General features: G+C 32.7%; 2 protein-coding genes across 2 annotated transcripts; one reads left to right on the forward strand and one right to left on the reverse strand.

Moving 5' to 3' along the window:
* Nucleotides 1-4,662: 4,662 nt before the first annotated feature.
* Nucleotides 4,663-16,201, forward strand: LOC132712885 (hepatic lectin-like). The gene is made up of 3 exons (XM_060695322.1): nt 4,663-4,787; nt 6,251-6,267; nt 15,978-16,201. The coding sequence occupies exons 1-3, from the start codon at nt 4,663-4,665 to the stop codon at nt 16,199-16,201; spliced, it is 366 nt and encodes a 121-aa protein (XP_060551305.1).
* Nucleotides 16,202-19,733: 3,532 nt separating this feature from the next.
* On the reverse strand, nt 19,734-29,394 carry LOC132712880 (uncharacterized). The gene is made up of 2 exons (XM_060695318.1): nt 28,703-29,394; nt 19,734-24,952 (listed from the first exon to the last, which is right to left on the reverse strand). The coding sequence occupies exons 1-2, from the start codon at nt 29,382-29,384 to the stop codon at nt 19,734-19,736; spliced, it is 5,901 nt and encodes a 1,966-aa protein (XP_060551301.1). The 5' UTR covers nt 29,385-29,394.
* Between the last annotated feature and the right edge of the window lie 42,695 nt (nt 29,395-72,089).

Here is a 72,089-nt window from a genome sequence, read left to right on the forward strand (position 1 = left end):
CAAATGTTCACCACTATGAGAAGCCGTGTCGCGCGCATGAACCAGGCCTCTAGGTCAAAGGTCAATGTCTCACTCAGAGGTCATGGAAAAACGCTTGTCTGGAGCAGACCATCTACATGCATAAAAGGATTTCAATATAACTTGGCACAAGTGTTCACTATAGCGGAGTGTCGTGTGCAAAAGTTATGTCCCTGCAGTCAAGGTCAATGTCACACATAGGGGTCAAATTACAGATAAAAATCAAACATTTGTATTGGGACCATTTAGTAATCATTATTTGAGGGATTGAAACACAAATGGTCATTATCATGACTACCGGTGTGAAACATGTAATTTAGGTCAATATATGCAAGGTCATGGTCACAAAAGATGATTGTCAAGGTCACTTAAGATGATAATATAGAGATTTTATCCAAAACATATCTCCCATACATAAGGAGGGATTTTAATGAGACTTCATACAAATGTTCACTACTATGAGAATTCGGTCGCGTGCATGAACCAGGCTTTAGGGTCAAAGGTCACACTTAGAGGTCATAGAAAAAAGCTTGTCCCGAGCACAACTTCTATTTGCGTAAAGGGATTTCAACACAACTTGGCAGAAATGTTCACTATTGGGAGGCGGAATGTCGCGTGCAAAATTTAGGTCCCTGTGGCCAAGGTCAAGGTCACACATAGGGGTCAAAGTTCAGTTAAAAATCATAAGAGATGATAATATATCCAGATAATTTCCGGATATTGCCCAGATGATATATCCTATATGCATAACTATAATGCCCACATCTCTGTCAAAAGCTTCTGTGACGGACGTATATTGTTGCCCTTGTTACTCCATGAAAAATAGAAAACAGGAACGGCGTTATTTTCGATTCTACTTCAATGATATATAATATCAATTTACAGCGTTAGTTATGGGGTATTCATCCAGCCCTCGAATTTTCACACAGATACTGCAATCTGTATTTGCTTATCGTTTATCTTAGATCACTGGGCCATGTTAGTGTTTATTTCATTGATGACTCTTGGCTAGTCGGAGATTCTTATCAGTCATGTATGTGTAATGTGAAACAATGCAGTTAATGGATAAACTCGGATAAACGGTTAATCAGAAAAAGTCGGTGGTAAGTGTGTAAAACGTTTTTCTTTTTAAACTTCTTACTTTGTTCTGAATCCATGACAGTTAAGCAAACATTTGAAAAAGGGGAAGATATAATTACTCTGTGTTCGAAAGTACTAAACACTAAACGCGATTTTGCTAAACTTATTGGCAAACTCACGGCAGCTGAGCCGGGAGCTCAAGATGCACCAGTATATATCCGACCGCTTGATAAATGAAAGAGAATGAATTAAATCTTCGACAGTTTCATGAATGAACCTCAGTCAATACATACAGCCTTACTCTGGTGGATAGAAAATATGCAGAACAGTTTTAAAAGTATTTTGTCGCCATATCCAAATACTTTTATATACACTGACGCTTCATCAAAATGGTCGGGGAATTCAATGAAACTTACGGTAAAAAACTAATGGTTTCTGGACAAACGAAGAACAATAACTTCATAAAAACATTTAGATATGAAAGCATGTGACATTGGCCGGCGCACCTTTTGTAAAATTTATAGAATATTGATGTCAAATTGTATATGGACAATACAACTAATGTTGTTTGTACATTAATAGATATGGAGGTGAAGTTCGCTCTCTCGACAATATTGCAAGAAGAAATGATTCTGGTGCATTGATAGAAATATTCTGTTAACGGCAGTCCGTATTGCTGGCGTATCCAACACACACGCTGACAGACTTAATGGGACTGAAAATGGTGATACTGAGTGATCTCTAGAACAAGGAATATTTGATAAAATCATTAAAACACACTGGAGCATTAAAATTGCTTTATTTGCATTTATGTGGCTCACCCGCCCACCCACTACCACCCAAAACTGATTTCTTTAAAGATGCTGTATGTTTTAGTTAAGGATGTAACCACTCTCTAGTGAAGTTTTATATATGTATATAATTATATTTCAAAAGCAATTTTCAAAAATCGAAGAATATGTTACATATAAACTGCAAATATTTGTCCACATTATGTGTATTCATTTAAATATGCATTCATTTTTTTATTGAAAAAGTTGACTTGGACTTCATAGAAAGTATATTTCTAATTACCTCCCTTGATAAGCATGACATGTAAATTCGGTAATATATTTAAAAATAATGCTTTTTTGGAACTACCACTATTGATAAATCTTCATTTGAGCATTATATTTATGATATAAAACCATACCAAATCGAGATACAGGAACTTTAGATATTGTCATCTTATAGGAGACATAAGATACAAACTTTAAAATATGACCACTCCGCAATGTTAATCATTGCGTCTGTAATCTGTGTGAGCCCTTTTGGGAGTTTTGTGTATCAATCTTCATCTTACTTCTACGAAGGTTAGTCTCATTTAATCATTAAATTATATAAACCATGATTTATCAAAAGAAACCAAGGTTTTTTGTTTGCTTGTTTTCATTGCCACGCACTACAAACTTTACATTACATTAACCTTGAACAATGTTTTGAATGCATTATCCCAAAATGAACTTGAAGATATCCTAAAACGAAAACAAGATAATAAGACTGACCTAGAAATTAGAAGTAGGTAGATATGTTTTAAATTATATGGTAATAAAGGCATGTGTTTTTTCGAATTCCAGGTTTGTTAAACAAAGTGCACGTTGTTCTTTTTGATATGGCCAGGTATTTGACTGTAAAAACCAAGTAAAATTTGCATGTTATTAAAGGGTGTGAAACTTACTTAAAATGGCGTTCTATATTCTTGTATCACTTTTCTGTTTTAGCATCAAAATAAATCAAATATCCGGTTAGACATTTCTATTACCATTTATATTGAATTTTCATATAGAATGTCATGTTCTCGTAAATGTTACGCTGAATGTGTCTTAGACAATAATACTTATAATTGTAACAATATGAAATTTACTCACTATATTGATTGAAAGATTTATATCTTTAGTTTAAAATTGGGTTTTACATTTGTTTTATGACACAAAGCTCACGAATTTGTTTATGTTGCCTAATAAGGTGAAAATGTAAATAATAAATTCAAACAAACAGAACATCTACACTACTAGGGTATTTTACATCAATTACATTGTTTTCATTTACAGCTCAAAATGGGGATTTTTTATATGCAAAATTGATATATCTATTTATTTGTTAAACTATGAATAATGGAATATTTACGTCTTTTTACCTTTATAATTGTCATGACTCAACAATTCGTATACCGTTTTTCCTCCTAATTGTTGTACTTTTATACATTTACGGATATATTACAAAAGCGCTATAAATAGTAACACAACTTTTCTTTCTACTTCAAAACATTTTGCACTACAGACACATTTTGCGATGACGCACTGGCATAAGTCAAATCTGATGCAGTTCTTCGTGTTTCGAAATATTGAAGAATGCAACGTTCTAGATACATTTACATTTGAACATTTTATGTATTTTAGTTTTCACAAGTACAAAAATAAATTCCAAGAAAACTTTTTTTAAAGGAACTACACTGAGGTCAAAAAACTTAACTTGTGAAATTCTATCATATATCAAGTCAAGCACTAATAGTGAAGAAAACATCTGAAAAATATAATATAGAAATTATTATTCTAGTTATTTAAAATATTTTTTCTTTGTTAGATTCTTAGTCTGATTTGAGTGAAAAGCGCTGCAACGGTTTTCAATTGTTAGTCATTTTGCACACTAAGAATGATTCTGGTAAAACGGGAAGAAGATATGATATTGAAATTTGCACACAAGTTTTAGGACAAGACCTACATCAAAATGTATACACATCTCGGAAAAAAAATAGTTTTAATCCCCTTATATCAAACAACTTAGTGGAGTCACTTTAAAGGGAGACACAGGCAAAATTTTCGTTTCTTCGTTTTGAATTTTTCATTCATTAATCTGCAAAATGTCCTTGAAATAAAAACACTAGGCAGTATCAGGAACAAAACAAACATTTCTCCTTAAAAAAGTAGAATGGTAGTTTTTTTAACTTTACCCACAGTGAGCTATGTGATAGTGAACTCTGGAAAAATTAAAGAACATACCAAATTAATGATTTATGTTTGTTTCATTCATACAATATCCAAACTTATCTGCTATTGTAACTTCTAGGGTTTGTTCAAGTCACATGACTAGTTTTAAAACTACTCGATGATTCTGTCGGCGTCTTCATTTCGTTTACATATTTAGATATATTTACGCTTCAAACCCAAAATATATAGAATTTATACAAAAAATCATGCTGGGACTTTTACAAATGTTATTTTAGCGTAATTTGAGTATATAAAATAATTTTGATATTTTTATCATTATTTTGCCTGAGTATCCCTCTAAATGATACCATATTTAATCAGAATTAAAATATATATATATATCAATATAAAATAAAAGAATAATAATAAAACACTATATTTTTAATGATATTTTGGTGAGTGTGAAGCAGTTCTTGAAAATGTAGCAAAGCGACCTTTTGCCGCGAAACGAGATATGAACAAGCGTGGTTAATTTCGTAGGTAGAGGTAGGGTAGAATTCCCTGATAAAACCCCCATGTCCTTCTGGACTAAGAGACGATGGATCAAGCTGCTGGAATGACGCTCACATCTATGGTAAAGGTTGCTGTTGCACACTATGGGGTTGTTGTCACAAATGTAGAAGCGGTTACCATGATGACGGATGTACATGCCGAAAAACTGGTGTTGGTATTAAAGTTTCATTGATGCAAAGACAACACTGTAAAAGTAACGAGGACAAATACGGCGCATTATGCTACCCTAAATGAAAACAAGGCTTCCATAATGTTGGCTGTTGTATCTGCGAACCGAATGGAGGTCCTGGAGTTAGAGTATCAGACGCTGATCGGCTTTATTGCCAACAAAATGCTATAAAGATTGGTTTCCTCGGACACAGATGCATAACGGTAAAAGATTGCCCGTTCATGGATCTTTTGAGAAAATTGAAGGATCTGGGACATACGTTGTCATTACTTGAAGTAAATGAATTAAGGCAGAGTTTGGCTGACATTGGTCAACTGCTTTAGTGACAAGGATTCACAATTTATTCAAAGATTGTACATGCTTGGTTTAAGATATTCATACGTTTTCTGTAAAATGTCACATTATTCAATAGACTGGTATAAGTGATTGCCATACTTTCTACGATCTTTAGAAGGCACCCCCTTAATAAACCAACGCTTATAAGGGAAACATTGGAAGAATCATCTGCGATCAATGCATATATACTTTATTTCCGTATTATAAAGATTTGCACTTGTCGCATGAATAGATATGTCATGACACATGAATTTATTTAAGTTGAATATTGTTTTATACATTGCAATGCCTCCTTCATAAACATTAAAAATGTATCTTAACAATAAACAGAGTACGGCATTCTAAACCACATTTGTTATACAATGCAACTTTGCAACAACTAAAAAGTTTTTTTCGCAGTCAGAAACAGTGGTTAATATGACTTAAGTTTATTCTAATTATAAGGCTAAGCATAGTTTATACGAGGGGTCGTATATATCACGGTATATATCCAGTAAAGCAAGAATATGAAATTCACGCACGATATGTGCAAAAATATGTCCAAATCTAAGCAAAGCAATAACTGAAATTTGTGAAACGGTAAGAACGGTCCAAAATATTTTATAGTAAATATTATTTTAAAAAATGATATAAGCGTATACGGCTGCTATGTAAAAGAAATTGCTAATTTTTGATTTACCTAGTTCGTGAGAATGACGCCTTGACTACCGTTTGGATGGCGACTTGTGTGTACAAAACCCAATTTAACACGTTATGTTTTTTCCAGTATGTCTTAGACATGTGCCAAAGTACTATTGCCATATCAATATTAACCGAAGCACATAAGATTTATGAGAAGGCTAGCATAACCTTGGTGCATCATTCACGAGATTGTTACCTTGTACAATTTTCACAGTATCCATTTATATGAGAATCTCAGTGTTATATAATACGATTAGCTCTGCAAATGTCTCAGGAATATTAAGAAATACTTTTTTTTCATAAAATATTTTGTTCGAAAAAATGTGTGACTTATTTCAAGTTACATGAACAGTGCATGGCATGTTGGGTGGATTAAATGACAAAAAAGTATAGCCATGATTATGCAAAAAACATTTTTTCTTTACAGCCCTCTGCGTAGCAATGGTAAGAATGAAACTCAATACCAATGGGAATAGGAAATCTTTGCTTAAACACAGGTTGAGGGTGTCTTATTTGATTACAAACAAGTATGGTACCGTTAGTTGTTTTCTACCCTTATTCGTCATTACACGATATTAAAGAAAATATTACTCAATTGCATTTTAATGCATACTATTCTATTGTCTCTGTCGGTTTTGCTTTTTCAATAGACCTGAAAATTGATACAAGGACATTTATTACCCGATCCGTTTTACTTTTACCGTGTTTTTTTTAAGTTATGCATTCAAAACAGTTGAACCGCACATTTTTTAGTTATTAACCTTAACTACAAAGCTTTGAATGAATAGCACTATAAAGACAAGATCACCGCTAGACGGAGCATTATATACCCGAAAGAGTTTTTGTAGTAAGGATGAAGGGGATTAAATAAAGTATTACCTCCTTCAAAAACTAATCCTTTTTTATAGCTGAAGTTGTTATCTTGTAAGTACAAATGCTATGACGGATGGACGGAAAGACACCAGGGGTATAACAATATTATAAACAAATGTTTTCGGGCATATAATTAAGGTACTCAATATAAATGATCATCCTAAGGAATTAAACAGTTGTAAAACTGATAACAATATTAAGGCCATTTGATATTAACTTTTGACCTTTAACCCTAATACAGATATGGATCTTTTATTCAATATAGGCAATTATCCTATGAAGTTTGAACACTATAAGCCAAATGGAACTTGTGTTATGCTCAAGAAAACACAGTGTTAAGGTCATTGTGACCCTTACCTTTGATCTTCGGACCCTAAAATCAAACGGGTCATGTATTGGACATGGCTGTTCATCCTATAAATATTTACAGCTATAGGTTGATTAATTCTTATGTTATAAAGCGAAAACCGTCTTCAGTTTTAAGGTAATAGTGACCCAAAATTTTAACTGGGGTCTTCTACTCAATATTGACAATCATCCTATGAAGTTTGAACACTGTGGGCAAAATGCAACTTAAATTTTGTTCAAGAAACCACAATTTTCAGTGTAAAGATCATAATGACCCTGACCTTTGACCTTATGACCCCAATATCAATAGGGGGTCTTCTATCCAATATGGACAATCGGCCTATGAAATTTGAATATTGTGGGCCAAATTTCGTTTAACTTATGCTCCGAAAACTGTTTTCAGTTTAAAGGTAAAAATTGACCTTGACCTTTGACCACAGACAGACAGACGAACGGACGCCAGGGGGTATAACATAATATGCCCGAAAGTCTTAAGAGCATATAAAAATGAGGTTAAATGAAAATTACTCTAAGAAAATAACTTTAAAAATAAAAAAAGACAGTAAATAGCTTAGACTCAATGCAGCATCGGATGGATTGTGAACACAAAAGCTTTTCACTTTTTGGTATGTGAGCTAAAAAACAAAGCCGGGACACACACTTTAACAAGGAGGGGCAAAACGATACAGAAGAGTACTCCCGATAATTAAAAATGTGACCAAGACTTGCAAGAATAAACACATAGGATAAGTACTGATATAACCTAGTGACGCATGGTTTCTGCGCTTAGAATATAATTATAATTGCATTTTTTAAAAAACAACAACAACAACAACAACAACAAAAACCAACAGAAAACAAACGAACACTGGAATCGATTGCCCATCAATGCTGTGGGTTCGAATTCCGAAAGGGATTTTGGATTCTATCATGCGAGGAAGCTATCCAGCTAGCTTACGTAACGTCGGTGGTTCTACTCAGGTGCCCGTATGTGCTTAAAATAATGCACGGAATGGCACCTGAGGCATTCCTCCACCAGTAAAGCTGGAACTCGCCATATGATCTATACGGTGTCGGAGTGTCGTAAAGCCAAATCAATCAAACAAACAAACGAACAAATGTTAGAGTGTTTCTGTGCACATGCATTGCCTGAATTTGTAATGAAAGCCTGGCAATTTTCCGCATTTTTTTCGCACGGTTTAATCTATGACATAATCTTGCGTAACAACCACTTTTACCGATAGTGCGTCGGCGTTACTTTGTCACTTTTCTTTATTCAATTTTTACGCCTATTGTATGAGATAAATGAACATATTATTCTTTTTTCGTCAAGATATAGTATAATTATTTCTATATATATTCAATCAACTTTGCCAGGGGATCGGTTGCCTAGTAGTTAAAGTGTCTACCTCTCAACCCAGAGAACAAGGGTTCGAGCCCTACTCGGTCACGACCATGTTTCTTCATATGACACTAGATCTGGTTGATTCCAGGAAGCAGACTCGAAATTGATTAATATAAATTGCGGGAACTTGTTTCGCAATCGAGCTTCAATAAATATGTTTAAACCAACTTTGCCAGGATAATAAAAAGTTCATAAAAACACCCTACTTACGGTTTTACAACGGCACGGGCTACCTCTTTCTGTGAGGTTGATGAAGGCACCCCTATAAAAATGTTGAGCGTTCTTTGCGTTAGTTATTCTTTGCGGTAATTTGGCGCAGTCTCCGCCATGTTTTAATTAGAAAGAATAAAGGCAATGAATTAACAACATATTCTTTTCTTTTTAGGTAAGTATTAACAAGTAAGAGAAAGAAAAAGACTTTCTTCGATAGGTTTATTCATTGTATTTTTTGTTTATCGTAACTGTTATCAATGACATTGTATTGTTTAGCTTGCAAACATGTTTAAAGTTGAGAGTCATATGTTTTCGCGGATAAACGTTTTACATACGTATTTTGATATTCATCTATATATCATCATATTTTTACTGTTTATTGTTAATACGCATTTTATATGATAACTATGAACTTTTTGTAAGTAAAATACAGTTTAATAATTGTTTAGACAATTATTTAGAATAGCATGTTCATGCCATATTTGGAAAGAGCTCGGTAAATGAACCCAAAGGCAATTAAACGACATAAAGTCGAACATGTAACATATTGTTTGAACATTACTAAATAAACGACATAAAGTCGAACATATAAAATATTGTTTTGAACATTGTTTATATGCTATTTGTCTAACTGAACATATAAAAATTCATTATTATCTTTCATCTTTTGTTAAGTATATACAGTTATAAGTGCCAAATTAATTGATTGTCAGTATTATCATTTGTGCCAATGATTTAGATTGTTATTGTTTTATGCATAATAGTAAATTCTCAAGTTAAGTATCTATAGTAGCAGTTTAGTAATCATCAGTTTAATATGTTTTTATTTCAATCAGATATATAAATAATTAAGGTTGTGTTGTTAACCAGGTTATTATTATTCATTCCAAACATTTTACATTGCAGTATTATCATAATAATGATTTATATTTTAATACTCTTATCATGTACCCCTAGACATGAGTAAAGTTAAAGCATTGTTATTTTTAGTTGTAAACAATTAGTTAAATGTTATTATGCCACATGTTGTTATGCAACGGCAGTCTCCGCCATGTTTTAATTAGAAAGAATAAAGGCAATGAATTAACAACATATTCTTTTCTTTTTAGACTCCCGTATCATATCAGCAATTTGACCCGGCTAACATTTCCTTTGAATTTTAATATCACAGGTACCCTATCTTTTTGTCACAAACGGGTTCCCACAAAGCACAAAATACGCTTTTATCTGCGTTAAACGTTAAGCATGTAATATTTCTTATTTTTATGTTCGTATATATACTACATGTATGGTGTAATGTTTATATATAGAATAGTAGAACACATGGTGCTTAATCTTAGAACTGATCAGTGGCAGGAGTCACCTGTTTAAAATAAGAACTGCCCATTCAAGAATTCATTGAATAATACTGCATTTATCAGATTAAACTGATATATCATTACAGAGTATGCGGCTGAAAACGTCCATTTGGATAGCATGTTTATAACATTTAATTAACTGGTCAGTGTTCATGTTTAATGGCACAAAATACGAGATTTGTCTTGCAGCTTTTGGATGAGTAGAAGAAGATCTAATATGCCTCTCCTTCAGTTTTTAGGAAAAACAACAGACAATTGCCAGCTTGCTGTGTAGCATACTAACACAGAAGAATTCGATCCACGCAGGATTCGAATCGTTATGAGCTCTTTTCAATTAAAATATAAATTTATAGCACTTATAACGTTATTACACGGCAGTTATATGATACGTATTGCTGTTATCGTATCATCGAACCGAGCTCGTCAACTTATTCAAGCGTTTTCGCCGGTTATGGCATTGTAATACTGTACTGTTACCAAGACAACACAATACCACGAAGCACCGTTATAGGAATATTGTACACTTTTCAGATATACGTGAGCGTGTGATGTACGAATATATGTTCAAGAACGGTGATTTTGGTGTCCTGTCATACATGTAGTTCCAAAAAGCTTAGGCATAGGCCTATTACCTACAGTCTGTTGCTTTTGTCAATCAGTACAATTATAGTAATTTAGTATCTTGCATGGAAGTAAAACATTAAATGGTTACATGTTGCTCCCATTATGACAAATGATTTCTATGGAACAGAATTAGTGCATTTATTCCATCTTGCTTTATGATATCGGGACTTACATTATGCTTGCTTCTATACTTCTTTATGACAATGAAAACCTGCGTTTTGCTGAATTCAATCATGCCTTATGATTACTGAATACACTTTCATGTAATTGCAACCTTATGTGTTCCCTACTAAACCATCAAACACACATATTTTAATATGCTTTATGTTTCATTGCATCTTTTTTTAAGGACAACGTTTTTTGTTTGGTGTTTAAGATAACATTCTTTGTTGTTTTTGATATAACTATATGTAACATGGTAAGTTTCTGTCAGTACCTTTAATTTGCTATAAATCTGCCACTTATATTGTCGACATTATGTCACAATAAATTATTAATTTTGATCAATAATTGGCGAATTTGATGTGTCTTAGCATTCATATGCTTCAATATATTTACTGATTACAAATATAATGCAATACATGATCACTGCGCGTCGACAACGAAGATGACAACGATAGCGATATTAAAGTCGCATGTGACAGTACGCACTAAGCAGTTGGCAGTAAGCATAATGCGAGTTGCAATAATTTGTGTTCATATTATGACAGCAGGTGTCGCTTTGTCGGTACATCCCGTTATTTTCCGGATGATCCCGTATTTTGGCACGTGGAGTAAAACAAAGTTACGTCCCCTTTATATAGGGGCGTATACAGAACAGTGTTAGTTGGGGACTGACATGTAAAGGGAAAATTTACTGAAAAACAAGAGAACACGATGTGACAGACGAAAAGTGCGTGTTTTTTAATATTCCGCCAGCATGTGGAAAAAAAAAATGTTATAGATGTCTCTTATAACTCACCCTACAAGTGGCAACTCACCTCTTATACAATTGTTTACACTTCTTTTTGAGCGTGTGTGCAATAGTGAGATATACTATGCTCAAACTTACGGTGGTACAAAGGTGACATGTGTGTGTTTTTATTTATCTTGTGCGCACGAGATACTGTGTCGTGGCCACGGGTTACTAAGTCGTGGCCACGAGATAGTTAAGTCGTGGGAACGAGATACTTTGTTGTGGCCACCACGAGTTACTAAGTCGTGGCCACGAGATAATTAAGTCGTGGGAACGAGATAACTAAGTCGTGGCCACGAGTTACTAAGTCGTGGCCACGAGATAAATAAGTCGTTGGAACAAGTTACTATGTCCTGGCCACGAGAAAGTTTAGTCGTGGCCACGAGAAAGGTAAGTCGTGCGAACGAGATAAATAACCAATCAAATTACACTATTTATATGAATTTTCCTAACAAGGATGCCCCTACTTCACCTGCCGTAAAAGTGCCATTTATACAAGTTATTGATTGGTCAAAGATTTAGCGTCATTGTGACCCTGATTTCTGACCTAATTGCCTAACAATTATCAGGTGTCATCTACTGATCTTTTTAGGTTATATAAACTACGACTTATTCTTTCTAAATCATTCATCAGACATGGATTTTACATGAAATGTCATGTTTATCTGACCCGTGACCTGAAACATCCTTATACTGACCATGGGCAATGTCCCTACCCAATAAAATAAACCAGGATTAAGTCCTCCTCAAGTTATGGTATAAACAATGTTAACAGGCCGTTTTACGTACAAAATGACCAATTCTATCATTGAATTGTCCCAACAAAGGGCTATAACTTAGTCAAAATTAATTTTGATTTATGGGCCTTATGATCCTAAAGACATGTATCAAGTTCAAAGTGAACACTTCAGTATTTTTCAAAGATTAATGTTGCACCTAAATCTTTAAACAGAAATTTTCTAAGTTTAAAAATCATGGTGTAATCTAATTAAATTATCTCGTCTGCACGACTTAAGTATCTCGTTTCAACTACTTAAACGACTTAGTAACTCGTGGCCATGACATAGTATGTCGTGGCTACGATATAGTATCTCGTTCCCACGACTTAACTATCTCGTGGTCACGACTTAGTAACTCGTGGCCACGACTTAGTACAGTACAAACTTGATATTTTTTTCTTCTTTTTTTTTGTAAAATAAAATAAATATAATTTGGCTTCACACAAATGTCGTGCTTTAAATCCTTTACGCTGTAAGTGGGCAGTATGAATATACATGTATAGTGTTATTACAAAAAAAATATATGGAAGTTTCTCTTAAAGACAGGCACAACTTTACTTGACCCGTAATAAGGAAAGCAGATTCCTATACATTGTGTTTATGTGTTTTTATTTAAATAAAACATATTTAGTAAGAATTTTATAGATTTCAATAAATTTCTATGATAAAAATATATTACTGAAAGATGTGCATAGTATATTTTTAAGCACAAATGTATGTGAATGTGGTGGTGTGTGCGGGATGTCTGATCTATAATCAGACACACATATGCCAACATTTGTAATTGACTATGCACACGTTTCCTTCTTTCCTTATCATACATGTATATTTTAATGTGTTACATACCTATTCGCCACTATTATTGACTCTGAGACAATTATTAAGTTAAAAGGCCAATAATTTTTGCTTTTTAATGACAAAGTCATTAGATAAAGACTTCGCAGTACCTAGGCAGGTGCTTAACAACTGGATGACAACATTATATGTTTTGGTAAGGGAGTACACTATGACCAATATTGCATGAAACTGACACGCATATATTCCATCCCAGCTCATGAACGTATTTTAGGGGTAGGTGTAGCCCTTAAGCCATGGCCAGAATCCGCCACTGTACGTATAACTGCCCCATTGAATAACTGATTACGAGCATATTTTTTCTATTAGACTGTATACATATATAAAATTATATTGCATAATCCTTTACTACTTGTATTTATATTCTTTCCACTGAAATTTATGTATTAAGCGCTTGGTAAGTATTTATATATACATGTACGCAGTATCTATACGGAAAATTCCGATGATAGGCGAATCGAGGAAAAAATCCGTTGATATCGATAACAGAGTTCTCGCCCCTTAACAGTTCACAAATCGCTAGACATTGTTTAAAGCCTCAGACACCGAGCTTTATTAAGCATAAACACTGAATAATGGATATACGCGAAAGCTAATAGTAATCACGCCATGCGAGCTATAAATCAAATAAGTCACATTTTAACAAAATCCACCAGGGAACAAAAAATAGTCAATTTACATAAACGTAATACAAAAAAACTAAACCGTAAATGGTTTGTATAGAGCATGAAGAAAGGTAGCTTATACATAAAGGTATATGACGTTAACATTTTAGTATTCCAAATGGCTTGTTCCAGTTTAATAGTTATCACTCAATGAAAGAATTGGTCACTACGAAAGTTTGAATGAAATAATGAAAAATGGAATCCAGCATAATGCAAAGTTTAAATATCATAAAGCAAGATGGAATCAAGCATAGTGCAAGTTCTAATGTCATGTAGCAAGATGGAATTAAGCATAATGCAAGTTCCAATGTCATCAAGCAAGATGGAATTAAGCATAATGCAAGTTCCAATGTCATCAAGCAAGATAGAATAAATGCTTAATTCTGTTCCATAGATTTCGCATTTAGCATTACTTTCCCTCACCTTGGACATTATAGAAATAATTAAGATTCGTAATGAGCTGCTTTGTAAATTTCATCAATTTATACTTCCGCTCATGATAGATTTTATATAACGTATTTGCACTTGTTTTAGTAATTTATTTGTTCATTTATTTATTTATTTATTTATTTATTTATTGAATAAATGTAAAATTCCGACTACCTGTATTCCATTTTGCGCGTGTTTTGCTTAAGTACTGTGCTAGGACGGTTACCTGTGTATTAAAACATTAAACCTCTTTGCTTTTGATTTTTTATATCACAGGTACCCTCTCGGTACCAGTGATATAAAAAATCAAAAGCAAAGAGGTGGCCGGTTATGCTGCAAAACCGAAGGGAGGGTGTTTTTATTAATTCTACATTTATTTTTGACTAATACGAGTAACTGCTATTTCACGAATATTATGTATAAATGAATATATGTAATATATATGATGCATATAAAATCAAGTCACTGGTTCATTTCAGCCCGTAAATATGTCGAGGTGATGGGCGAGGCAAGACATGTCGATTTTGTGTAGCTTATTGGGAAGTTGCAGTACTTGAAAAACGGGCACATACATGCATACCGCCTTTACTTATGCAAGTACTTACGCAATGAAACTTGACTGGATTGTTATCCATCACTGCTTTGTTTTTAGCAGAGAATGACCTGTGCATGCATATGTAAAGAGGGTACCGCTTGAATAGATTTCGCAAAAAAGGTACCGATATGGATATGCAATGTGATTGTTGTCAGGTAATGCAAATGAGATCTTGTTACAAATGTCTCGGAAACCTACCTTGCAGCAATTCAAAACGGCGACTTTTCAATAAAAATTAAAAAAATAAATAAAAACAATCAGATTCATAATGACCGAGCCGTAGAGCCAATCAAAATTCTTCAATATCATAGTAGTCGAATTGTCTTATCTCATGAAGTCCGTACTTTCTGCATAATGGCCTTGGTTTTTGTTCAAAGTGTCATGGTGAACTTCATATTAGCCTTACATTTGAAGTGAAAACGGGCATGGCATTGAAAAGTTAATAAATAATGTTAAATAATGCACTTCAAACCTTATAGTATAGGAAATGTACCAGGAAATCAGACTAATTTAGGGAGTCAACTAACCTATGTCTTGAAACGGTAACTTAAATGTACCAAAATGCTCGCAATGGTTCGCAAAATATGAATCATAATTTTGTTTTAAACAAATTGCCGAAAAATATCCAAGATGGCGTCTATGATGCCCGCCAAATTTCTGCAAAAAAAACTTATTATAGTTTTCTGTCCGTTTGTTTTCAAGAAATTCAAAAAAGCAACACACACACACACGCACGCACGCACGCACGCACACACATACACACTGTAAATTTATTGATTATTGGTCATTTTTTATGAGAGAAATTTAAAATATTTGAAATGAAAATAAATTTCAATGTTAATTCCTATTTGTACTTTTGTGCAAAACTACAACTCCAACTCTTTAGATTGATATCAATTATTCAAATATAATGTTAATAGACACTTCTCCTTTGGCGTATTATTCATTTTATTTTCAACGTGATCAAAATACAAATCGTGTCTGTAAACATATTATCCATTCATTGCAATTGCTATGAGAAAATAATTGCTATATACTGCTTTGATTTATTTCAGACTATTTCTGGATCGGCCTGACAGATATTCAAGGAGAGGGAATTTGGCGCGTGTACTCAAGCAAGAGTTTGTTGACTTCCACTGGGTTTTCAAGTTGGGAACCGGGACGGCCAGACAATGTTGGCGGGAAGAAAAATTGTGGTCAAATTCGACCAGACAGTCTTTGGGGTGATAACCCGTGCCATGTATTTAAATTCTATATCTGTGAGAAGCCATTGGAGTAAGTATTCTTTTATTTTTCAGTATTCCTATTCGATTTTGTTTCATCATAAGGATATTGCCTGGTTTTTCAGATTGTCTATTGGTAGCTGTCTGATATACGCATAGCTTAAAACATTTGCTCCTCTTTTAAAATTCCATTTGTTTAATTTTTGCCAATATTTTTGCACTCTTTTTAGTATGAGCTCATACCCAAAACGTCATTAATTTTCATTGCTTAAATCGTTACAAGAGGGTGTAGACCTATCACATCTGTCTCATCTGTCTGCATAATTTTAAAATTACTTTATAGGAACTTTATAGGAACATCAAGATGCGCATATCACCGCCTTGTTCCAGCCAATCCTTTGAACACAGAGTGATGGCCTTTGATTAGTTATGCAGTATGCATATAAAGAAATAATTGTTTCGTGCAATTTCTCAGCAGCTACAGGAAGGAATTTAATTAAACTTTATTGAATACCAAGTGAAGATGCGCATGTCATCGGCTTGCTCCAGTCAGACCCTTAATACAGAGTTATGGCCCTTGACTTTTTGCAGTATGCATATAAACAATAATCGTTTCTGCGCTATTTCACTACAACTTTTGGCTGGAATTCATCGAAACTTTATCAGAACCATCAATACTAAGAGAAGATGCACTTAGTAAACCCTTCTCTTGTTAAGGTCAGACCCTTCAACACAGAGTGGCCTGTATGCATTTAGAGCAATAATCGTTTCTGCGCTAATTATCTGCAACTACTGGCTGGAATTCAATTAAACTAGCTGGAATTTAATTGAAATTTAATGGGAACCATTAATACATAGAGGAAATGCACTTATCCTTGCCCTTTTTAGATAAATTCCAAAATTCTGGAAACAGTGATCCCTCAGAAGCATTAATCACAACATAATAACATAAGAATTGCAGACTCGGTTTGATTGAGTCTGTACATGAGGGATAATGAATAAGTGAAACATCCCTCACGCCCCCTAGCACCGACTTGAGCGGTACTCAATTCTCAACACTTTATAGTGTTGGCATCAATGATCCCGAAGGACCAGAAAATATAACAACACTGAAGTGAAGTACGGGGCAACATTTTACGGCTGCCACACGGCACTTGACACCTGCTGTTGTGAAGTACACAATTCTGGAAACAGTGATCCTTCGGAAGCATTAATCACAACAAAATAACATAAGGCCCTTCAACACAAAGTCATGGCACTTGAATAATTATGTAGTATGCATATGCAGCAGTATTGCTATTTATTTGCAACTGCTGGATTGATTTTGACAATACTTTATGGGAACCATCAATACAAAAGGACTTTCATATAAAATCATAATATAAGTGTTTTAAAAAGTACAATATTTGGTCTTGGTAAACTTGTGAAACAGTGAGCAAATAAAGGATACCATAATGACTTAATAACAGCACATTTTGATCGTATAGTTATTTTTTTTATCTTTTTTGCAGTGTCTTAAAATATTCGTTTTCACTTTTTATTCTTTTTTTTTAATTCAATATCAAATATTTTAATAATTTAAAATGTGCTTTGCCCACTTTTACTTTTCGTCTTGTCTAAATTGATCTAGTAGTAACTATATTTAAGACAGACTGTCCATAGAACCTCGGTTTTGTCAAAATGTACCTTTAAATCGGAGATATCTATAAGCTTAAATATTTTTTGTGTAGCATTTGTATTTTTTCTGTACCAGCTAATATAAGTGATGTAACATCTGCAAATTTGGAAAATTCATATTAGAATATCAAATATCAATTACCTTAAATGGCTTGTCAACTTTAATCTAGATAAGTCAGAGTATCACTTATCATCTCAAGAAAACGAAACAGTTATCGCCAACCACGCACTTTAAATGCTTAACCAAAATATACCAGAAGTATATGACCATAGACACGACCATAACCTTTGCCAATGGCACTCAGGTATTGAATATATTTAGTGATTAAGCTTGCAAACGGGTTAACCTAATGAGAAAAGTATCGTAAATCTTCAGAAATAATGTATACGTCGTTTATAAGACCATATTAATATTTGAATATGCAGACGACGTATGGGGAAAGGCATTCGCTTTTGATTCGTATATCTTTGTTAAACTATTGGCCAATGATTGCCCATTCTGAATATTTTTTAAAGAAAATACGCATTTATTCTCGGAATATAAAAACAATAGGAACGAAAATGAAAACATGTTCATGAGAAAAGAACCTTCTTGCTAGACGATAGTTAAATTACAGGCTCGTTCAGTTAAATATTGGATAAAAGCACGTGACAGAAATGACGTGACGATGTCTTTTTTGTGAGTCTGGACGTGCTTTAACATCACTATTACAACTAAGTTCTAGAAAATTAACTTTGTTGCACCTGGCGTTTCGTCTATTTAAATTTTATATTATTTAAGCATGCCCAGCTGCATACACAGCATATTTATTCATTTGAATACTTATTTGTGACACAAATCATTTTAATTAAATAGCAAGAAACATTAAGGAACTCTTAAACAATAAATAAATAACCCCGACAAATGACGCTTAACTCAGTGTTACATTCTAAGAATGGCGGGCCTGTTCATTGTAATTTATATTAAAGAGCGTAACTTCCGTTCCAAATTTTGAATGATAACGTTTACACAATTTGCTTAATTGAAATCATACACATCAGTATTGTATATATGAATTTGTACTCCCGCTGACTACCTATGCTCGCTTCAACAGGCGCTTTGGCCAAAATATTAAGAACAGAACAATACAGGAACAAGAGCCCAAATTATGACATAGACCAACCTATGCCTGAGAAAAGACAATTTTTTGGAAATTCTTAATTTAAAGCAACAGCGATTAACAGCGATTAAGATAAAACTTAAAGTTTAAGTATGCATTGTTTGAACATAATCTTTTGAACAAAGTACCAATTTTAAATACTACTTTGAATGTTGTCGTTTTTGTAAAAATGCGTTTCTGGGAGTAATTGAGCGACCAATTGGGTTTCATGATTTCATTGGGGAATTATGATTTTACTATAATTGCATTATGGTATTCCACTGCAGAAAGTATTTCCAAGAAATCCTAAAATATATGTTTAAACCACGATTTATTTCTGGGTCATCTAAATGAACCCCTTAATATCTTTCAGATTTTGATAATAAAAATTAAAACTTGATACAATTTGACTAACATCTATTTTCAAATTCAAGTCATTGTAACAGTTGTTGTACAGAAAATGAAACAAACTCACCATGGTTGTGGTTCCTAATGTAACGATGTGTATTCATTTATTTTAAGATTCAAATGATCTTTTGGTATTTCATTTCTTCTTTAACGTTTCTTTCTTAAATGTTTTGAAAATAAAAAGATAACAAGATCAGAACTTATTTGATTTATATTTGATTTATATAATTTCTAGCTAAATATCGATGTATATTTACATGACTTTTAAAGAGCACTTTTGTTACAGTTTGTCAGTTCTCCAAATATAATGTGCAGCTATCAATTTTATGTTTAAATTAGTAAAATAGAGACATCACATATTTACTTATGGAATTTGATAAAATTTTATGAATCTTGCAAGATTATCAATTGGCAATTTTTCGCCAGATGTAGTTGCCAGATTATTCCTCAGAAAGTTTAAGTCATTTAATTCCTTGAAAAAACCTTTTTTAGCTGCTGCGGTCCCTTTTAAATCAGGTTTAACATAAAAATCTTTAAATCCAACATGACATTTTCCTATCCTTTTTAAAACTATCACATAATCATAACATTTTTCCGCCAACATTGCAAAACATGACTTGGCGTTGCCGATATTTTTGTACGTATTCTCCATGCATGGACTATTTTTTGTCCACAAATACAAGTCCCCACACTCTCTTGCCTTTTTACAGTCCTTCTTTAATACCTTATCTATATCGTCAATCAATGATTGCTCCGTGTGACTCTGATATTTTTGACCGTCTTTACCAATTCGATTGTAATTCTTATCAATAGGAAGCTCATCTACTTCTTTCAAACTTCTTGAATGTACCGTATCTTTATCCATTTTATATATATTTTCCTTTTTAGATTTTTTTGTTATTCCAAAATGTGCATTTTGTAATCCATTAGTGTCATATTCTTTTCTGACATCCCGTAACATTTTCTCAAAATTACCCTTAACTATATGATCTGGTTGTTCGACGAATGCAGAAGGTTTTGGTGTGGGAATATCCTTTTTTGGTATGTTACATTTTTTTCCAGGTGACCTCCTGCATCTGATTCGACTTTTTGGTTTGTTTTCCGCTAGATCATCTAGTTTGTTAATCCTTTTATTGGCTCGGTCAGCTAAACTATTACCGATACTCTTCAGTTTTGTCTTCAACTTTTTAGGTAAAGAACGGAGGCCTGTTTTGACAGATGATTTCACAGATTCAAAAGACGAAGACCGTGCATTATGAAAGACTTTTGACGTAAACGATTTAATCTTTCTACCAGCTTTTACTGTTAATGTTTTGACTTTTGTCGGTAATTTTTTTACGGTTGATAGTGATGACTTTAGAATATTCTTAAAATTAAACATTTTTTTCTTCGCGAAATTGATAAAGGTTTTTTTCAGTCCTTGTTTAAGCATTGTTTTTCCTGCGTGAATTCCTTGTTTGACTGCCAGTTTTATCGATGATGTGATAGCTCTGACACCCGCTTTTATCCCAGCTTTTATACCCGCTTTTGCGGCAGTTTTTATTCCTAATGCAAACGCGGATCCCGTTCCTAAAGTTGCAACAGTAACTACAGCGACGACAGCATCCAAAATCAAATCAATGCCTAAATCTAAAAGCGCCGATAGTGCAACGTCATCACACCCCTTAGCGGCGTATATTGGAGCTCTAAATAGATTGTATAAAAAACCAAAGATTGGAATATAAGACATTACTTCACTTGCTTTTTCCTCTGCTTTATTGTAACATTTTTTGCACCTAAGGAGTTTGACATCCTTTTCTACATCTTGATACCTAATAAGTGTCCACTTCTGTCCATCTGTTCCGTCATATGAATACACAATTACATCATTGTATGTGTCTAAAAGTTTTGTGTGTCCATTTACAGTGGAACGAATTGCACTACCAGAAATATCCCAGTGCTGGAAGTGCTCGTGTTCAAATTTACTCTGCATTTCAACCCTGTGGCCATGAACAGCGAGGGCTTTTCCAGATTCGTAGCTTAAAAGGTGTTTTCTATGCCTTGCCCAGAGTTGATTGTAATAGTAATCACTCGCTTCTGCCATCTTTACATCTCCATATCGCGTTTCAGTTAAAAGAGGACATTTTCCATTTTTTTCCTCTTCGCTCTTTAAAAAATATATATTTATGTTTCTTAGTTCATTTTCACACGTTAACAATTTACTATTACGTGTACCCTCTTCAGCGTCAATAAAGCTCCAATGTTGTTCCTTGCTCTTCCAATAGTTTTGTTGACTAACCATTCGAATGTCATCACCATACAGACCTACAACTCGGTTAAACTGGTAGTGTCTCATTTTTAAATGTTTACCTTCAAGTGTCCATTGTTGACTAGATGATCCATGACTCTTTTGCCTTAGCATTATATTATAATATGAACCTTCAAGTGCCAAACCAGTGTCGGCATTTATAATATTATCACCATTCCAATACCAAAGTTGGCGATTAAATAAAGAGTCTGATTGAGGTCGTAATCTTACTGTATGTCCAGGGCCCAAGTCTGTTAATAATTCACAAGGAGTAAGCTCATGGCGGATAAAAAACAAACATGTCAATGTATTGACATAATTACCCGAATCATCAAATGTTATAGTGTCCCAGCGTTGGTTGTTTTGCCTATGTATCTTACACCATGTTATTACTTTAGACGTCAAGGTATTAACGTCTAATACACAATTTATGGTGTTATATACGATGATGTTATGGTGAAATATGGAATTACCTTCCGTCTTGAATGCCTGTGAAGACGTCTTGAATGCCTGTGAAGACGCATATTTATTGTAATTACCCATGATCACTTCATTACCGACGACTTGAAGCACAAGATTAGTCTTTAGATTAATAAAGTGATTATGCTTTTTATACCAAAGTTGGTTTTCAATATCATCCTGATTTAAATGTTCAAATGTCGGACATTGACCATATTGTGCTCCCGTTAATACATAACATTTGTTCCAATGTGATCGAATGAAGAACAATCGTGTTCCGCTTGTAGGACTAATAGAACAATGCTCAAAATTTTCTGATAGTAATTTGTCATAGTATACAAATGAGAGTTCCATTGTTTTATTCCTTTCATGTGTCAAGTAGATTATCCCGTCATTATGAAGGTCAGCTGTTAAAATTCTGCCCCCATGACAGTTCTTGCACCATAAACCTTTATTAGCATATTCCCATTGTTTTTGTTCTTTCGAATTAGACAAAACAACAGAATTTGCATGTGTTTCTTGAATAGATTTTCCAGTGTGTGCTAATATAATTGAGTGGTCGCTCCAATACCAAATCTGATTTTCGAGTAATTCTTGAGAAACGGTTCTAAGATACAATGTCCCTTTACTTAAATCAGCAGTGACGAATTCGCAGGGTTCATGGATACTACGCAAAAGATAAAAGCACAATAAATCTAAGCTTTTTTCCTCATCGACTTCATAACTTGATATTTCAGTAAAAGTCCATGTATTTGGGTTTTTTTCTTTCCGGGTTATAAACTTATAACTAATCTCACGATCGACTCCATATGGCCATTTTTCAATGTCTATGTAATATCCATTGTTGGAATCTGAATATATAGTCCCTTGTTCAAAATTAATGGTCCACATTTGAGACTGTTTATACGAGTAAAGTGTATCAAGATGTAAGAAGGAATCATCCTCTGTTTGGTTGAAACTGTCACCATATGGTGCAATAGTAAACCCAGTGCCTAGATTTATAATGTGTTCTCGATGAAGAATCCATGTCTGGTAGTCTAATAGGTTTTCATCATAGGGACGCATGTCTAACACAAAGTTTTTGTCATTACTTTCTACAGCAGTCAATATCAAACACCCTGGTATTTCATTATTTCGAATGACGTAACGATTCATTTTCCAGTCCTTATCATCAGAACAATCTAGCATTGAGTCATCACGAATCGCATCTTCTATTTGAGTAAACTTCCACCTCTGAATAGCTGATTGCTGGTAACTATCAATTTTAATTCGACCACTATTTCTGACATCTATCGTTAAAACATCTCCAAGGTAAATCTTTGAGAATATTATATTGTTTTGAAATACCCATGTACTTTCATCGTTAAAAATATCATTTTTACTTGGAACAACAAGCATGTTTCCCGTGCCGACATTTACAAGTTTTCCATTTGATTTGTACCATAGGTGCAAGAAAATATTTTCTCCTATTGGTGACAAAAGATGTGAATGTGTAGCCCAATTTTCAGACAGATATTCACATGGCCAATCTTCAGATTGTATAAAGTACATACAAACAACGTCCTGAAAATTATCAAAGTCTGGCTGGTCAAACGAAACTAAAGTCCAATTGGGTTTGACATATACCGTGTCTGATGCCATGTTACAAGTTGTATGAAGTGTCTCTAATATAATGCAAGAGGGATTACTGAATGATTTGAGGGTTCCATTATCAAATGTCCAGAGGCGAGTAAATCCACCATAATCATTGTAAGATTGCAAAGCTTCGCTTGTTGCTAAGTTAATGATTTGATTTTCATTCCAGTACCACAAGTAATGTTCTATATGTTCTTCTGAAAACTCCCCAAAATAAATTTTATGATTTATGTTCTTATAATCCATCCCAAGTATTTTACATGGGTGTAACGAATTTTTGATGAAAAAATATTCCGTTTGTGTCGATGCATGTGTCTCCGAAGGTATGTGGTCGGCTTCACTAGATAAACCAAAAAGGTTACGAACCATTCCACCCAAGATGTACATAAACAGTATAAGCCTATTGCCTAGAAGTTGTACAAGAGGACCGTTCAAGAAAGGCGTGTCTTTTTCCTGTGTAAGTTTTTCTGGCTCTGTTGTAGAGGAAAATCTATTAAACGCTAACTTATTTTCATAAGATTGTATGTCGCAACTCAAATGAACAGTCGAATTATCAGTATCTAAAAAGCAATTGCCATTCTTTATACGATCAAAAGTCATTTCCCATATGTCTGTGCCTTTGCTTTCTATAGGGTCTAATAGACAGGTTTTATTTACAGCAGTCTGGCATGATACAGATAAATGTGAGCCTACGTTGATAAGCTTTCCTTTGTCAATTATCCAGAGCTGTTCTTCTAAGTTTGTAATATTAAATGACTCTAAAGACAGTTGCTCATTCAAAGATGAAGTCAACATTTTACCCGTTTTCCTTTCAAATATAACAAGAAGTTTTGCACTCTTAATAACATCAATTTTCATGTCTATCTTACGCAAATGACGCCTTGTCGTATTTGCGTTCAACATGCTTAATAATTTTTGTGACTGATTTTTAAAAGACAAGGAACTATTTGATAGTTCGCTTATCGGTCTCATCCATTTGAAATCTGGATTATCAGCAATTTCTTCCAAATTGAAAACATCAATATCTGAAAGTAATTCATTAACCTCAGATACATTTTCAAATTTTCCACCACCACTCAATTGATCAAACAAGTTCATCATTTCATTGGTGTTCATTATATTTTCCGCCAGCATGTTTGCTAGAAATGAAGATTCCATCTGTTCAACTTCAATGTCGTTGTCGAACGTTTCTTCCTCGCTTGCTACAATATTAAAATAAGTTAAAGATAAAACAAGCAATTAACATAGTATTGTTAGTAATATGATAATCCCCTGCTGATGAGAACCTCAGCAGCATTCTGAAGGGTCATTCGTCTTTCATTTATATTATTGAATGTATGAATGAAGGAATAAATGAATGAATAAATGAATGAATGAAACGAATGAGACGAATGAACTTTTATATTTTGATTCTCGTTTGTCTGCCTAGTAAGGAAACTATATTTATACAAAAGTTAATCAAAAGATCCAATTTTCACAGGATGAATATATATACAATTAATGTTTCAAATTATCATTGTTTTAAGTAAATTTATTCAAAAGTTCCAAGTTCTTTAAAAGTGATTTCGGGAAAGAGTTTTCAGGCACGAACAGACAGACAAACAGACGGACTGACAGACTTTTAGACGGTGAATTTTTAAACATCCCTAGTTTTACCAGATAACCATATTTTTAAAGCAAACTTCTTTTCCGGAAGAGAAGATCATTCTTAACTTATGAATATTGTCTTACATAGATGCGAGTGTAGCAAAGAACAAAATCTTAAGTTAAAAGAAGATAACATTTATAAACAAAAATAAGAAAAATGAAACAAATAACAGTTTTCAAATATACAATTTATAGTAACACAGCAGATAAAAATCCAGTTTAAAATGAAAATAATCACGGAAACCTAGGCACTAGACTTATAACACTAATCATATTTGATAAAGGTGTTAATAACGAATATTTTAGATTTAAAGTAAATCAATGAAGAAATGAAGACAGAATGAATTAGACAAATTTAAAGTTTAAGGAAGACATGAATTTTGGAATATGGACGCTAGATTTATAAACCTTGTCATCTTGTCATATATTTATGATGTGGGAGTTTGAAGTAAATTCTATAAGAATTAAAAACGTTTGAGTAAAAATAAAAATTTGTAGAAAAAAAATCACTAGACATTGTCACAAGTAAACAAAAGGTAATAGCTCCAACATTTTGGATGAAAGGTTTATGGTTCCTATTCACTGCATTTTTACTTAGTGATATTATATACCTACAACTTAACAAAGGGACAATAATTCCAAATAGAGGCAAGGCAGAGCTATGGTTCTTTTGCAATGCACCTCTGCTCAATAAGATCTATCTACCTGCAAAGTTTCTTGTTAATACCCCCTCGTGATTGTAGAGTCCCGGAAAATGTTCAAAGTGTAAAAATAAACAATGGGCAATCATTCCAAAAGTAAGCAAGGCAAAGTTACGTTTCTTTTGCACCGTACTTCAACTCAATTTTATCCATCTACCTACAAAGTTTTTAGTTTATAGCCTTTGTCGCTTTAGAGTTATGTCCCAATGTGTACTAATATCTCCAAAGGCAGACTTATGGTTCTTTTGCGCTGTACTTTTACTCAATGAAATCTATCTACATACAAACTTTTCTGTTAATATACCTTGTTGTTTAAAAGTTATGTCCCGGACAAAATCCAAAGTGTAGAAACAAAGGGCAATAACTCCAAAATAAGGCACGGCAGCGTAACGGTTCTTTGCACTGCACGTTTACTCAAAGCGTTCTATCTACCTACAAAGATTTTTGTTAATGCATTTCTCGAACTTTAAGAGTTATGTCCCAAACAATGTTCAAAGTGTAATAATAAACAAAGGGCAATATCTCTAAAACAAGTGAAGGCAGAGTATCGATCTTTTTGCAATGCATCTTAACGCAATGAGATATATCTACCTACAAAGTTTCTAGTTAATAACCCTTGTCGATTTAGAGTGATGTACCGGGTAATGTTCAAAGTTTAAAATAAACAAAGGACAATTAACCCAAAATTTGACAGGACAGAGTTACGATTCTTTTGCATTGCACCTTTACGCAATGAGATATATCTACCTGCAAAGTTTCCAGTTAATGACCTTTGTCGTTTTAGATTTATGTCCCGGACGATGTTCAAAGTGTAAAAAACAAAGGGCAATAACTCCAAAATAAGGCATGACAGAGTAACGGTTCTTTTGCACCGTACTTTTACTTTATCTAACTAAAATTTTGATGTTGATGTCTCTTGTACTTTCAGAGTTATGTCCCGGACAAGAAATCTACACCCGACCGACCGAGCCACTACCAGCTGACTCCAGTATACTTTTTCAAGGGTATAAACATTTAAGATCCTAGGAGACATAATTCTAGAAATAGTCAATTGCGTATTGAAGGGACATAATTCTAAAAAAAAAATAATCAATTGCGTATTGAATCTTCTCACACATGATTTGAGTGATAATAAGTATTATATATATGAAGTAGATACATTAACAAATAAAAAATAGGAAAATTTGAAGTTCAAGGAGGGGACAATTTTAGATTTGTGCTACAGTTGTAAAAAGCTTATCACATGTGATTTGGGTGGTGATCAGAACTACGTATTTGAAGATTGAAGAAATTAAGCTTTTGTAGTGAAAAATCGATGGTACTTGAATCTGAAATATTGACCAGGTCGTCGACACTTTGTGAGTAGGACAGCACCGAATATACTCCCTATGGCCAAGATTAAAATGATTTATATATTCTCGATACTGCCATCAAGTGTCATAAAAATATTTTCAGTTAATTTTGAGTAACCACAAATATTGTTATATTTGCAATTTTTTAAGTTAAAGCCTATTTGTTAAAATTATTTCGCAGTACTTTTTGCGTTATCACGGAAAGATTTTCGTGTTAAATTTGCTATATTTTCTGGCAGTCTATCTGTTGCCAGATCAGCCCAAGGTTTCAACATAAGACAAAAAATGTGCATAATCTCCAGACTGCCATAAACACACATATCTAGTTTTATAAAAATGTTTGCAGTATTTTTGCGTTATCACAAGATTCCTTGTCTGGAGGAGACCGGTAGGAGACTAGTTAGTAGTATGACCGATTTAAAACAAAGAAACAAGGGTATATCAGCCTCCTGCACCCTGAGGTAAAGGATAACATATAATGAATCATTAAAAATCTCAATGAGAGCACAACAGATAAGAGGTCTCCATCAGCTTAAAATTTAAATCTCGAAATTGAAACTGGAGAGGGGAAAACTTTGCAAAGATCTACGACAAACGCAATGACATTTTAAATGTCCATATTTCTATTTTGTTTTTATTTGTCTTTCTTTGCCAGAATTGACCTAATAGTACACTTAAACAAGTACCAGTAATGCGACGAATGTGTTAAAACAAACAGAAACTGCTTATCCGTTATAGTTTACTCCTGTTTAGACGCCAATTCACTTCGCTCGCTATCGTTTTTGGTTTTGTTTTGTCTCTCAAATTTTGCCTTTTTTGACTTAGAGTTTTGAATCCACCTTATTATATTTTTGCTTCTGTAGATAGTTATTTTCAAGTCGCATTTTATCAAAGACAAATGATGAATAAATGTATGAAGGATGAATAAATATATCCTACCAAGTGGTAACTTTGCGTTTGAAGTATAATTGAATAACATATAATTATAGGTTAGAATGTGTTTTGAAACTATATATATCATGTAATTTTAATTTCTCTGAAAGTGTGAGAATTCTATATAATCTTGTATTTTGTCTCATTGACTTTGACTTTATCAGACCGTGTTTTATAACTTGCACTTTCCAGTACTGTCCATGAACTGACCCAATCAAACCGAGTCTGCTTGCTACATTCTCAATTTTGTCGCGTTGGGCTTTTTTAGGAATTCTGTTTTTCTCTAATTTAGGGATTCTGTTTTAAAAGTTTTACCTACCGTCAGTTCTACTTTTATTATTACTTTGTCCAAGATCATCGGTCAGTTCTGCCAGTGTTTCAATCACCTCCACCACTACACTGTTGTCGACAGCGTTACATATTTCATATAAGATTTGTCGAGATGTAAGCTGACAGTTAGCTAGAGACAAGACAGCAGAGAACATCAGTCGCACTAGAATACCCTTTGGATTATTCAGATTTCCAACAATCTCCATACTTTCAACATCTACAGCAGAACAGTTCTTGAAACCAGATCTCATCTTGTCAACTACTTTCTCGTGAGCTCTGAATTTAGTAACCAGTAACTGAAGGCGCCGGTTTACTTCCTCAAACGAAATAACATTTGCATCGTCTACTTCTTTTAGCTGTACCGTCGATCGTTTTGATTTGTGTCTGTCTGAAAAGTTCAATGTATCGCGGTTGTCAACAAGCTGACGTTCGTGTTGCTTAGCAGTATCGTCTGAGCTGTCGACTAACCGACGTTGGTGTTGCTTAGCGGTGTCGTCGGAGCTGTCATGTTTATTATCACTTCTTTTCTTAGACTTGAATTTATTCTCCTTATAACCACCGTCTAGATTGTATGCATTATCAGAATGCATCATAATAGGATGACATTCTTGAAGAAGTAGCAACAGGCTGATCAGAGCACTATGCCTTTTTGTTTTTTGCCTTTGGGCCATTAGGGCTGCTCCTATTAAAAGAAAAAAGTGTGCTACAGTGAATATTTACAGTTTTAATTTTTTTTATTAATCTTCTTATTATAAGATTCTAATAGTAACAAGATAAAAGTGTCAGCCAACTGCGGTAAAAGTAGCTATCATACGCGCCGCTCTGGTTATTAAAGTGATCACGTCACAATATAGTGTAAATAACTTAAAAATATTAAAAGCCAATTAGCACGAAGGAAACGCAACGACAATGTTGTATAGTGGTTATCATAATGGGTCGTCAATCTAGAAACAGCTGCGGCATGCCAATTTTTCGTGCAAATTTCCATGTATAATTTCCCGCTCATGACTATCTTTCTTTCAGATATATATCACGCGTAACACGGCTGCGAATGAATGGTCAGCTGTGCACTGCATACTTTTAGAATAACCAACAATATCTGCTACGTAGACGAATGTCTGTTTAAATCTGCAAATTTGTTGAAATTATAGGGGAAGCCTAACGACACGAAAATTTATTTACGTCGTACTAGTAATACTCATTTTATACTGTGACATGACATGTTTTAAAAGTTTGTTCCCTGTTCCTTATTCGAATAACAAATAGGGAACTTATCTAAATAAGGAACATCACAATAAGCATAAATAAAAAAATTGCTTGATCAGCAAACTAGAACCAATCATTTAAATAATTGCATAAAAACATAAATATAAAAAAAGTTTGACAAAATGTTCAAGTCGAATGGGTTTCCATATTCCTTATTCGACTTGAATTTTTTTTTGCAATTTTTGTTTTATGCTCTATGCAAAGATATCAATCTTTTTTATGACCAACAGTGTTATGTTACATGTAATATATCGTAGTTTCACATAATAAGTCTGTGATTTCCTATATACATGTACGTCTTTATAAATTAAGTGACCCCTGGAGCGGGGACAATATTTTGTTCATATCATTAATTTAATTGTCAATAAAGCAAAGGTACATGCTAAATATCTAAGCTATATAGCTAGACATTGTGGTGTAAATGTAAATTTTAATATGTTTCCTATACACATCTGTATGAATCAAGTAACCGTCTCATTTTATGTAATATTCCTGCTAAACATATTCCTTTCTATAGGTTAATAGGATACAGAGCAGACAGAATTGTTAAAATGCACACAAAATGACCGTGATCTTGGCCTTAATCAAAGATATGTCTAACCTGTGCTCTACATTACATTTTTTCCAAATACTGTAGTTTCACTTTCCTTAAACTGGTTTAAAAGATACAGACCGGACACGTCAACTGCTAACATTTAGACGGGTGGACGACAAGAAGCATCACAATTTATGTTATTGCCGTCTTTGAATGAAAGGAAATAATAGAACGTGTTTGTTAAACACAAATGCCCCCGACTCAGATTCTTGTCAGTAACAATATTTAAAAAAAATGTTAACCCATTCACTCAAGTAAGGACAGAATATCCAAGCTTAAAGGGAAACATTGGGCATGTTCCTTGTAAATGTGAGACATTGATAAAAAAATCAAAGAAAGTATAAAAAGTATAAGTAAATATAATGTTATTACAACTGACATTGACTTTGTGACTTCCAGCACTGGACTATCCAAGGTATATTCCTTTCAAATATGAAAAACTTCAGTCTATAAATAAAAGCTGTATAAGCCCAAGTATCAAAATCTATTTTGGCATCATTGCCTTTGAACCACTGACACCTTACTTAATCCAAAAACTATGCAAGATATATTCCTACCAAATATGAAAGACATCTGCCAATAAATAAAGGTTATATGAGCAAAAGTGTAAAAATCAATTGTTAGCATTGGTGACCTTGTACAAACCGACCCTTAACTTAATTCAAGGAAGCAAGTAATCATTATTTCAAATATGAAAAATATAAGTTAAAAAATAAAGGTTGTTTTAACAGATGTGTAGAAATCTATTATTGGTGTTCTTATCCTTGACCCATTGACCCCTAATTCAATCGAAAGGAAGAATAACATGCACGTTTTTTCCAACCAAATATGAAAGACATCTGTCAATACATAATGGCTATATGCAATATATAATGGCAAAAATGAATGAATAAATATTTTTAGCACTGATGATCTTGACCAAACTGATCCCAAACTCAATCCAAAGGAATGAGATCAAGCAAGTTATCATCCTAACAAATATAATAAAAAACATCAATAAAAATTAAGGCTGTATAAGCAAACATGTTGAAATCTTTTTCTGGCATCCTCACTGCGGATGAGCACGTGACCATAATCGTACAATGGGCTGATAAAATGGCGGCCAAAGCGCTCGGTAAAAGCAGTGAAATTGGGGTAAGCATACAGTTAACGTTAAATTTATATGTTAAACTAGGCCGCATGGAACCCCTGTATAAAAACCGCGTACTGTTCTGTTATTGGTTACTTTGTAGCTCTCTCTGTTTAGGCCTGAAAGTCGAAAAAGTTGTTTTGGGTGATGAGTACAATGGCCGAACAGGTACTAAAATACGTTGTTTTCAGGAAAAAAAACGCATTTTGAGCAAAATAAGTAATGACATCTTGTGCAAAATTTGAAGTTTGCCCGTCAAGAACAATTTCCATCCTTTGTAAAGTTGCATAACAAAGTTGTGCATCTTTTTAAAAACGAGTACAATGGCCGAACCAATTTCAATGAGTACAATGACTGAACGATTTTATTGCCTGTCCAATTTCGTCAATTTTTTCATTGAATTATGCTTGTTTGTCGCTTCCTGTCTTTGAAATCATACAAATATGATATTTGAAAGTGAAAAGAAGGAAGAAGTATTAAATCAAATGAATTCAGTTTGCTTGCTATAAATTCTCATCTTACTAGTATTTTGCTTTGATAACACACGTGTACAGCACGTGGTTTTTATACTGTGCGGCCTAGTTTTACATATAAATTTAACGTTAACTGTATGCTTACTTCAATTTCACTGCTTTTACCGAGCGTTTAGGCCGCCATTTTATAAGCCTATTGTACGATTTTGGTCATGTGATCATCCGCAGTGATCCTTGACCTTGTTATCCTGACCTCTACCCCAATCAATGAAACGAAAAGCATGTAAGTTATCTGATTACCAAATATAAAATACATATGTCAATAAGTAAAGGCAAACGTGTAAAAAGCTATTCAAAGCACTCCATCCACAGGAAGAATACCATGCACGTTATTTTCCTATCAAATATGAAATATATATGTCAATAAATAAAGGCTAAATGGGCAAAGAAGAAGAAAAGTAGCATTATTGACCTTGACCCAGTGATCCCTTACTCCACCCATAGGAAGAATACCATGCAAGTTATCTTCCTACCTGATATGAAATACATTTGTCAATTACTAAAGACTATATGAGCAAAAGTGTATAAAAAATATATTTTTAGCACTGATGACCTTTACCCACTGACCACTAACTCCAGCCGAAGACCCTAATGTTATGTTTCTATCAAACATAAGATACATAGGTCAATAGAATAAATTTAATACACCTGTAAAAAGTAACATCTAATTTTGACAATGGTGACCTTGACCTCCACCCAAATGACCCCTTACTAAAGTTACTAAACCCAAAGAGAGATAACCTGCCTTAGCAGTTTGTGTTCAACTTGAAAGACATTAACTCAGAAATGAAGGCTTTATGAAATCATATGTCTAAATTTGTTTTTTACACCAGTAACCTTGACCCTTGAAACCTCTTACTCCATAAAGAATTAGAGGACCATTTAAGGTATCCATCTACTAAAATATGAAATATATCATTAAATAAATGGAGTAATTAGGAGATATTTAAGTTAATCTAGAAAAGGTTAACCATACAATGCCCTATTTTCAAAATGATAAAAAGGGAAAATAACTAGGAAAAATGGATGACACAGTTATACAACTTGGCAATAACATGTACCGTTTTAAAGTTATCATGAACTTTGTATTGATAAGAAAAATCCAGCATGCCGTTTAAGGTTAACCTCGTACGGACAGACGGAAAGACGGACGCTCTAACATTTTCGGTTAAGGGGCTATTTTCTTTGTTATTTTCTTTCATCTTATTAAGAACTACTAGCCCACTGAACATTTGATCAAGGAATGAACTTATTGTTCTCTTAAGTACCCTTTACCGTTATGTAGCCCTTAAACCCACAATGTGTGCTCGGACAGACGAACAGACGGTTCAATTACTATATGCCCGTGGCCATAAAAAACATTTAACATACTGTTTGTCACTTTTAGTCACAATCAAGGGAATTTCCAATTCTGCTTTAAAAAAAAATCGCAATCGGATTAATATCATTGCAACTTCTCTGTAAAAGTCTTAACACGCATATCAAGTGACCCGTCTTAGTGGTTATACTGGTATATTAAGTGTGAAGATGATTGTAATATTGTGTACATGTAGTGTCATTAATTTTTCCTGTAAATATTTTTGTTCTCGGATATTGCACGACCATTGGTTCAAGAAGTACTATGCCAGTTGTTACTTGAATTATTTTATAGTGGTCGCACCCAAAACATCATACACATTATTTTACATGAAATCTGATTTGGATGTAATTTTTGTCCCTGTTTGTATTCTGTATTCATTGGCCATATTATTTTCCCTACTTAAGCATATTGCACTATACGTGGCGTGCCTGTAACGACTCCAGCTGAGTTGCGTTTAACAATCCTTTTTTTACTTATAATTAAGACCTCTTTAATTATTTAAATTCGCACATGTCAAAACCACACTCGATAATTAGAAGATATAGTCCACCAATGTTGACCTGGCACTTCAATAACTTTTGAATAAACACTGTCCAGTATCTATGGAATCTATCGGTATATTTGCTAACATCGCTCGTCGGTGAGGTGTGTCGTATCGTTATGTCGGACTACCGATCTGAATAGCTCTGCTTCGATTCCTAACCAACACCACCTTATGATTTTTTAAAATTTACTTGCAAGAATTAATTTGAAATCGTTTACTACACCTGATTTTAGAATACATTTTAAGTGGTGTTTTTTAGATACATTCAATTATATATATTTTAAATTCTTTACGGCTCTTTTGTCACATAATACCATTGTATATGCTTTAGCGCATACACGCTATAAAGGCAGTTATTGAAAATATTACACAGATAGTACACACAGCAAAAAGGTTAACAATAGTTTTAAGACAATGGCAATTTTAAGATAAAAATAAAAGAACAAATATATCGCTGAAATAGGATTCAAACCAACCAGTTTACGTCTACACTCTTCAAGTGAAAACCCTTTCCTAACTGCACTGAGAGGGATTTTAAATTTGCACCATTATATCAATTGGGTATCCACACGTTTACAGATTATACCGATTACAGGGTCAAATGCAAGAGTGCCAGGTCAATGCTGTCGGACTACTGTACCGCAATGATAATGCGAAAGTGACGTTGCATTTTACAATCTTTGTCTGAATTGGTTAAACAGTTTTTTTAGAAGACACTATAAAAGAAGACAAGAAATAGAATTTGAAACGTCTTCATGGCGATACTACTTTTATCACGAGTTTGAGCCTCACATGTTTTCTAACATTGTTCTTTTTCTTTCCCTATTTCTTACATTGAAAACAAAAGAAAACAGTGAAATGAGAAGTAAATAAAAAATAACACAACACTCGTAATCATTACATGTAAAACGAAATATATTCTTCATACAGAAATATTTATTGAGAACCGAACTTGTCTTGCATTGATATTCAACTAGAAAAATTTAATTGGTAGCCTTACCTACTGCGTTACGTGGACAGTTGGTAAATTAGTTGATATTTTAATTCATATCGTAAAAACATGACAAATATAATTATGCACCTTAGTGTCCAACCTTTATTGTCATCCAATGGAAACGCTGTCTATTTCTTCAAAATTATGTGTGTTAATTTTCATAGAAGAACAAATGTCTATATTATATCAAAGTCCGTTCATAGCCGCCTTCTATATTTCATAGTGCTTCATTGAACCGCGTTTGAAAAAATAGTCATTTGCATTAATTTGCAAACAAAAATCTGTCGTGTGCCGCTTTATAATATTAATTAAGTAAATATGAAGTCAGAAGTTCAACCTACAATACTTTTGCATTAATAGAAAAAGGATATACATACAGTTCAGATTTAAATCCACGTCTTGGCGAGAAAGATACTGCTCGTGTAAAAGTAAAAAGCAATACAAAATGTCAAATTATATTTTATTATTACGAATGAAGGAAAATGTCTTAAATAATTTGTAACCTAGACAAAGTCATCTGTCTATTCACTTTTTTTATTTTCGGTGAACATAAAGTGAAAGTAGATCTAGACATTATGTTTTTGGAAAACACAAGGTTAACACATGACATTTAGTGTATACAGGTATAAATCAAATCAGATATATACGGAATACCGTTTGGGCCATCGTCGATATAGTTTTAAATCAGAGAGCGACAATACGACAGTGCGATGACGACAATGCGATAGTGCGATGGCGAAAGTGCGATGACGACAGTACGATAATGCGACAATGCGATAGTGTGATGGTGACAATGCGATAATGCGATTGCGACAGTGCGATGACGACAGTGCGATAATGCGATGACAACATTGCGGTAAAGCGATGACGACAATACTATAGTGTGATAATTCTATCGCGTTGTCACCATCGCACTATTATACTGTCGTCATCACACTTTCGCGTTGTCGTCATCGCACTGTGGCATTTTCTTCATAGCGTTATCGCACAGTTGTCATGGCACTATTGTATTGTTGCCATCGAGTTATCACATTGTTGACTATCGCCTTCCGGTGGACAATTATAAACTGCTGAATAAGCTGACGGTATAGAATATGGGAAACTAATTTTAGATTGGTCAATAGATTCTTTTCTTCGTGTTTTTACTTTCCTATTTTTTTTGTTTCTTTTACTTTTTTAGTATACTGAAATCGTCTAAATAAAATTACAAATTAATAAAAAATAACATTTTATATTAAAAGATAGGGGGACATACTTACATAAAATACACGAAAAAATGTGATATACTGTGTGAAACATAAACAAAAAAGATTTCAGATGAAAAAGATGTTATGTTGACATTAAAACGATGCAAAAATATTTAAATGGTCAGTAGTACATAAATGTTATTTAAGTTTTTTTCTATAAATACAGGATTTATTTTTATGGAGTGGTAAAAAGATAAATATTTCATAAGTTGCGGTATTATCATATACTTTCTTTAGTAGTCCGGCAAGACACAAATGAAAATACGGAACATATGTTTCACTGCAGTGAAGAGCAAATGTTTACAATGTAATTACGGAACATGGAAATACGCTTTACATTTCTGATATATAAATGTTCTCTATAATTCTAAATATACTCGTGATTCATTAATACATCTAACTGGTCAGCTTTCTTTGGTAAACAGTTTTCACTGTAAGTCGAACTGGTCAACATATTTTACTTTTTGTTTAACCCTTTACCTCATATAGACATGCTTTCACATCTTTTCACCCCCTCCCCCTTTTGAGGCCTCAAATACATCGAGGTTGCCAGAGGGTTGGTGTGTCTGCCCTCTTCTGCATGTGGGTTTGAAGGGGACTGCCGCTTAACCCAACTCCAAGAAAAGGGCATCAGGTCGATCTTAAGGTAACGTGTAACCAAAGCTGAAATGTCTTTAACTCTATCCCAATCCATTCAGAAGTTGCAGCTTTGAAGGAATAAATGAACACATAAGATGCACACTTTTTAAAAAAAAAAAATTTTTACCTTTTAATAGTGAGCTTTTATTAAAGGTGTTGCTGTTTGCAGGTTTTACAATTCAAATCATGTGGTGGTTTTATATTGCTTTTTTAATATGTAGTGTATTTGCATATATATGTGCATGTATTTTATATATACACATATATATATACATATATGCCCGTAACATAACAGACTATAGTTTTCAAATTGTAAAATATGTAAAATATCTTAAGTCTCCTGTAATTCTACTCGAAGAATAGCTATGTAAAATGAAATGTTTATCTTTTATGTTAAGTGCACAGATGAGACTATAATAAATTAGTAAAAATAGTGATTTTGAAATGTTTCCCCGTTGCCATGGCAACAGGAAATAAAGATACACATTTTTTGGTCCAGTTAACATTTGTGCCAAGTTTGATCAGTATTTAAGCGTTTTTTTAATAGTTTCATAGCAATTTGAACTTGTGTAACAGGAGGCTTTTCAATGAAAACAGCCATTTTTGCGGTAATTGGTTATCTTGTCAGCAGATTCTACTATGAATGTGTACCTAATGCACAGTACCTTACATCTACTGACCATAAAGTGTAAGAAGAAAATAAGGCATAAACCAAAAAGCAAGTTTTACTAGCATTGCAAAATAAATTAGTATTTCACTGCAAATATCATTGTCCTGTGTACATCAGCAGTTTCTCAGGTATCAGCTAAAATCACTTTGGCTATACCTCGTATATAAAACAAGTGGACACAGAATCTAGTATAATTATGTTAATGTTTCTTTTATTTAATCATATTTATTTACTATCTTTCAGAAATATAAAAGCGCTATGCTCACCAAGCACCAAAAATGGCCCCATTTTAGATATTAATAAAAACTTGAAGGAGCGTCAATTTGGTAGGAAGTTTGTAGTTGCATATTCGAAAAACCAACTACATACTAGCTCTTAATCCCCCACTCCCTACCAGCAGGTGGTTGGTAGTTCAAACTATGCATGTTTTCCCTTAAAAAATACAACAACGAAAAATAAAAAAACAGTTTTTTCGGGAATAAATAAAATGTCCACCAGGCGAATCAGTTGGCTATAGTACAATATGCTGACCAGTTAAACTGAACAAGAGCCACCGCCGGGCGGGGGCAACGCTCGACTTTTTACTTTTTCTAAAAGCAAACATAGAAAGGTTTGAACATATCTTAACGTTTCCTTTTTATAAATTTAGTTGGTCTGTCTTGTCACATGAATAGAAACACGCAATTCTATAAATAGAAACACGCAATTCTATAAATAGAAACACGCAATTCAATAAATAGAAAGACGCAATTCTATAAATAGAAACACGCAATTCTATAAATAGAAACACGCAATTCTATAAATAGTAACAAGCAATTCTATAAATAGTAACACACAATTCTATAAATAGTAACACGCAATTCTATAAATAGCACAATTTTATCAATAGCAACACGAAAATCTATAAAAAGTAACACGCAATTCTATAAATAGTAACACGCAATTCTATAAATAGAAACACACATTTCTAAAAATAGAAACATGCAATTCTATATATAGAAACACGTTATTCTAAAAATATTAACACTCAACTCTATATATAGTAACACGCAATTCTATATATAGTAACACGCAATTCTATAAATAGTAACACGCAATTCAATAAATAGTAACACACAATTCTAAAAATAGTATCATGCAATTCTAAAAATAGAAACACGCAATTTTATAAATAGTAACATACAATTCTAAAAATAGAAACACGCAATTCTAAAAATAGTAACACCCAATTCTATAAATAGAAACACGCAATTCTATAAATAGAAACACGCAATTCTATAAATAGAAACACGTATGTCTAAAAATAGAAACACACAATTCTATAAATAGTAACACCCAATTTCTAAAAATAGAAACACGCAATTCTAAAAATAGAAACACGCAATTCTATTAATAGTGACACGCAATTCTAAAAATAGTATCATGCAATTTAAAAAATAGAAACACGCAATTCTATAAATAGTAACACACAATTCTAAAAATAGAAACACGCAATTCTAAAAATAGAAACACGCAATTCTAAAAATAGTAACACTCAATTCTATAAATAGAAACACGCAATTCTAAAAATAGAAACACGCAATTCTATAAATAGAAACACGCAATTCTAAAAATAGAAACACGCAATTCTATAAATAGAAACACGCAATTCTAAAAATAGAAACACGCAATTCTATAAATAGTAACACGCAATTCTATAAATAGAAACACGCAATTCTAAAAATAGTAACACGCAATTCTATAAATAGTAACACGCAATTCTAAAAATAGTAACACGCAATTTCTAAAAATAGAAACACCTAATTCTATAAATAGTAACACGCAATTTTAAAAATAGAAACACGCAATTCTAAACATAGAAACACTCAATTCTAAAAATAGAAATACGCAAGTCTAAGAATAGAAACACGAAATTCTAAAAATAGAAACACGCAATTCTAAAAATAGTAACACGCAATTCTAAAAATAGAAACACAAAATTCTAAAAATAGAAGCACGCAATTCTAAAAATAGTAACACGCAATTCTAAGAATAGTAACAAGCAATTTCTATAAATAGAAACACGGAATATCTAAAAATAGAATCACGGAATTTCTAAAAATAGAAACGTGCCATTCTATAAATAGAAACAAGCAATTTTATAAATTAAAACATGCAATTCTAAAAATAGTAACACGCAATTTCTAAAAATAGAAACACCTAATTCTATAAATAGTAACACGCAATTCTAAAAATAGAAACACACAATTCTAAAAATAGAAACACGGAATTCTAAAGATAGTAACACGCAATTCTAAAAATAGAAACACGCAATTCTAAAAATAGTAACACGCAATTCTATAAATAGTAACACGCAATTCTATAAATAGTAACATACAATTGTAAAAATAGTTACACGCAATTTCTAAAAATAGAAACACCTAATTCTATAAATAGTAACACGCAATTCTTAAAATAGAAACACACAATTCTAAAAATAGAAACACGGAATTCTGAAGATAGTAACACGCAATTCTAAAAATAGAAACACGCAATTCTAAAAATAGTAACACGCAATTCTATAAATAGTAACACGCAATTCTATAAATAGTAACACGCAATTTCACACACCAATAAATATATAATTATGGTCTTTTAATGCACAAATCTGAGAAAATTCAGTAATTTAACCTTCAAGGTCAAGGTCATTAAAGAGCCCAAGCAAATTTGGGTTTGATAAACAACAAGGTCTGGTCCTTAAGAATGTTCTATTATAATATGAAGTTGATCCCTTCAAAAATAGCAAAGTTATAGTCAGTTACAGCCAAAACAATGAAAATTTCAATAATTTGACCTTCAAAGACAATGCCATTAATGAGTAAAGGTCAAGGTCTGTTGGGATATTTTTAAGAGTTATCCTTAAAGATTATTATGATCAAGTTTCAAGACAATCCATTCAAAAATTAACAAAGTTACAGCCAATAATAGCCAAAAAAATAAATATTTCAATAATTTGACCTTCAAAGTCAAGGTCATTTATGAGTGAAGGTCAAGGTCTGTCTGGTTATTTTTAAGGGATATCCTTGAAGATTATTTTGTTCAAGTATGAAGACAATCCATTCAAAAATAACAAAGTTACAGCCATTAACAGCATGAACAAGCAAAATTTGGACTTTTAACCTTGAAGGTCAAGGTCATTTATGGATGAAGGTCAAGGTTAGTGTGGTCTACTGAAAGGTCTTTTCCCAAGGGTTGTTGTGGCCAAATATGAAGTCAATACACCAAGAAATAAACAAGTTATGATCCAGGTACAAGTTTGCGGAAGGCAACGGCAACGGCAACGCCGACCCGACTATAAGAATACCTCTACTTTTTTTTCAAAAAAAAAAAGTCGAGCTAAAAACTACTGTTAACTTAAACTTATAGCGAAAATTGCTGACTACTTCTGTTAGATATATAGAAAAAAATATATGTTGACGAAAATTTCTTATTTATCATATTTTACAATGTATAAGTAATATAATAAATTATACATCTTACAAAACAATGAAACCTCTGATGACCAATTACAATTTAATAGATATATTTTAAAGCAGCACTCCTCCACATTTATCCTTATTTTCAAGAAAATTTTGAAAATGTATTTTAAAGTAAGATATTGTGAAATGAACAAAGAAATTGACCAATTGAATATCAGGAATCGTTTTTGTATTTTATACAAACTGTTCTAATCTACATTATTATCATACATAATTTTATTTATGTACATATTTTTGTAATATGGTCTTTTTGTTAAGTAATAAACAATTACTTTTTCATCTTTTAAATGTCAACAAAACATCATTTTCATCTGAAATATTTCTACTATAATATTAAAGTTTCACACAATTTATAACATTTTCCGTGTATGTATAACTCTTTAACTATTTATATATTAAATGTTATTTATAATCAATTTATAATTTCATTTAAACGTTTTTAGTAATTAAAACAGAAAAGAAGCAAAGAAACAATAATTATAAAAAAGAAAACAAAAAACATGAAGAAAAAGATTTATTGACAAAAGTAAAACTATTTCCCCATATTCTATAACGTCAGTTTTTTCGTCAGCAGCTAAGAACAGCCCACCAGGAGGGCAATTGTCGACAATGCGATAACACGATGACGACAGTGCCAACAACACTATGACGACAGTGCGATAATGCGATGACAACAGTACGACAATGCGATAGTCGACAGTGCGATGACGACAATACGATAGTGCGATGGCGTCAATGCGATGCCGACAGTGCGATAACGCGATAGTACGATGACGACAATGTGACAATGCGATGGTGACAGTGCGATAACATATGCCGTTCTGCATATTTCCAAACAGAAACACAAGGGTACATATAATGCGTCTTTGCGCGCAAAGTGACTTAAGTCATGTATATTTATAAGGTAAAATTTCTAAAGAACAGCACGGATGAACACTAACATATACTTAGAATATCTTTTCAGCGGTGCTTTATACACAATTATATTTTTTTATTTCATTACAGTATCTTTTAACGGTTCTTTTTGTGTAAAAAGCAACACAAACTGAACTGATATTTCGTTTTCTTATAACAATTAAACATTTTATTTCATTTTTACTTCAATATATCGATACAATTTCTATACATTTTATTAAAGTGGTAAAGGTCTTAAAACTAAATTACCGTCATTCAAAATATGAAACGTTCTACCATATACACACTCAAATAAAACAATATTAATATTCCTTTTTATCTCCGTGATAAAATATTTTACATATATTAATACAGAAGTATTGTTGTCAAAATAATAACGCTTTTGGATAAAATCATATGAATTTTAACGCTGAATTTTTAACTTTAAACAAGAAGACGGCAACAAAGAGGCAATATACGCCTGAAAGTTAATAGTTAAGGTAATAAAACAATTATCTTTTAATTAGGGTAGAAACCCAATGAAAAATGTTTTATACTTATGATAGGATATGACCTACAAGGCAGAAGGATTATTAACCCTTAATGCATCATTCATAAAACATTTTATAGAGGTTCACTAGGCAATGTTATAAACCAAATATAGATGCAAAAATGTATCAACAAAAAGATAAGATGTGCTTTCCTATACATAAGTCTAGTTAAATCAAATGACTCCTAGGATATGGCTGTTTTTGACCCTAGGGACATAATTTGTATAACTTTTGTTGAAATCTACAAACTTATGCCATATGCCAAAGATCAAAGCTCTTGGCGTTGTAGTTTCACACAATAAGACTTAAGTATGTTTTTTCTATAAACATGCAACTTCGAGACAGACCAACCCTAAAGGCATGAACAATATCAATTTTGCACGCGTTCACAAGGTAATGTCTCAAGCTAAAATATTTGGCTCTTGGCATTGTCGTTTTATAAAATAAGACATAAATTGTGTTTTCTAAAACAAGACAACATTAACTAACTGACCAAAGGGACGGGGCCAACAAGGATATATAAGGCGCATGATTGATACATTGAGTACCAGTTATGTGTTTGCCAAATATTTTGCTAAATGTCAAATGTCTAAATTCTATGCATTGTAGTTTCACCAAAATAAGATTTAAATGTGTTTCCCTACACAAAAATGTATTGGCTTATAGAACCCGGGTCGGGGCAAACATTGACTTAAGGGTCGTGAATAATATCAGTCTTTTTGTGAACAACAGAATTGTGTAACATGCCTGGGTTGTTATGATGTAATACTTGAAATATTCCTGAAAATAGAATCATCCGGACCCGAAATTAAACTAAGGTTGCCGTTCCTTGTTTCCTGAAGAAAAAAAAGAATTTCACGTAGACTGTTCATGGCCAGCGCGCTGCGTAATTTTGTATGTTCATTTTATAATAATTAGTCATGGTATAAAAGTAAAAGTAAAATAGCTTTTAATAAATATAATAGTTAAACCTCTGTACTTTCTTTGCCTAATTTTCAACAGGTAAGATGTTATTTTGTATGCTATGGTATTTTAATAGGATTGTATTTTTGTATAGCTTCATTGGTTGGTTAATTAGTTCAAACTTTAGGAAAATGTAATATTGCTTACCAGAGGCAATGTACATGTTTATTCACCTTTTTTTTTAAAAAAAATTACGAATTGAACCTACACTTATTCAATATAATCTTAATACATATCAATTATTAAGGTCAACTGAATATATTTTAAGCAATAGGTCATATAAATAGATATTCAACTTTTTTTGTTGTGCCGATAGTATAATAAGATATTTTATTTTGTAACAATATATATTTGTTCCTTTTTGCTCAACCATCAATTTGTTGGATGTCAGAATATGTAAGGTTCAACATAACAGATCACAACAATCAAGATATATTAACATGTTGCTTTTATTCTCAATCTCAATCTATATATTTTACATTTATATAATGAAAGCAGTTAAATAGCTTTGTAACACCGCACTTTGGGGTCAAACGCACTTTGGGGTCCGACCCCAAAGTGTGTTACGTACTTTGGGGTCCGACCCCAGAGTGTGTTACGCACTTTGGGGTCCAATTTCGACCCCAAAGTGCGTTAAACAAGAACATATGCATTTTTCAGCATCAGGCAAACGACCGCACTTTGGGGTCATCGAAAATTAATGTTCATTATGTTTTAAATAATATATCGTAGCCAAAGCCAATGGTTAACAAAAAATCAAGGTATTAAATAGACAAAAACATGTGCCCTGAATTGTAGTAGAATCAATAGGGATTTAAATGGTCTTGATCAGTAAGTGAAGAACTGTCACCAAATAAATCACCAAAAAAAGACTTTTTATATCAATCATTAAGCTTAAAATATTTTTTCTCAAATTTTCCATTTATTTTAAAAGAATGTACACCTTTTATTAACTCCATTGTTTTTAGCTAAATGCATTATTTTTCCCGTTTTTTATTTACACAATTTATAGAAATATGATAGTCTTAGCATAGACAAAGGTATAAATTCTGGGAAATCTTAGTAAGACATTTCAGTAAAAAATGTGCCTGGTAATATGTTGAAAGAGCCATTTATTTAGCTGAATGTGACATATAAGAAACTTGACTAGGTGTAAATGCGGCTTTAAGTAGTACTCCGTACAGGCAGTACAAAAATATCAACTATTTAAGTAGTCACACATTAAAGGTGAATTTGCAAAATTGCATAATTTATATTTTACAAATTTTTTTAAAATTTAATACGAAGATTTCAAAACTCCTTTTATAAAAAAATGTGATTTAGTAACTCGTTTTTTTCCGTAACGCGATCGGTAATTTCCGCCGCCATTTTTGGCGATGACGTAGGAATATTCCTATTGATCCGCGTCAAACTGCGTGACAGTCATTCGTGTGTAAACATTTCCCGCGAATACATCAAAATAGCGAAGTGTCAGCTTTGTATATTGTGTTATATTGTGTGTGTAATAAAACATTGTTTAAAGGATTTACTATTGTTTTATTTGATAGTTTATCACTGTAATTTGTGTTCGTAAGGAAAACATGGTGTACTGTGTGGCATTTGGATGCCGTAACAAAAGTGACGGTGGAACAAAAGGTTTTTTTCTATTCCGAAGGATGATACTTTGAGGAAGAAGTGGACAAATGCCGTGAAATCATTGAGAAATGTTAACGGAATGTTAAAGCTATTTGTGCCGATGAAAACTTCACGTTTGTGCTCTAGACATTTCACTGACGAGTCATTTGTACATCCACCAAGTATAATGAACTCAGTTGGTTTGACTTTGAAACTACAGCTAGTAAAAGGTGCTGTCCCTACAATTTTCCCTGAAATTGAAGCGTTTAAGGCAGCAACAAACCTTCATCCACAGGGGGCCCACACAGTGTTTGGATGGTATATACTGCTTGATAGTGACCTAAAAATGAGATTTTAGTCATAACCTTATGCCGGCTCGCCACGGCGAGCCGGTATTACGGTAGGATTTTACTGAGAAACAACATGAAACTCCGAAGCTATCCAAAAATTTAATCGAAGCTTGGCTTCCAGCTTTCTACAAAATTTATCTATCAGGGCTAGGATCCAAAATTATTTAGCCAATCAAATTTAATCTTACATAGCGTCAAAAAACCTTCAATTTTCACGCCATTTTTAAAAATCAGCAAGTATTGTTTTGAGCGCAAAGATATAATGATGATTAAAATGTTTGTCTTTATGAATTCTCTTCAATAAATCATATTTACACTGACTTCTGATTTAGCGATTTCACCTGTTTTCTCTGTAGTAAGTTTTCGTTTGGTTAATTAACATAAGTGTACATCTGGTTCTGTGCATTTTTTATTTTTTCCTTTTTTCCGGTCATTTTATCCTTTCCGGTATTTAGTGTATGTATTTACTGGCCGGGATCCGGGACGCCCGGGATCGTATAAGATATGGAGGAAAAACCTAATGAACTATATTTGTGTTGATTGCTGTCGTAATGAAAGGCCATTAAACGTTAATTTTTTTATTGTATATAATGAACGTTAAATTAATTTAACTTAGAAGATAGATATATTTAGAGCTATTTATTAACAAACTTAAAATGCGGAAATCACAATACTTATAATTTTATGCCTAATTAATTGGAAAAATCAAAGACTATTTTCTTGAATTGGTCAAATCCCGGGATCTCTATATGTTTTAAAACGATCCCAGCTTTTCTGAAAACTATATACTTGAACTGGCCAATCCGTGAGATCTATTTACATTTTAATACGATCCCGGCTTTTCTGAAAACTATATTCTTGAACTGGTCAATTCCCGGGATCCCTATATGTTTTAAAAGGATCCCGGCTTATCTGAAAAACATCTTCCTAGACTGGTCAATTTCCGGGATCCCTATATTTTTTAATAGGATCCCGGCTTTTCTGGCTGAATTGATTGACAACTTGTGTTTACTTTAGGACTGGTGCCTCTCATTCCAATACTAAATAACATACATGTATTACAACTTAATTTTGTATAAAGAGACATATTTATGAAATCTACCTATCTAACATTTTGTGGTCAAGGTCAACAGGCCATATAGTAAATGTGCATAGACATAGGTTCTTCATTCTATCTGTTTACATGCACCTTCATATATACTCATACTCATCTTGGTTAAACTGAGAGAACTCTATATGTCACTTTCAGTCAATGAGTTTAAGATTTTGAATTTACTGGCCCGAATTCCAGTTTTGAATTTATTCTACTAAATAATTAACAAAATTTTCTTAAATTTACACTGGCCTGAACTTATATACACTGGCCATCGGGCACCGGGCCAGTGTTGACTTCACTTTTATTTTGATGTTCGCTGAAGTCTCTTCAGCTAACAGAACTGTCATTTTTACATTTAAACACACCCCTTGAAAAAAATTACGAAGCGAGTCGCTACTAGCTTTTTTAAAAGCTGACCTTGTAATATGTATATAAATATAGACGTCTATATTTATATACATATTATAAGGTTATGACTAAAATCTCATTTTTTGGTCACTATCAAGCAGTATATATATACCATCCAAACACTGTGTGGGCCCCCTGTGTCCTATGGAGGCCTTGAGAAAAGGAAAAGAAAATCGGTAAGATCTAAGCATTTGTACAAGTTCCAAAATTACTGTTATCTGTTGCAAATATATTAGGCTACAGTATACTAATTAAATAGTTTTTGTATACTCAGTACTGTGTTATAAGTCTCAATATTTTGACTGCAAGACGGACTGATTTTAGAAACTGATGTTAGAAAGATATGTCGGTCGAAGGGGATCATAATCTACATAATAAAATGCCCTTGTGCTCAATTTTTGGGCTTTTGTTGTATGCTAAATGCATGGGACACAGGCTTCTCTGGACTCTTGGAAGCTCCCAAGCTTTTTATTTTTAGAAAGGTGAGGAAATGAGCTGCTCAAGGCTGTTTTTTGGTGTGTCAAATCCTGCTAGGTTGGTAAAATAAACGTTGATCGTGTTATTCAACTGCTTTGCTGTGGGAAATTCCGACAATTTTAACCGCCAGTGCTTGCCTAGGCATAATATGTATGATCACTTTAAATTTATAAATCCCATCCAAACCATTTAGCCCCCAAATTTGAGCCGCAAAGAAGTTAAATTTCAGAAAGGGCTCAGTCAGTGGGCCACTCAAGAGACTGTTCTCTTGCAGGATTACAGAAGGTAGGGTAAGGGGTAAATGACCCCTACCTTACGTACAGCTTGATATCGCTTATTATTGTTTTTTATTGAAAAATATGCAAAACATTGTTTCTCCCTCAGAAAATAAATGAAATGGGTATTTGACGTTTTGTCTGTGATATGTAGGATTCATAACCTCAGATCCCCTTTCAAAATTCCATTTTATTTATTTCCGCCCATTGTTTTCGTGTTTAGGGCACACGCATTCCTTTACTTGGGGACCATACCCGCTTTTCATGGAATGACACTACTGTGTCGCATTGAAGGTTCCATGATGACCGCCGTTTGAACACATCTTCGGATGTTTCTAAATTCACAATTTCACCATTTTCGCGTTAAATGTTGAATTCTCCTTAAGCCGGTGCTATGGGGTGTGGACAGTAACTTGCACTTTCCAGTACCGTCCATGAACAGGCTCAATCAAACGAGCCTGCAACATTTTCAATGGTGTCATGACTTTCTTTAGGGATTCTGTTTATACTAGACTATATTATTTTACACCCTCTCTAGAATAACGGGAAAAATTCTATGACTGGCCCCTCATCCAATTTGCATAAGTGTGATTTTACAACTTGAAATAAATAGTATTTTGATTTAAATATTATAAGAAATAAGCTGTCAAAGCTGATATTTAAAAGTATTTGATTGAAAAGATTACTGACAGTTATGTCTGATTTTTATTTTTTAGTTATTTTCGCAACTGGTTCATGCACAACAAGCAAATTGCTTAAAAATGTCATTATTTACTACAACAAATTGCCTAATACCAACCATGTTCACCCATTTCACAACAAAAATATTTTTAAAGTGACATTATGCTCATTTTTGTCATCTTCAAGTTGATCTAAATTAACTATATATATCAAAACATTGACTGTTACAATGGTGATTGACCAACACTTGATATTGATTTTTTTTAGAATAAAATATAAATCTGCTTAAAAAAACTAGTGAATAGTTTTAGAAATTTCCTTGGGTCATGCTTTTTTTTTATCTTTCATGAGAAATAAATTATAAAATTGAAAAGAATAAATTGCATAATGTAAACTTATTTTGACTTTCACCAGTTCAATACCTATGTACTTTTGGACTTTACTTTCTTGGTGCTCAAAATGATAATAAGCCTGAGAATTAGAAATTAGTACAGCTTCACTCAAAGTAGTAAAGTTCTTAATTCATGGTGACTTCAGAAAAAATGAAAATGCTTATTCAGGGTTCCCACAAAGAAGAGAAATCAAAATTCCCTGACTTTTCCATGACTTTTCCCTGACCAAGACCATTTTTCCCTGACCAATAACAGTGTCAAGTTTTTACAATCTTTAGAGCATTAAACATATTTTATTATTTCCTGGCCTCCTGTTCCCTATATTAGCCAATCTCTTTCCTCCCTTTCTTTATTATAAATTATTTCAGATACAGAATACATGTATATGAATATAAGCAACAATTGTCATTAGCTACTTGTGTAGTTTACTTTCAATTAGCATGAGTACATTTATCCAAAATGAAAAGTATTCGATAACATATGTCATGCTCAAATATGTTTCATTCTTGAGCATACAAAGCAGTGTAATCAAAACTTTTGAGATACTTTAAACTACCATAGTTATTAGTTAGTTTTGTATAACTTCTGCTATTTACTAGTATTATTAGCTACATTTTGCTTTTAATGAAGCCACTTCATTACCAGTCTTATTGTTTCTTGTTAAAACAAAAGTTTTTAATTAATCACCAACATTTACTCATGACAAGTAAAATGCATGCTTATTTTAGTCAATCCTTCATTGATTACACTGCTTTGTATGGGACGGGGGCCAAAATATAAAAGATTGCATTTGTGAAAAAATGCTATGTCACTGCATCAATATAACAGAAGTAAATTTTTTGTTCTATATAATTGAACTTTGCTCTATATAATTGAACTTTGCCATATTGATGCAGATGTGTCTAATGAATTTTGGGGTCAAGTTCATATTGTATTTCAGCATGACATATGAAAAAAAAAGGGCAGAGATGTCTAATGTTAAGATACAAAGGCCATGTGTAGTGCAATATTTAAATTGATAGGTGTTTACTGTATTAAAACTTTAAATAAAGTCACATTTTTTTCTTAAAAAACTATTTTTTCAATTAAGCATCACTTATTTCTTAGATAGTTAAAACTTAAAATTTTTTTACTCTATGTAAATAATGAAAATCAATGAATCAACCAATTTTGACCCCAGGGGTATAATTTTAACAATCTTGGTAAAGGTCTAATACAAAAATTTTCATGCTAGATATTAAGGGTTAAAACGGTTTACCGGTATACCGATATATTGCAATATGAAAAAATAAATTTCGTAGCGTGGTACGATTTTTGGAAAACCGGTATTTAATAAAAATCATAATTTTCAATTAATTGCCTTCTAATTTTGTACAAATTTCACATAAAATCTTTAATTGCCGAATTTTGTTGGCGCCAACGTAAGATAAAAGTATCCGACAACTAGTACACTTATGGTCAATAAGCGGCCGCATAATTACACCCCTACTAGATATCTAATCTCTAGCCTTTGTCAATTCAGAGAAGAAAATTTTTAGATTTTTACTAAATGTATTTACATATAAAGGAAAACCTATGACCCCTTGAGCGTGCCAATTTTGACACTATGGGTAAAATTTGAGCAACTTTGTTTGAAAATTTTTAACAAATTTGGAAGCCCTTTACCAAAGGAACAATCCTGTCAAGGTTGGATAAATTTGGACAAACTGAAGATTTTTACTTCACCTTTAAGTTAAAGTTACTTTAAATGACAAAAGATTTCAAAAATTTTCAGACATAAGCATATTTTTAGTGTAAGATATTTACAAGAGTAAAAAGGATGCTTATAATGATAAATAAATATAAGATACCTAATATAATCAAAGAAACTGCCTTAGCCTCTACTTATTTTGCTTCCTACAGGTTGACCAACATTCTTCTCTTACAAAATTCCCTGACTTTTCCCTGACTTTTCCTTATTTTTCATATTTCCCTGACCAATTTTAAAATTCCCTGACTTTTCCCTGACCTTGAAAAAAAATCATTTTTCCCTGACTTTTCCCTGACCGTGGGAACCCTGTTATTAAGTTATATATAATTTATGCAAATTATATCAAATATGATAAATTTAATTGCAATAAAATGACCAAGTTTTTCAATCTAAAGTTACATAAGTAAATTAGCTATCTTTTAATCTTCCTTTTTAATTAATTGGTGGTAACTTGATATGAATATACAAGTCATAAAACACCAGCCCTTAGGGCATGACCTTATAGATCAATAAAGTCCATTACATAAGGGGCCATAAACCCCTGACTATGACCTAGTAAGTTACACTTACTGACATTCTGCTAAAACAACAAACCAGTAAGTAACGATGCAATATGCAGAAATGATATGGCACACTGGCCAACTGTTGAGTTTATAATTATAGATTCCACATTCTTTTGAAATACTTTATATTCTGTCTCCAGATATGAACATTAAAATTTTTGATCTACATTATATACTAATATATCTATATATTAGTATATAGTGAAATGGGCATGGACTTAGAATTCATTTCTGACTTAGGATAAATGTTTTCTACCAGCCAATGCATATTTTGTGAACATTCAATGGGCCGTACCTCTTTGATATAAAATATGAAAGCAACAGAAGAGACTTAGGGACATTTGCCACCCTGTAACTAAAAGTTTTAAATGCAGAATTAACATCCCTATGAAGGTGCCATTGATCATTAAACATGGGTTTTATTATATTCATTATCCGTTATGATTATAACCTACAAGTACATGAACTTAAATTGGTAAAGGATACTTTATAATTTATTGGATTAGGAATCATAATATATCTAGGGTTTCTGGACAAACATCATCATATCAGTGTGCTTCATCATTGGATATCTAAACAATTTTGTATGCATTTGGGCAAAATTCTGCCCTTCAAACATTTGAGATCTAGGCAGGGGACTTATACAATTTTAAAGGATGGAGGGTTGCAAGTGCTCAAGATTCTTTTTAGCTCATCTATTCTAAGAATAACTACCGTCCTCGCCATGGAAATAAAGTGATCCCTCGGTAGCATTAATCTCAACAAAATTACAAGAGAACTACAGACTCCGTTTGATTGAGTCTGTACATGAGGGGTAATATAAAGTGCAACATCCCTCATGCCCCCTAGCACCGGCTTGAGCAGTACTCAATTCTCAACACTTAAATAGTGTTGGCATCAACACCCACTGCTGAGATATAGCAAAAATCTGCTTAATAAGTGTACACAAAAAGTCAAACAAATAACTAAAAGTGTAACAGTACATGTTAGCTAAAAATTATAAAATAAGATAAAAAAGATCAACAAGGAACGCTTAAGTCTGATGTGTTTTTTTTCGCTTTTCAGTGTGTTGATGAACTCATCAAGTCCCAGGAGCTACTTGAGAAAGAAGAGGAAGAGAGACAGCGAATTGAAGAGGTGCTAAGTTCGGAAGTGGTTGAAGAGGGTTCATTACCAGGTAGCAATTCAATTTCATCAATTGAGATATGTGGTAATACCACTTCCAGAGCCTGCCAGACATCAGAGGTGAGTTACAGTACTATTGTATTAAAATCAAGATTTCAGATTAAAGTTTTGGTGAAGTTAAATATTTTTGTGTCGCCTTGAAAAAGCGATGTCAGCTTGTCCAGAGCATAAGTCAGTCATTATAAGTCGGATTGACTTCAAACTTGGTATGCATGCTTCTTATAATGACCCAAAGTGCAGTGCACAAGAACCGGTACTCGGCACTTCTTAATTTTTGAGTTATTGCCCTTTGTTAATTTTCATACTTTATTTTTGTCCGAGCCATTTCTCCTAATGTATAAAAGCTATGGACTTGAAACTTCATAGGATGATAGATCTCATTAAGAAGAAGTGCAGTCCATAAGAACCGATGCTCTGCATTTCTTATTTTTTGAGTTATTGCCCTTTGTTAATTTTCATACTATTTTTGTCCAGGCCATTTCTCATGAATTATAAAAGCTATAGACTTGAATTTTCATAGGATGATAGATCTTATTGATAAGAAGTGCAGTGCACAGAAACTGCTACTCTGCATTTCTTATTTTTAGCTCGACTATTCGATAAGAATAAGTAGAGCTATTGCAGTCACCCGAGCGTCGGCGTCGGCGTAACCACTTATGTTAAAGTTTTTGTAATAGTTCAAATATTTTCAAAGTCCATAGACATACACAACCTGTAGGCAGGAGGAGGTAACTCTATCAAGCATTTTGACAGAATTATGCCCCTTTTTCGACTTAGAATTTACGTTAAAGTTTTTGTAATAGTTCAAATATTTTCAAAGTCCATTGACATATGGCTTTGAAACTTTGCACACTTGCTCAACATCATGACCCCAACCTGTAAACAGGAGGAGGTAACTCTATCAAGCATTTTGACAGAATTATGCCCCTTTTTCGACTTAGAATTTACGTTAAAGTTTTTGTAATAGTTCAAATATTTTCAAAGTCCATTGACATATGGCTTTGAAACTTTACACACTTGTTCACCATCATGACCCCAACCTGGAAACAGGAGGAGGTAACTCTATCAAGCATTTTGACAGAATTATGCCCCTTTTTCGACTTAGAATTTACGTTAAAGTTTTTGTAATAGTTCAAATATTTTCAAAGTCCATTGACATATGGCTTTGAAACTTTGCACACTTGTTCACCATCATGACCCCAACCTTTAAACAGGAGGAGGTAACTCTATCAAGCATTTTGACAGAATTATGCCCCTTTTTTGACTTAGAATTTACGTTAAAGTTTTTGTAATAGTTCAAATATTTTCAAAGTCCATTGACATATGGCTTTGAAACTTTGCACACTTGTTCACCATCATGACCCCAACCTGTAAACAGGAGGAGGTAACTCTATCAAGATTTTTTTTTACTATCAAGCACTAAGAATAGTCGAGCGTTGCTGTCCTACCGACAGCTCTTGTTTGAGTTATTGTCCTTCAGAATAATGTAAAATTCTCACTGGGTGTATAAAGGGGATTGTGGGGTATCGATCCCCCCCCCCGAGGATTAAAATAACGTTTTAAAGGCCCATTATGCTTTTATTTGTTTTTCTTAAAAGCTTTTTTATTTTGATGTTCTTCAATATTATCCAAAAATACACATTGGCCAATTACCTGAACCATCTTTTTCATATGTTGCTTTTTTGAAATCATGAGTACAGTTATTGTGAACTACTATTTTATATGGAAGTCAAATACTTCAGTGTTTTGACTTCTTTCATGACAAATTATTTCACATTAATCACTAGTTTATTCAGGTAACAAGCATCTTACATTTCTCTGATACCATTATTTTAACATTATAAAATTCATGTTTGCTTAAGAAGTATGTAAGATTTCCCAGGCGAACGGTTGTTACGGAGCTTACAAAAACCTTTAAGTTTGTTGATAAGCTTAATAATGTATTTGTAAAAATCACTATTTATAGTCCAATAGAAAAACTTGATGTTTCACCAGAACATTGCAATAGAGTATATTGATAGTTCTTTGGAAAAAAAAATACTGCAACTTATTTCATTCCCAACATATGTAAAATGGGGCTCAATAGGGCACCAAAAGTTATCAAGTAAATGACCGACAGAACGGGATACTTTTCGCAGCATCTTTTAATTGTAGGAATACACAATTTATGTACTAGAGTATTTTGATCGGTGGCATAAAAGTGACATTTGTCTTTTTGATACTTATTTTGTTTTTCGTACATATTTTTTGTTTGCTTGTCGTACATATTTTTTTTTATTATTATTATTATTATTTACCAAACTTATATAGCGCCCTTTTCATATACATGTTCAAAGGCGCTTTACAATGATATAAACTAATAACTAATTACAGCAATACAATTTAAATACTAAAACAGCATTCACATAATAAATCTACGACATAATAAGAACAAGAATATGAGACAATCAATTAAAATGTTGTATTTACCGTTTTACAATGATATAAAAACTAATAACTGATTACAGCAATACAATTTAAAATGCTAAAACAGCATTCACATAATAAATCTACGACATACTAAGAACAAGAATATGAAACAATCAATTAAAATGTGGTATTAACTTAGTCGTTAAGAATTAAAATAATTGAATATCGACAACATACGATTGAAATATTCTAGCGAAATTTCTAAAACACTAAATTAGAAATAATGTATTTTATAATCAACACCTTAATTATTTGTAACTGTCTTAAAAATATTAGCAGAATTAAAACAAATTTTAAAATTATGGTTGATATCACACAGTAGTCACACAGTTTTCTAAAATCACTGTCTCAGATTATTCACGATAAAACATAGGCTTGTTTGAAATAGTGTGTTTTAAGTGCACGTTTGAAAGAACACAATGAGCTCGAGTCTCTCACACCAGACGGCAGATCGTTCCACAATTTCGGAGCTGCATATTCAAATCGTCGGTCGCCAAAGGTTACAGTTTTACTCGTTGGTACCACTAAAGTAAGTGCTTTGTTCTGAGATCGTAGATTCCTTCGTGGTTTGTAAGCATATAACATTCCTTCCATATATTCCGGCGATTTTCCATTTAAAGCTTTTTAGGTATGTGTTAAAATATTAAACTGGATTCTGTATTGCACCGGAAGCCAATGTAATTCTTTAAGTACAGGTGTAATATGATCGTACCGTGAAGTTCTGGAGATGATGCGGGCAGCTGTATTTTGAACAATCTGCAGTTTGTTTATTAATGTTTGAGGTACTCTATACAATAATGCATTGCAGTAATCTAGGCACGAAATGACCAATGAAGTGACAAGTTGTTTAGATGCATCAATTGTCAGATATTTTCGAATTCTTCCTATTTGTCTAAGCTGAGCATAACATATCTGCATACCGAATTGATGTGATCTTCCATGTTCATGTTTGAATCAAAGATGGCACCTAAATTTCTAACATTGACCGATTTGTTTATTTTAGAGTCACCCACGGTTATCGATAGATCTTCAATGTGTTTGGAGTTATACGGAGATGAGAACATGATGACTTCTGTTTTATCAGTATTTAGTTTAAGCATGTTTGCATTCATCCATGATATTATGTCTCGGAGACACGCTTGAATGCGTTGTAATGTTTCTTCCTTAGAAATGTCATCTAATGGTTTGAAAGATAGATACAGCTGTGAGTCATCGGCGTAGAGATGGTATTGCAGTCCGTGATCTTTGCAAATGGCACCAAGTGGTTTTGTGTACATAGTATAAAATTTTGGCTTTTTTAGTTTTGAATACATACTTTTTTTTAGTTTTGCATACATATTCTTTTTAAGTTTGCATACATATTTTATTTTAGTTTTGCATACAAATTCTTTTTTAGTTTGCATACATATTTTATTTTAGTTTTTTTTTTGTACATATTTTGTACATATTTTTACATGACGCCATTTGCAAAGTAGAGGTTTGGATAATTACACAATTTGTAAAACACCATTTTCAAACACTTCGTCATCTGTAAATTACAGTACCCCATTTGCAAATGCCATTTGCAAATACCAACATTTTCATTTTTGGAGGTATCAAAAAATAACAACACTTTTTAGTATATATATACTTTAATATATACCGCGGTAACCCAAAGAAAGGTTCTGCATATGGTCTCGACGTGGTTAACATTTGTCACAAGGTGCCTTAAAATCCTTCATGGGGTTTCGGAGATAAGGAGCGGACATGAATCCCAAGTCTTCATCCTTTGACCTGTAGGTGTGAACCCGACCTTGAGCCGGCACACCTGCATATAAGTTCTGCACATTATCTGGATGTGCTAAAGAATTGACCTAAGTTTCATAATTCTCAATTCTCAGGGGGTGGGGTTGAGTGGTGCATATTCATGGAATAATAACTGATGACAATAAACAGCCCTTTCCAAATAGACACTAATATAATAGTATATAACATGTATAATGATAAAAAACAATAATTATATAAAATACATATAATATAAAAATGGGTCGAAAAGGGTCGGCCGAAACCAGACTTGCCCGGCCGAAAACGACTGGGCCGCCGAAATGTGACCAACTGCCGTACTACTTTTATACTCAACTATGGACTGTTGTGAGATTTGAAGGCTGTTTTGATCGGCTAAAATATGTATGAAAAACAAAAAATAAAATATGTACGAAAATCAAAAATAAAATATGAATGCAAATCTAAAAAAATATGAATGCAAAACTGAAAAATATGTATGCAAAACTAAAATGAAATATGTATACAAAACTAAAAACAAAAAATGCAAATGCCACTTTTATGTTACCGTAATTTTGTTATATGAACACAATTTTAAGATATTTCAAGTGGTAAAATTAATGAAACTTTTATCACTTAAGCATCATAAAGTATTTACCGCCATCTTGAACTCCACCTCAAATATTCCAATGTCGCAGATAGAAAATAAGTCAGTACTCAGTATTTAAGCAGAACTCAGATGACAGCTTTAGACCTCTTGAACCCAAAGTGCGTTTGATATGTAGCATATTAACGCACTTTGGAGCTAATTTCTCGATTTTGACCCCAAAGTGCGTTGGACCCCAAAGTGCGGTGCGAAGCTTAACGCACTTCGGGGCCGGACCCCAAAGTGCGTTTGACCCCAAAGTGCGGTGTTACATAGCTTTCATTAGAATAAATTACCAAATATTGACCTCCTCAAGTATTACTCCAGACTGAGAATGGGAAATAAAAACAAATTTGTTTGCCAAATAGTTTCACTTTCTTTTAACTGGTTTAAAAGATACACACCAGACAGGTTAACTGCTCACAATCGGACAGACGGACGACAAGGTTCATGACAATATACATTATTTCGGGCGTTTTAAAAGAAAAACAACATTTAACTTACTTTTTGTCACAATCAAGGGAAATTCCGTTCAGCTTTAAATAAAATCGCAATCGGATTTATATAATCAAAACATCTCGGTATTATCTTCTTAATACGCGAATAAACTGTCCCAATTCAAATCTAAACTAGAAGTATTTCAAGTGTACTGATGATTGTAATATTGTGCACATGAAGTGTACCTTTAAATATGTTTTTTCTAGGAATTTGCACGACCTTTGGTTTAGGAAGTATTACGTCAGTTGTTATATGTACTTAGATACTTTAATAGTGATCAAACAAATTGCAAATTACCCATTGAAGGGTTTACATATAATTTTTGTATTAACTTGGATGTTATTTTTGTACTTGTTTGTTGCGACCTTATGTCTACAGTGACCATATTATTTTCCCTTATGAATTATATTGCACTATGCGTGGCATGTCTGTAAAGACTCCTTGTGAGTTGTAGCGACCCTAGTTTTTACTTAAATTTACACCTGTTTAACGATTTGAATTTACACCTGTAAAAACCACACTCGATAACCACTAATACATACCTAGCACTACAATACTTTTCGTAAAGGTCATTTAAATAAACAATGACCAGTATCAATCGAATATATCAATATATTTGCTGACTTCACTCGTCAGTGAAGTGTGGTGTATTGGTATAGATTTTGGACTACCGATCTCAATAGCTCTGGTTCGATTCCTTACCAACACGTCGTTATGATTATTTGTTTTAATTTACTTTCATGAAATAATTTGAATTCGTTTAACTACACCTAATTTTAGTGTCCAACTTTATTTGTCATCCAATGGAAACGCTGTATTTCTTCACAATAATGAGTGTTATTTTTTATAGAAGAACAACAGTCGATACATTATCAAATTCTGCTCATAGTCACCTTCTATTTCTCATAGTGCTTCATAGATCCGCGCTTGTACAAACAGTCGTTTGCATAAACTTGCACATGCGCTTTCGTGGGCCGCTTTTGAATATTAACTAAGTAAGAATGACGCCAAAATGTCAACCTACATTCATTTTTGGATTTATTGATAAAGGATATACATGCAGTCCAGACTTAAATCCACGTGACGTCTTAGCGAAAAAGATACTGCATGTGTAAAAGAAAAAGAAAAAATACAAAATGTCAATTAATATTTTTTTTATTACAAATGTATGAATTAAAGGTCTCAATTATTAATTTGTTACTATGTGTGTATTCACTTTTTCTCGGTAGACAGAAAGTGAAAGTAAATATTTGTAAAAAAACATTACGCGACCTCATGTTAACACATAACATTTCGTGTATACATTTATAAATCATATTAGATATTAGCTACTGAGTATATCAATTATCCAACTCATCAAATATTTTTGTTGAAAATTAATGTTTCATTATCGAGCAAATGAAAACTCGCATCACCCATATGCCGCCCTCCGTATTTCCCAAGTTCATGCGTCTTCGAGCGTAAAGTGTGTAATCATAATTAATCATGCATGTACTCATGCATATTTATAAGGTCAAATTTAAACCCACCATTCCGCTAAAAAGTATTGTTTAAAAAAGCGGACTGGTAGTGATGTAATAAAGTGAATATTAATGAGTCAAATAACGTTTGACACTAAGTATCCATTCGTAGCTGTTCTCTACAGAAATTAGAAACGTTCTCCTGTCGCTATCGCTCCGGTCGAAGTTTCTTATTTCTGTAGAACAGCACGGATGAACACTAACATATACGTATTGGTGGACTTGACCACCGCGTTACACTTACAAACTTGCTTGCATGATTTCAGTCGGCCATATTCCCTAGCCACGAATGATTACTCCTGTTCCATGTCTGAAATTCCACCAAATTATTCCCCTTTTAAATGAACTCAAAGAAGGGACCTTTTTAAAAGACTTTGTATTTATTTATTCGTTTTTTTTTTTTTTGTCCAGAAACGGACAATATTTTCATTACCCTTGTATAATTTGCTGTCTATTTATATAATTATTGTTGCTATGGTAAACATATGAGTTTTGATGGTAAACAAAGGAATTTTCTGGACCGGAAGTTATCTAACACACAGCGTACGCCTGCTGTCATCACATGTAAACAAAACATTAAATCGCTAAAATATTGAGATATTTGTTTGACTATCAGTTGAAAATGAAAACATATTTAATATGGAAAACAACTATGTGTAGTGTATGCGTATTGTTTTAATGCTTCTGGCTGATATTTTAGTTGTAAAAGCCATGCACACTAGGTGTCACTTCATAGCAACCAAGTTTAAAACATGAACGGTAACTGAACAAGATATGACAAAGCGCATGCTCGCGCACTGACTTCCGCTCTATCGAAATACTTATAGCGAAAGTTCGTAAGTGCGTTACTAAATAATTATCCTAAACGTACAGTATTATTAAACTCTGTATTGTGCACTTTGCAATGTGTATTTATTATTATAGGCTGTGCACTGGAGCGTGGATTTAGCAACAGGTAGCAAAGTGCTTAAATTGGCTACACATACTGCATTATGTAAAATTCGACTTGCATAATACGGTAGCGTCTATGGGTCAGTTTTATTAACATTTCGTATGTATTTTTGTAGCTTTACCTACGTAATAAGTGTCTGTCGCAAAGCAATCGTAAGATTTTTCTTTAACATACGTTAAAATAGTTCATAACTCTGAAATTTTAGGTTTATAAAACTCTTCAATAAAGAAGGCGTCGCGGAAATAGACCTTTTTACATAGTAACCCGCATGCGCATTCTTCGTAGGCCAAAAACGTTGACTACAATTTGTCATATTAAAAGGCTTTAAAAGAAATTATTTCAAGGTATGTCGTCACTCACAAAACAGTAACTATTGGATGACTACAGCAGTAAGTACTTAAAACGTCAAACATGTATACGAAACTATGAAAGATTAAGTGCGTGTACAACAATCTTCTTTTAAGATATAATCAGAGGACTTTTCCATCAGAAATTTAAATTGAAACAGCATGATGTAAAGGATTAAATTTTATTCTCCCTTTATTACATAATATTGTACAATTTGTATTTTTACTTCCTTTGAATAAGTGGATTGGCAAGGCGGTAAGTTTCAGACAGATTGACACGTGACAGATGGCTTAAGTAAGTAGGGCTATTTATGTCCTACGAAGGAGTAAAAAATCCTACTTAGGGCTTTTAAACTCTAAATTAGGCTTTCGTTTCTCCTTCGTAAGAGTAATAAACGTCTAATTAGATTTTTTATAGAACATTACAAAATGACACCTGGACGCTTCAGTAGCATATATATTAAGTATACTGAATTCAAAATTTATAGGTCACCTTTTGGTGGATGATAACCTTTAAACACGTAGGGCACAAAATGGGCGCAATTTAACGAACCTATTGCCATTTGTTACAAGCGAAACACTAAGTAACTCCTACGTAACGCATGTGAATTCCGTAACATTTGTAACAAGTTTGTTGCTTGAATTTCTTATCTGTGTAATTTCATTTCACTCAAAACTCTCGTAACATTTGTAACAATGCTGTAACAATGCTGTAACAACCTTGTAACATCTAATGTATGTAACCTTATTAATTCCGATTTTTGGTCATTTTCAAGGCCTGTTCTGTAACATAACAACCTGTAACATTTGTAACAATTATCTGTGAAATTTTCATTTCACTCCAAATTCTTGTAACATTTGTAACAATGCTGTAACAATGCTGTAACAACCTTGTAACATCTATGTAACCTTATTAATTCCGAATTTTGTCCTTTTTCAAGGCTTGTGCTGTAACATTTTTAACAACCTGTAACATTTGTAACAATTATCTGTGAAATTTTCATTTCATTCTCAACCTTTGTAACATTTGTAACAATGCTGTAACAATGCTGTAACAACCTTGTAACATCTATGTAACCTTATTAATTCCGATTTTTGGTCATTTTCAAGGCTTGTTCTGTAACATTTGTAACAACCTGTAACATTTGTAACAATTATCTGTGAAATTTTCATTTCACTCCAAATTCTTGTAACATTTGTAACAATGCTGTAACAATGCTGTAACAACCTTGTAACATCTATGTAACCTTATTTATTCCGTTTTCTTACCAATTTTAAGGCTTGTGCTGTAACACTTGTAACAACCTGTAACATTTGTAACAATTATCTGTGTAATTTTTATTTCATTCTCAACCTTCGTAACATTTGTAACAATGCTGTAACAACTACGTAACAACCTTGTAACATCTATGTAACCTTATTAATTCCGATTTTTGGTCATTTTCAAGGCTTGTTCTGTAACATTTGTAACAACCTGTAACATTTGTAACAATTATCTGTGAAATTTTCATTTCACTCCAAATTCTTGTTACATTTGTAACAATGCTGTAACAATGTTGTAACAACCTTGTAACAACTATGTAACCTTATTAATTCCGTTTTCTGACCATTTTTAAGGCTTGTGCTGTAACATTTGTAACAACCTGTAACATTTGTAACAATTATCTGTGAAATTATCATTTCATTCTCAACCTTCGTAACATTTGTAACACTGCTGTAACAACTACGTAACAACATTGTAACATCTATGTAACCTTATTAATTCCGTTTTCTGACCATTTTTAAGGCTTGTGCTGTAACACTTGTAACAACCTGTAACAATTGTAACAATTATCTGTGAAATTTTCATTTCACTCCAAATTCTTGTAACATTTGTAACAATGCTGTAACAATGCTGTAACAACCTTGTAACATCTATGTAACCTTATAATTCCGTTTTCTGACCATTTTTAAGGCTTGTGCTGTAACACTTGTAACAACCTGTAACATTTGTAACAATTATCTGTGAAATTTTCATTTCATTCTCAACCTTCGTAACATTTGTAACAATGCTGTAACAACTACGTAACAACCTTGTAACAATTGTAACAATTATCTGTGAAATTTTCATTTCACTCCAAATTCTTGTAACATTTGTAACAATGCTGTAACAATGCTGTAACAATTTTGTAACAACCTTGTAACATCCATGTAACCTTATAATTCCGTTTTCTGTCCATTTTTAAGGCTTGTGCTGTAACACTTGTAACAACCTGTAACATTTGTAACAATCATCTGTGAAATTTTCATTTCATTCTCAACCTTCGTAACATTTGTAACAATGCTGTAACAACTACGTAACAACCTTGTAACATCTATGTAACCTTATTAATTCCGATTTTTTGGTCATTTTCAAGGCTTGTTCTGTAACATTTGTAAATAATGCTAAATGTTAAGTTATTTGTCATAATAGGAGCAACATGTAACAATGTAATGTTTTACTTCCATACAAAATACTAAATTACTATAACTGTACTGATTGACAAAAGCAACAGACTGAAGCAAAATATTGATTAGGTAATAGGCCAAAGAGTAACCTTTTTGACACCACATGTAAAACAGGACACAAAAATCACCGTTCTATAACATATACATCACACGCTCACGTATATCTGAAAAGTATAAAATATTTTCTATAACTACGATGCTCCATGTGGGTCATCGTAGTATTGTGCTGTCTTGGTAACAGCACAGTATTACAATGTCATAACCGGGAAGCGCTTGCATAATTTGACAACGAGTTCGATTCGATGATACGATAACATCATACCTGTCGTGCAATATCGTTGTTAGTGCTTTAGCTTTATATTGCTGCATTTTGATTGATAGAAGCTCACATTGGTTCGAATCTGAGTGGATTGAATTTTTTTATGTTAGTATGCCTCAAAGCAAGCTGGCAATTAACTGTTCATTTTCCCGAAATACTGAAAAAGGGGCATATTAGACTTCCTCCCATTCACACAAAAGCTGCAACTCAGCCTGCAAGACTAGTCTGTGTATGAACTTTTGTATTTTGTGCCATTAAACATGAACACTAACCAGTTAATTAAATGTTGTAAAACATGGTATGAAGATTGACGTTCTAAGTTGCATACCCTGTAAATTAATGACATATCAGTTTAATCTGATTCCTTTACCTTGACTTTCATGTTGAAAGTTTTTTGCTTGTTTTCTTTTTGTTGAAACCGGTGCTATGGGGCTTGCACTTACAACTTCTGTTCAAAGAAGCTATGATGTGAGTATGGTTTGGCTGTTACTTTATAGTGATATTTTGCTGCTAGAATTATATTGACAATTTACCATGCAAACATGCTTCGGTTTAAAATGTGATGCCTTGCTTTAACAAATAAAATTCCTCATAATGAAGTTGGTTGAAAATCGTCGTCATCACGAAAGTTTTGTCTCGCAATTTACATTATTTGGTACTGATGCCTCCAGTACTTTAATTATTTTATTGCATCATCATCATCATCATCATCATCATCATAATCATCATCATCATCATCATCATCATCATCAAAATCCCAATCACGTCCATCATCATCATCGTCGTCATCACATCATCATTATAGCCATCATCATATAACAATCCTTGGCCGAATTAAAATGTTACAAGGTTGTTACAGCATTGTTACAGCATTGTCAAAAATGTTACAAGAATTTGGAGTGAAATGAAAATTTCACAGATAATTGTAACAAATGTTACAGGTTGTTACACATGTTACAGAACAAGCCTTGAAAATGACAAAAAAATCGGAATTAATAAGGTTACATGGATGTTACAAGGTTGTTACGTAGTTGTTACAGCATTGTTACAAATGTTACGAAGGATAAGAATGAAATATAATTCCACAGATAATTGTTACAAGTGTTACAGAACAAGCCTTGAAAATGACCAAAAATCGGAATTAATAAGGTTACATGGATGTTACAAGGTTGTTACGTAGTTGTTACAGCATTGCTACAAATGTAACGAAGGATGAGAATGAAATGAAAATTTCACCGATAATTGTTACAATTGTTACAGGTTGTTACAAGTGTTACAGCACAAGCCTTAAAAATGGTCAGAATACGGAATTAATATGGTAACATAGATGTTACAAGGTTGTTACAGCATTGTTACAGCATTGTTACAAATGTTACAAGAATTTGGAGTGAAATGAAAATTTCACAGATAATTGTTACAAATGTTACAGGTTGTTACAAATGTTACAGAACAAGCCTTGAAAATGACCAAAAATCGGAATTAATAAGGTTACATAGATGTTACAAGGTTGTTACAGCATTGTTACAGCATTGTTACAAATGTTACGAGAATTGAGATTGAAATGAAAATTTCAGAGATAATTGTTACAATTGTTACAGGTTGTTACAAGTGTTACAGCACAAGCCTTAAAAATGCTCAGAAAACGGGATAAAAAATGTTACATAGATGTTACAAGGTTGTTACGTAGTTGTTACAGCATTGTTACAATTGTTACGAAGGATAAGAATGAAATAAAAATTTCACAGATAATTGTTACAAATGTTACAGGTTGTTACAAGTGTTACAGAACAAGCCTTGAAAATGATCAAAAATCGGAATTAATAAGGTTACATGGATGTTACAAGGTTGTTACGTAGTTGTTACAGCATTGTTACAAATGTTACGAAGGATAAGAATGAAATAAAAATTTCACAGATAATTGTTACAAATGTTACAGGTTGTTACAAGTGTTACAGAACAAGCCTTGAAAATGACCAAAAATCGGAATTAATAAGGTTACATGGATGTTACAAGGTTGTTACAGCATTGTTACAGCATTGTTACAAATGTTACAAGAATTTGAAGTGAAATGAAAATTTCACAGATAATTGTTACAAATGTTACAGGTTGTTACAAATGTTACAGAACAAGCCTTGAAAATGACCAAAAATCGGAATTAATAAGGTTACATAGATGTTACAAGGTTGTTACAGCATTGTTACAGCATTGTTACAGCATTGTTACAAATGTTACAAGAATTTGGAGTGAAATGAAAATTTCACAGATAATTGTTACAAATGTTACAGGTTGTTACAAATGTTACAGAACAAGCCTTGAAAATGACCAAAAATCGGAATTAATAAGGTTACATAGATGTTACAAGGTTGTTACAGCATTGTTACAGCATTGTTACAAATGTTACGAGAATTGAGATTGAAATGAAAATTTCACAGATAATTGTTACAATTGTTACAGGTTGTTACAAGTGTTACAGCACAAGCCTTAAAAATGCTCAGAAAACGGAATTAATAAGGTTACATAGATGTTACAAGGTTGTTACGTAGTTGTTACAGCATTGTTACAAATGTTACGAAGGATAAGAATGAAATAAAAATTTCACAGATAATTGTTACAAATGTTACAGGTTGTTACAAGTGTTACAGAACAAGCCTTGAAAATGACCAAAAATCGGAATTAATAAGGTTACATGGATGTTACAAGGTTGTTACGTAGTTGTTACAGCATTGTTACAAATGTTACGAAGGATGAGAATGAAATGAAAATTTCACAGATAATTGTTACAATTGTTACAGGTTGTTACAAGTGTTACAGCCTTAAAAATGGTCAGAAAACGGAATTAATAAGGTTACATAGATGTTACAAGGTTGTTACAGCATTATTACAGCATTGTTACAAATGTAACAAGAATCTGGAGTGAAATGAAAATTTCACAGATAATTGTTACAAATGTTACAGGTTGTTACAAATGTTACAGAACAAGCCTTGAAAATGGTCAGAATACGGAATTAATAAGGTTACATAGATGTTACAAGGTTGTTACAGCATTGTTACAGCATTGTTACAAATGTTACGAGAATTGAGATTGAAATGAAAATTTCACAGATAATTGTTACAATTGTTACAGGTTGTTACAAGTGTTACAGCACAAGTCTTAAAATGCTCAGAAGACGGAATAAATAAGGTTACATAGATGTTAAAAGGTTGTTACGTAGTTGTTACAGCATTGTTACAAATGTTACGAAGGTTGTTACAAGTGTTACAGCACAAGACTTAAAAATAGTCAGAAAACGGAATTAATAAGGTTACATGGATGTTACAAGGTTGTTACGTAGTTGTTACAGCATTGTTACAAATGTTACGAAGGTTGAGAATGAAATGAAAATTTCACAGATAATTGTTACAAATGTTACAGGTTGTTACAAGTGTTACAGAACAAGCCTTGAAAATGGCCAAATATCGGAATTAATAAGGTTACATAGATGTTACAAGGTTGTTACATAGATGTTACAGCATTGTTACAAATGTTACGCCAACTGGGATTGTAATGAACATTTTTACTGACTTTTTACAAATGATTTCAAAACACATTTAAATATAGGACCTAAAGTGTTACAGCCTTTATATGTGTTACATTGATGTTACGTACATGTTTCTTAGAGTTATTCTTGTAACATATTAGAAGAGTTTCATTAAATTGCGCCCATTTTGTGCCCTATCTCGATTTTTTAACATTTACAGACGATAATTTGGTATGATAAATCTGTAAATATGTTTGCCTAATTTTTGTACTTGTGAGAAGTTTTTATTTTTAATCACTTTTTGCTTTAATAGCCCTATCAGAATATGGTTTAAAGACTGAATAGTAATAAGTAATAAGAAGTTATACTATTAAATGCATAAATTACTTTATCATGAAACAACCGGTAATAAGATTGTGGGTAAGAAACTCCAATTCAATTTAGTGTTTAAAACCATGTTTTGTCCAATGAGATGGCAGTATTCTTCAAATTTTGAAATAATTTATTTTAGTAAATGAGCTTTAAACAACCAGTGCTACTAACCAGGTAAATCGAATGAACTGATTAACCGACGCTATTACGCATGTGTGCCTTGGATGCAGAGCTACAGGGATATAGGTGTTTTGTTTACATTCGTGCGATGCACAAGAGAACAGCTGTTTAGATGCTCGTCTTATAATATCGTGGACATTTTTTCATAGAAATACATAGGATTAAAGAAAAAGTAGCCGTGAAAACAAACATATTTATTAAATTACTTTTTCTCTCCAGAAACAAAAATTATATGTAATATATGGTGAACATTTTTTTTTAATCCAGTTTTCAATCTGAACCTTACTGGATTCCTAGCATTTTGTTTTCTATGTAATACAGCAGTTATTATAATAAAGCGATTTATATGTTTTCAAGTTTTGCATGTTGTTTAAAGTGATATTATGCCCATCCAACGGTATGCAGTGAGTGAACGGGTGAAGATCAAAATAAGTTTTCATTTTGCCATTATTCCTTTCAATTTGATAATAAGTTCGCATAAACAATTAATAACACACAGATCCAAGTGAAATTCCTGTATTTATCTATAACGCTTAGTTTATAAAAAGAGTGGGGCAGTCTTTTTAAATTTTAGGCGTATTTATAATTTTATCCTAAACATTTTCAAATATCAACTGTTGGTCAAACACCATTTGATTCTGACAATCAATCTCTTGAAATATAAAGTCAATTCAACTCAACTTTACTATGAAAATATGAGCATAATGTCACTTCAAAGTTTCCTTAGAGAACTTGGGACATTTTAAAATAAACAACACCTGGAGAATTCTAGCTTGAATGCCCATGTGCAATAATTGAGACCCCATTTTAGGTAAATCAATACTTATATTACAATATATATACTTAATAATATATTTTCAGACGACATGGAAAAGGTTGGGAAGTTCAATGTTTTGATAAAATTAACATTACTTACTTGTACCGAATTATATTCACAATAAAAAGGGCCGAAAACATGCTATGAGATTTTGAAAAAAAAATGAGAAAGGTGTTACAATACAGGCTTATATTCCAATTAATAATTAAAGTAAAAGAGCAACATTGACTGGACAGGTACCTAACTTTGTTCTAACAAATTACTCGTCCGTATATTTTATTTGTTAAAGCAGTAAACACAATCCTTCGTCATGAATGTCCAATGTCCTTATGAACATCATAACTATAAACATTAAACATTATCCTTGACCTTCACGAATTAAGTGCCAGCTAAGTCAGATTCTACTTTGCATAAGGCGGTAAAAGATCAGACGTCGCCGATATTGACAGGCATGATTTTTGTATTTCGGGGTGTTAATCAATATCGCGTGAAGAAAGAGGCCGGAGACATGTTGAGAGTGTACAAAAATAATTTAAAACACTACTGGTCGGGGACCATCAACCGGACACTTTTTGAACAATTTTCCGTACAGATTTCAAAATTTTTAATCTAGAGACCTAAAAATTTGACACAGTTCAGTTAGGTTCTTCCCCTAACTAACAAACTAGTTTGTTTATTTCTGATCGTATTGACACTTACATCTGAGGCTCGACAAGGAGGGTATCAAAATTACCTAAATTGTCTACGCTACAGTACCATGTGTCCGGACAGATATGTACATGACGTGATTTAATTCAGATAAAAGCTTGGGTGTTTTGATTTTTGATTTCTAACATGATAAACAATATTTCAGCATCAAATGCTGAAGTTTTGGATATTCTATTGTTTACTCTGCAAATGACTATACTTTTGGATATGGAATTAAAGCCTAATTTCTTAAAGTTTATAAAGCTATATCTGATGAAAAAAATTGTTCATATTTAAAAGCAGCAAAATTACTTTGTGTTAATAACCATTAGGTGATTTTTCGAAATAAAATGTAACATAGAATGACTGTGTTAATTATCACACATGATTATTATACGTAAATTAGAATAAAATGTTCCGGAACAAAATATTCCCCTATATGTTTCACTTGGTAGGTAATTTTCTTCATTTCTAGGTATTTTGTATCTATTCTGATCATAATATAAACAAAACTTTTGCAATCGTAACACGTCAAAGATATAGTTTTTATAAAGTTTAAGATATTTTATCACAAACTACTTTTAACAAAACAACAACAGAAAACAAAAAGAAATAAAAAATATATATATATTTTACTTACTTTTCTACTTTTCATTCGTTATAAATTGAAGGGAATTCCCATTACACTACAAATTTTCGCAACTATTCGGCCGTTTCTGTCATTCTTCAAAAATGAGTCATAACACGCAGATCAGTATAAGCTATGCGAATCTCGATTCTGAATTAGACTAGCCCCCGAGCAAGGAGTTCTTTAGAATTTTGAAGGAATGAAACCCTTGTGTAATTGTATGTATCTTAAGTGCATTATCTTAAAGATATTGCGTACTTCTGGTGTATTTTCTATTTCTTTTTTTGCGTACCTCAACCTTGATTTTAGAGGAACTGCGCTCCAGATGACATGTCAGTTGTAACACAGATAATTTGATATAAATTAATAAATTAGTTAATTAATTATTATTATTAATTTTCTGTGAGACATGTGGGTCATTAAAGGGTATAAAACAATATCCTATGAACTATTTATATTAAATAAAGGTAAATATATGATGTTTCGTTTCTCGTTTCTCTAAAAATGCATTTTAACCTTACTTATATATAACACCCATTAAGACTGTTTGTTAACACAATAAAATGTTCGGATCATCATAATTCTATAGTGCTTATTTTTGCAACGTTTTAACCGTTGGGCAATGTTTGTTTGTAATGCGCCATTCGCTCAAAAATTCAATCAAACAAATTGTAAACTGCAAATAGCAGAAATATATTTTTTTCACTTTAACTATATAAATGAAATAGAGTACACGTATAATGCAAAAGCATATATGGATGTGAATAATGTCACTTTAATATATTATGTTTTTAAAAATTCTTGACAAGTTATATCATGCTTAATATTGACGTATCAATTATCTAGCCTCGTGTGTGACTGGTATAGGAAATAACAGTAGATCACATGACTTGCGTGTCTCGTGACTCACATCATGCAATCGGTATGTCTATTTGAAACCGAAAACAGATATGACATCATCCTCAAAAACCACCAATAATTGTTGAGAGCCATATTACTCGTAGTTATTTTGATATTTCTTTATTAGTCTTTATGAAACCTAATGTAAAACTGTTTTCATAAGTTAACTTTAGTATTAAGTAAGTCCTGTATATATGTATCTGACGTAAAAATTTGTATCATTTATCATATAAGCACTGTTACCCTTTCTTAGACATGTTAAAGAGATCTTTATTTAACTGTAAATAAAATGGACTTATTTAAATCATATTAACACAATTATCAGTTTTCGAAGTGGTAACTTTCTTTCAAATATTCATGGTGGCTTGTTTACGCTGTTCTTCGCCTCAAAATGCAAAATTGAGAAACACGAAGGGACGATAATGTTGGACTTTATCGTTTCTTCGTGTTTTCGCTTTTATCGCATATGTATGATGATTATTGCAAATAAAATATTGAATTGAAATTTATGCTATATAAAGTTGAACTTAAAGAGCTTACAAGAAGTCGAACCTAAAATTTTAACGAAAGTTTACGCCCATGTCCCATTTGTTTAAGAAACCCTCATATTCATCGATTAATTATTTTAGTAATCTAAATACTGTGCAAAACTGCCAAAGCACCACACGTGATTAATTAATATTCATGCAAATATCTCACGTTACATATATAATAATGTACATGTACAACCAGCACTTACATTTATATATTAAGGTATAACTGTCAAACGCGTAATCGTTTAATTCACAATAAGCATACCTAATTTGACAGATTTGTTTTCATTTATTTAACCTTGGAAACATCTATGGCACAGATTTATTTGTCATATGAAAAAAAAGATGATCACATATAGTCTGTTTAAAAATGTAAACATACCATAAGTATAAAATAAAATGTATTCGCGTCTGTAACTTAAATGAGGAATACATAAAACTGAATTACATTAAGGCAATAAACACATTGTGGCCGATGCAAATAATCTTGCATCAAAATCTTTCCTCATTTTATAGCTTAACAATATCGACCTGCAGGCGTCAATGAAATATTTTTCGTACAGTCATGGCCATATTTTATACTATTTCATCAGCGACGACTTTCGGGTTTATAGGTTTAACTAAATAAATCTTATCTATTAAGTTTGCAAAGCTTGCAAATCCGTTTTTAAAGGCCGCACAAATGATTTTAGTGACTTTGTGATTTAACGCGATGTAAATAATACAGTAGGTACCCCTACTGTTAATTAAATCATATTTCAAATCTTATTTGGTTTTTATAACACCAAACGACGCCAGAAAGCGTTCGTTGTATTTCTAGAAACTAATCGGAAGCGTTCAGAAATTCTGTCTGTCATAATACAATGGAAATAATAAGTTTTGTTTCTAGATATTATGTATAGGTAAGTGTTTAATCATACGTATTAACAAAAATAATTGGTCAAGCCTGCCGTAGGCAGGCGACCAATTATTTTTGTTAATGCGTATTATTAAACATTAACCTATTTAATGATCAACATTATTTATTGCAACCAAAAGCAAGACATTT

This window comes from Ruditapes philippinarum, unplaced genomic scaffold (assembly GCF_026571515.1).
Source record: "Ruditapes philippinarum isolate M1 unplaced genomic scaffold, ASM2657151v2 ctg774_1_1_1_1, whole genome shotgun sequence".
In the NCBI taxonomy this organism is placed as follows: Eukaryota; Metazoa; Mollusca; class Bivalvia; order Venerida; family Veneridae; genus Ruditapes; species Ruditapes philippinarum.

Coding starts and splice junctions, on each gene's coding strand:
- LOC132712885 (XM_060695322.1), top strand. CDS start 4,663: ATGGATCAAGCTGCTGGAATGACGCTCACATCTATGGTAAAGGTTGCT.
- LOC132712880 (XM_060695318.1), bottom strand. CDS start 29,384: ATGGCCCAAAGGCAAAAAACAAAAAGGCATAGTGCTCTGATCAGCCTG. Junction 24,953..28,702: donor TAATAAAAGTAGAACTGACG/GTAGGTAAAACT, acceptor TTAATATTGTAG/CAAGCGAGGAAGAAACGTTC.